The sequence below is a fragment of the Dipodomys ordii genome, unplaced genomic scaffold (assembly GCF_000151885.1).
Source record: "Dipodomys ordii isolate 6190 unplaced genomic scaffold, Dord_2.0 Scaffold1, whole genome shotgun sequence".
NCBI classification, from domain to species: Eukaryota; Metazoa; Chordata; class Mammalia; order Rodentia; family Heteromyidae; genus Dipodomys; species Dipodomys ordii.
Genome location: NW_012267217.1, coordinates 26,234,191 through 26,306,279, shown reverse-complemented (window position 1 = coordinate 26,306,279; position 72,089 = coordinate 26,234,191). Strand labels below are relative to the sequence as shown.

Below are 72,089 nucleotides of genomic sequence, written 5' to 3'. Positions count from 1 at the left end.
TTTTCAAAATGTCACTGCTGCCGGGGCGCTGGTGGCTCACATCTGCAACCCTAGCTACAGAAGGCTAAGATCTGAGGATTGCAGTTCACAACTAGCCCAGGCAGGAAAGTCTGTGAGAATCTTATCTCCAATTTACCACCAGAAGTAGAGCTGTAGCTCAGAGTTGTAGAACATTAGCCCTGAGCGGAAAAAAAAAAAAAAAAAAGCTCAGGAACAGTACCCCGGCCCTAAGTTCAAGCCCCATGACTGACAAGAAAAAAAAGTCACTGCACACTGAAAACTCTTGGTCACACAAGACCACTGATGGAAATGTACAACATAATCACTGTGCTTGCATACTTGCTGATACAAAATCCATGCACAAATAATCCAGACTTTCAAATCATTTAAAAAATGTACTTTGTAAGGCTGTGGCTGCCCATTGCTCTCTTATGGATCTGGATAATAAAAACTTTCTGGAACGGACTTACCTTTCTATAGGCAAAATATTTGTGACTTAAGGGAGGAGGTCAAAATATCTACATTGAGCTGGGCAACAGTGGATCACGCCTATAATCCTAGATACTCAGGAGGCTGAGATCTGAGGATCATGGTTCAAAGCCAGCCAAATCAGGAAAGTCTGTGAGACTCCAATAAACCACCAGAAAACCGGAAGTGGCGCTGTGACTCAAATGGTAGAGCACTAGCCTTGAGCTGAAGAGCTACAGGACAGTGCCCAGGCCCAGAGTTCAAGCCTCACAACCGACCAAAAACAAAAAACCAAAAAAAAAAAACTACATTAACAGAAGTTTAGACTTGATCAATTGAAGACTTCAGCAGAGGAAGTAACATAGGTGTGGTAGAATAGCCAGAGAACTTGAATAAGAAATGTAACCTGAACATGTGAATGAGCTGTTAAAATCTCATGATAAAAGACTAATGGATGAGAGATGACTTCTTTTTTTTTGGGGGGAGGGTGTCCGGTCGTGGGCCTGAACTGTGGGCCTGGGCGCTGTCTCTCTGCTCTTCAGCTCAAGACCAGCGCTCTACCACTTGAGCCACAGCGCCACTTCCGGCTTTTTTTTCCTGCTTATGTGGTGCTGAGGAATTGAACCCAGGGCCTCATGCATGCAAAGCAAGCACTCTACCACTGAGCCACCTTCCCGCCCGTCGTGACTTCTTTTAGATGACTAAAGAATGTGGTATTCTGAGATGAAATCTATTTTTGGTGAGGATGCTGTGAAAATGGTTGAAATGACGAAATAGAAATTCTACTGGTGATAAAATGCTATCAAACAGCATTGTATACATTTTATGAAAGGAAATCAACCTATACAGCAAATTCATACTTTTATTTAATAAATCACCACAGTCAGCCTTCAGCACTCACTATAAAAGCAGTCCGTAGGCTGGGAAAGTGATTTAGTAGTAGATGCTTGCATGAAGCCCTGGGTTCAATTCCTTAGTACCACATAAACAGAAAAAGCCAGAAGTGGCATTGTGGCTCAAGTGGTAGAGTGCTAGCCTTGAACAGAAGCTCAGGGACAGTGTGCCCAGGCCCTGAGTTCAAGCCTCAGTACTGGCAAAACAAAACGTTAAAAAAATAGTCAGTAGCCACCAGCTCTGAGGCAAGAACTGACACAAGCAGAAAGATTACAACTTGCTTAAGGTTCAGGTGATTGTTAGCTTTTTTTAAATAAAGTATTTTATAAAGTACTTTTAAGTAGTTGTACAAAGGAATAAAGAATTTTTAAATTAAGGTATGTATTTTCATTAGATACAATGTTATTACAAAGTAAACAGACTATAGAACAGTATAAACCTAACTTTTATATGAACTGGGAAACAAAAACAAAAACCACAAGTTAACTCACTTTATTGCAATATCCAATTTATTATGGCCTGAAACCAAATTTGTAGTATCGCTAAGGTGTGTAATACATATAGACCTATGATAAAGGAAACACTTAATGGCTTCTCTTTGTCATATCCAAATTTGCCAGCATCTCTACTCCTACTTTTGGGATCACTAATAAGAGTTCTTTGAATACATGAATCATGAGAGTCAATCTGATACCCAGATAAGCGATTAACAGGAAGTAGCATATACTGCATAAATATGTCAGACAAAGGAAGATAGAGTTGAGACACTGAGAGGTTTCATCATACTACTCACAACAACAAGTAATTTAAAACTTAGGAATTTTTATTTCTGGAATTTTCCATTGAACATGTTTGGACTACAGTTAACCACAGGTAACTGAAGCTGTGAAAAACAAAACCTCAGATAAGGTAGGACTAAGGCACAATTATAGTTTTTCAAGGCTTTTTTCATTCTTTCACGTTGTCATTCAAGAGTCAGAAAGAAAACCAAAGTTCTCACAACAGATTTACTTCAAGTAATAATATAAGTAGCATTCCTAAGTCCCTTCCTTTCTTCTTCCCTCCCTCCCTCTCTCTCTTCCTTCCTTCCTTTTTTTGTGCCAATCATCTTGGGGCTTGAACTCAAAGCCCAAACACTGTCCCGGAGCTTTTGTGTTCAAGGCTAGCACTCTACCACTTGATCCACAGTTCTACTTCTGACTTTTCTGGTAGTTAATTGGTGATTAGAATCTTACAGGCTTTTCTGCCAAGGCTGGCTTCAAACCACAATCTTCAGATCTTGGCCTCTTAGTAGCTACTATTACAGCTGTGAGCCACTGGCACCCAGACTTAGTCCATTTCTTAATGAAAAATTTCTAGGGCCAGGAAGGTGGCTCAGTGGTAGAGCTTGCCTTGCAGACATGAGGCCCTGGGTTCGATTCCCCAGCACCACATAAGCAAAAAGGAAAAAAGCTGGAAGTGGCGCAGTGGCTCAAGTGTTAGAGTGCTAGCCTTGAGCTGAAGAACTGAGGGACAGCGCCCAGGCCCAGAGTTCAGGCCCACAACCGGACCCCCCCGCAAAAAAAATTCTATTCATTTGCTAGAAAAACATGGTCAAAATCTAATTTTATGACAGCAGTCATACATTGTACATTAAATGTTTTTTCCTAGACAAAATACTACAAAACTTTAATAAAAAAGAAAATGTTTTCATGTACATATCAACAACTTTTCTGACTTTGAAGAACTGAAGAAGATTTTAACAAAAGCATCACAACAAAATCACTATACATTCATTTAAAAACTGAATCATTTAGAGACAAGAGATACAGCTCAGTAGTAGAATACTTACCTGAAGCCCTAAGTTAAATCTCCAGAGACACGCACACACATAAACACATATTTTAAACTGACTTTCTGGGGTGCAGGGGGCCTAGACTTACTAGGTAGGTGCTCTACCCCTTGAGCCACACCCCATAGCTCTGAAACTGATTAAGTTCTCCTAAAAAAAAACTATACAAATAATAAATTTACCAGACTAGGTTATTTGTTTTCTTTATTTGCTCCTTCACAAAACTGGCACACAATACTTGAGCCATGTGTCCTGCTCAGTTTTTGTTGGTTATTTTAGAGATGAAGGTTCATGGCTGATGGCTGTCTTCAAACTGATATCCTTCAGGTTTCAGCCTTCTTAGTAACTAGGATTATAGGCATGAGCCATGAGCACCAGCTAAGCTAGTAAAGTGAAATTATCTATTTATATAACCCAATAGTTACTCCTTGCCATTTATGTGCTTGATATGAATTAATCTATTTAATCTACACAATAATTTCAAGATCTAGAAGTTATTATCAACCTTTTTTGGAACTAATAAATAGTAGAGCTGAGACCTGAGTCAGTTCAGTCTGAATCCAATCTTAGTCTGTTTTTTATTTCAATAAACACCGTCTACTTTCGACAGTCAAAAGGATTCCCCTGAATTGTTACATGCCTCTTCTCCCAAAGACAGACAACTGTCACTAGATTACCTGCACAGGTAACAGGTTCATCCTAACATTATATTTGCTTTTCAGAATACACTCCATTATGTTCTCCTTTAAAATTTATTGTGTATATGGAAGCTAAATTTTCAGGCTGAATATAAACAATTAAACTATCATTGAAAATAACATTTCAAAGAAGAGGTTTGTTGAATTATAATAAATGACCTTCATCTTTTATTACGTCCTCTAAAAATGTACTCCAGGTCCCAATAGTAACATGAAATTCTTCGGTTGTCTTTGTCTCATACATCACCAGGAATGATTTCATGTATTCTAGTCCTCATCACAAGCTCCACTAGGAAATGAGATTTAAACTATGCCAGTTCTCAGGAAAGGTTAAGAACAAAGCCAGGAAGAGAAAGGGTAAGGTAAGGAAGTAGTCACATTTATTTGTATATCTATTCAATTCTAAAGCTGAAAGGGCTTCTACATTAATACTATTATTGTTATACTTCAATTTTTTAAAAAGTCTGAACAATGATGAATACCTAACTACTATACTTACAGATTTGGAATTCAACACACTTACAAACTGCAAACTATTTGTATTCAATATACTGTTTATTAGTAGCTATCTCTTCCAATTTTTCTGAAAATTTATAGCTTAATTACTTGGGGAAAGGTAATGTTGAGGAAGCTATTGCTCCTTTTAAATGCATAAGTTTTTAAAAGGCTTTGTATATAAAGTAGTCAGTCAGCAGATATAGATTTTTGGGATAATGTCATTCATTCAAGATACATAATCTTCTCATTTTAAATAAGAAGTCTGATAATATGTTCAGATCACTGAAACTTGTTTTCTCTAATTGCCAGAGTTTTAAAATGTTTTTAACAGATTTTTTAAAAATGGGCTACATAGAGACATAGTTCATTGTGTTGAACTAATCAGTAAAACCAGACAGATATGCACTAGTAGTAATATGTATATGTACACAATATTCTTATAGTACAATGAGAAATAATTTCATTCAAAACATCAGCCTGAAGTGCAATTTAGCAATAATCTCAAAGTCACAAAAATGTTCATAGCTTGTAACTCAGTAATTCAACTTGTAAGAATTTATTCTAACAAAATATCAGAGATCTATTAATTTAGTAAGTTACAACAGACTGTCTTAGGCATTGTTCTTATGATACAGAATTTGCAATCTGATATTATATCCTAGTCTAGTTATTTAACTTTCCTGTACTTAGTATATTCATCTATGAAAGATTTACACATTTTATGAGTAAAAGATTTTATATTTCAGGGCTGGGAAGGTGGCTCAGTGGTAGAGCGCTTGCCTTGCATGCATGAGGCCCTGGGTTCGATTCCTCAGCACCACATAAGCAAAAAGAAAAAAGCCGGAAGTGGCACTGTGGCACAGGTGGTAGAGCGCTAGCCTTGAGCTGAAGAGCTGAGGGACAGTGCCCAGGCCCAGAGTTCAGGCCCCACAACCAGACCCCCCAAAAAATAAAAAGATTTTATATTTCATATCTCAATGGGTTGTTAAAATGACTTATTTGTAAAGTTCTTGCATTCAATAAGCACTCTGTATATAAACATAAAAAGTAGTTATTTCCTGTAATTATTATATATGCATATATATACATATGTAAATAAAATTTGAAGAAATATATCAAAATATTATCAAAGATCCTGAATCCTAACAAAACTAATTCGGAGAAAAATCAGGAAATCTATGCAATGATTATATATTAGAAGATATTAAAAGGTATTTTATAAGGCCAAGTATTGTGGTTCATACCTATAATCCCAACTACTCAGGAGGAAGTGATCAGTTTAAGACCAGCACAGGCAAAAAGTTAGAACTCACCTCAACTAACAAATTGAGTTTGATGGTACATGTCTGTAATCCTTGCTTTATGGTTAGAATAAGTAGGTGGATTGCTGTTTTAGGCCAGTGCTGGCTTAGTAAATAAAACAGGACATTATCTTACAAAATACAACTAAAGCAAAAAAGGGCTAGGGGACTGGCTCAATTGTATAGCACATGTCTAGCAAGTGCAAAGCCCTGATTTCAAATCCTAGTACTGCCAAAAAAGTTAAAAGCTAAATATATGTGATAGTTTTATATATAATGCAATATACATAAGATATGCTTCTATTTTAAAAAGTTCTTGTATAATAATGAAGTATTTGTGAATAAAATATATATTTAAGATTTATTTTAAAATACATTAGAGATTTATGTAGAGAGGTTTTCTTCAAAAACATTTTTAATATTAAAGAAGTAAGTTACTTCTGGGTAATGATTATTACTAGATTTTATTTTCTTTATATTTTTCTGTTTCTACAGTGATTTGTAATTATTTTTAAAAGCAGAAAAAAGTTAAAAAAAAAAACTTGAAGAAAATCCTTACCAATACTCCATCCACAGATGAAACTTTCTCCCAAGTTAACCAAGCTCTTTCTCTGACATGATCTGGTATCTTTAATTTCTGACATAATGCAGTAAAATCAGGTTCTTCCGTTTCTTCAAACTCAAGCCTACCAAATGAAAATAGTCATATAATAGGCACACACTTATAAATCAAACTGGTTAAGTGAACATTTGTTTCAAAGGTTTGTACACAATAGCACTATTCTAAAAGAGAACATGACTATGTACTTTGTCTTATTTTTTTAATCATACTTAGAATTTAAGCGTATGTTTATCTTTTTCATGATTTTCCAAAATAAGGATACCACATGGTGAAAACATGGTAAATCAAATATACTCTAGAGCAGCAAAACAGTTTTGTAAAGGAAAGCAAAACAGCTCATCCTCTTGGGAAAAATGGGATAATAGCAAGAGAAAAGCCCATGTATAATATTACAGTGATTTCAATGCCAATGACTTTGCTAAACTGTGGTCTATACTTATCAATGTTTCATAGAATTACTACCTACTAATTACTACCTACTAATAATAATCTTACATGATTATTAAGCTGCTATAAATTATCACTTGTTCCTGCTCTTTCTCTTCAAACTTTCTTAAACATAATAGTCATCCAGTAAGTTCTTACTGTCTATTTCCTTTTCATTCATTTAAAACCTATAGTATAGCATAATTTATTACCCATGATATAGTATATTATAAGGAACAGCTTAATTTTTGAGTAGTTACTGTGACCCTGGTACAAAATACCTTAGATGCATGGTTTCACTGAGTCCTCACATGAGCCCTATTTGCAAAGTGCTCCCATCCTTGTTTTATACGTCTCTACAAAATCAAAGACGTTAAAGCACTCAATTGAGATCATAGCAAGTAAGAAGTAACCATGACAGGACCCCAATAGTTTAACTCTATAAAACATACCCTGACTACATTCTAGCTTGCCAACAACTCCTTCAAAGTTTCATTAACTTTTGGTTATTTCAATCATGACCGTGGCATGCTGTTCCTAGTCACAGTTTCACTTTCAATTACATTACACAGGCCAAAGATAGTTCAATAGAAATACCAACTCTCAAAGTAGAAATGAACACTGTCACTGCATCCCTGAAGCAAGCTTTTTTCCCAGACTGCTAAATGGTGGTACTATCCTTACCAAGTACAGTCAACAACAGAATATGGAACAGTAGTCCTATAGATTATAAAGAAGCTGAAAAATTCTTACCACTCAGTGACAGTTTAGCCAGCACAACTATTTACTTGTTTTGAGTAATGCTGGCATAAACAAATACAATGCACAAGTCATTTAAAGAGTATAGCACATGTAATTGTATACAGTACATAATGCTTGAAAATAAAATCATATTGGTTTATACGATACTAAAATTTTATCATTAAAACCACCACTTATTTTAAAAGTTTGATATAAAAATTTGTGTAAGCCAGTAGCAGCCTTATAAATCTGGTACTCCCCCCTCTCCTGACTTCAGATAGAAGCCACATCAAGACATTAACCTGTATATCAACCTAGGTTTGTGTTACATGAATTCTATGATGTTTACACAAAGTTCACCTGACAGTTCTCAGAATATGAGTACATATCCCTGTTAAGCACGCAACTGTAGTTAATCTACAAAGACCTACTGTCTGACCTAATGACTTTTGTGGATATAGATAGCAAAGAACAGACTGTATTTGTATGGCTTTGACTTAGAGGAGAATGTCTGATAGTTCCCAAAACTAGGTATAACATAATGTGTTGAGGGAGGGAAAATGAAAGAGCCAACGTCCCAGGTGATAGCCAGAACTTCAATTTCTATGCTTACTCTATAATAACAAGACAGTTCTAAATGTGTGTGGATGGCATTATAAGACAAATCCATTATGAGGCAAAAAGATGGTAAGCTCTAGGCAAACTTGAGATAGAGAAACTCTATCAAAAGCAGGAGATCGTTGATCATGGAGAATAAGAGGCAGAAGTGATCCTATTCACCTGCCAATAGATCTCTGGTCTCAAAACCAGTAACATCAACAATGTTCTTTCAATTCTAGGGTGAATTTTTTACATCGCTGCTCTTTGCAAAGTTTTATATACATCAGAATTCAATTTTAAAAACTTCTTCTAGAACACCTTTCATCTAGGTTCGTTTACCACTGAGTAGGGTTTTAAATGGAACTTTAAAACAATCTATTTAAATATATGAATTTAAATAGCTTTGTAAAAGTCCATTACCAAAATTCTTTTCCAATTTTTTACAATCCTGTCTTAATTCTGTTACAGTCTGGGCAGAAGAAAGAAAGGCACTATTCAGTGAGGATAAAATGGGGCCTGGTAACCAGGCATGGTGGCACAGGCCTGTAATACCAGCACTTGAGAGAACAAGGCAGGAGGATGGTGAGCTCTAGGAATGCCTGGGCTAGAGTCTGTATCAAAACAACAACAACAACAACAAAAAGAAAGAGAGAGGAAGGAAAAAAAAAAAACAATGGTTGGATGGAGGTGTTGGTGACAAATGAAAATAGGGGAGAGAGAGGAGAGGGGGCATAAACTGATCTCATTCCCTTGCCAACAGATCTGTGGCCTTAAAGTAAAATCAGTCAAATCAACAATCCTCTTTCGATTTTCTTTAATAATAAGAGTTAACACCGTTGGAAAAAAAATGTTGAAATACAGTATCTCTCTGTCATGTTCCACTGCATCCACACGGACTTGCTTTAGTTTTCACTTAGTAAGTGAAGAGAAAAAGTTCCTGCTAGCAAGATCCCCACTGATTCCGTACTCCCCCCCCCAAAAAATAACCCCGAAAAGAAGGGAGCACACCTTTGAGGGGACACTCAAAGGCAAAAGACCAAAAACAAACAAACAAAACAAAAGGACGGAATACTGAGGCATGCCAACGTCGATTGGCACGCAAGTCCTATTCAACAGAGAAAGGGAAAAAAAAGTTTTGGAAACTTGCACGCATTTTGGGTACAATATCCCAAGAAAAACTTTTTGCCCACTTACCAGTCCCTCTCAAGAGTTCTGCTTCGCCAGAACTTTAAATCCCCCAAGGCCTGGCAGGACTGAGTGAAGGGCACCCCCCCCCCGCGCCCCACCAAGCCGGGAACCCTCGCGGGGCCATCGACACCCACGACTCCAGCAATGCACGTTCGAGGCTTTTTATCGGCCTCTCCCAGGACTGCGCTGTGCAGGACGCAAACGCTCGCTCAACTGTTGGATTTGCAGCAGAATCAAATGGGGGGTGGGGGGGGAGAGGATGGGAGAGAAGGAATGAGGGAGTCTCCAAACGACCCCGGAGTCTTCCAGAGCTCCGTAGGAAAGACCTTCTCCGGCAGACACCGGTCCGCGCTGCGTCTTTCACTCGGCTGGGCTGCGCCCGTCGGGGGCTCGCGCGGAGCCGGCGCCTCCCCGCCGGCCGCCGGCCGCCGCAGAAGCCTTGCACCTGTCACTTCGCTCAGGAACCCGAGCCCCACCCGCCCGACACCTGTCAAGCCGGAGCCGCGACCCCGGCGGAGAGATGCCCTTCCCCTCCCGCTCGCGAGCCCGCAGCCCCGGTCCCCCCCCGACCGCCGCCGCTCCCGCCGCACTAAGGAGCCCGAGCGCGGTCGTCCCCCGGCGGGGACCCGGTCCCCCTCCACACACGCACGACAAAGATGCGCCCCCCACCCCCGCCGCCGCCGGTGCCTCCGCAGGGCGCCCGCGCGCCGCACCTTCCGCGCGCCCTTCCCGCCCGCGGGCCCCGCTCGCTCACCTGGCCAGAGGCAAGTCCTCGGGGCCGCTGTCTGGCTCCGGGTCTTCCGCAGGCGGTGGTGGTGGCGGCAGCGGGGGTGTTGGGGGCTCGACGGCGGTGACCGCCGCTCTCCGGGGGTGTTTGGGCGGCATGACGCGCTTCCCCGGGCTGGCGCCGGCGAGCTGTGGAGGCGCGCGGGGAGGCGGGCGGGCGGGCGGGCGGGCGGGTGCGCGCGCGCGGCGGGGCACGCCCCGTCCCCTCCCGAGACTCCCGTTACAAAAATAATGTGGACGTCCCCTGAGACAACCGGACGCGCCCTCACCCCCCCCCACGCCCGGCAACCGAGCGCCGCGTCCAACCGCGGGAAAACGTCACTTCCGCCCGCGGCGTCACGTCCGCGAGGCTCCCCGGGCCTGCCGGCGTCTTGTTGGGGGGAACCGGGGCGCCGGGTGAGACGCGGGCCCGGACGAGGGCACGCGGACTGGGCGGGAAGCTTGGGCCTCTCCTTCCCGCCCTTTTCCCTCCTACCCCGGAAGCCTGTGCCTGCTGCCTGCACCGGCGTTCGCCAAAACCTCTCCGGTCGCAGCCGGTGCGCTGGTGGGGCAGCTTCACAAAGAGGCTGACAGGTGACCTCGGGACCCCATCCCTTATCTGTGGGGCTCTCGGGGGCCAGCGCGCGGCCAGGCCGCCGGCATCCCCCGGGCTCTCGCGCCCCGGGCGGGCACGCCCCTCTCCCTCCTCCGGCCGCGCCTCCCTCCGCTCCCGGCTGCTCCCGCCCAATCCCCGGACCGCTGTCGGCCAAAACAAAAACAAACGTGGAACCGGAGTAGGGGCTGGACTTTGCCTAACGCTAGTGGGAGTTACCGCGGAGAGGCAATTGACCAGCCGGTCGGGATCCCTAGATAGGAAAAGAACGGACTGTAGGACAATGAAAGGTCTGGGTGGGGTGAAAACGGAAGACACCGTTTAAGGAGGATCTTCAGAGGAACTGTATGTAGCCACTGAAAAGAAGTTTGGTAGCCAATTTAAAGTTTAAGGCCAGCTTTCTATGTCCTATGTTTTACATAATCATCTCGTTTAATCCTCAGAAACAGCTCCTCGGAATGGATAGGATTAGCATTCCACGTTTCGGATTGGGAAAAAGATTCAGAAGAGTTCATTTGTCCTGTATTATACAAGTGATGGCCAACGACTTGAACCCAAGAACATTTGACCAGATGTATCCTAAGTACATCAGTGCTGCAAACAGACATCAGAAAAGAGCAGACTAGAACTACCACCACTGAATATGGGCTTAGAAGCTGTAGCTCTTTGTTTTTATTTATATTAATAGATTTCTACGGTAAGTACACGATTTCTCTCTTTAACACACTCTAAATTGCTCTCCCAGAACAACCCCGATGGTTGTTATGAATCAAGTGCAGATGTGCTCAGGTAGAAACTCCTCTTGGAGAAGCTGCACAAGGACTGAGGCATCAAGTAGGTTACAAGCCTGGATTTATCCCCAGGAAGCTGTGTAGTGGTTCTTCATTTCTCTGTGTATCATAAAGTATGCCAGGATGTGTGAAGGCTTGCAAACACTGGCCTACTCACTAGCCAGTCCTGCCCAACTTCAGAAGTTCTCCATTTGGAGAGGAGCTAGGACCAAACCCAGATCCAGTCACACAGAATGAATGACTAAAACAAGAGCTCCATTCACCTTGCACCACATTCGAGCAAGAGCTCAGGATGCTGTTTTAACTTTTGTAAGATTGAAGATATTTGGCTAGGAGCCTGGTAAAAAGAGATACAGGGATGACAAAACCCTACCTCTTAATTGTTATGAAAATGTCACACTTGCGAATTGTTGCACTTGTTGAAAGCTGAGATAGACTAAGCAAGAGACAAGCAGAAATGTTGAGGTTAATGTAGTAGGAATAGCAAAAGTTCTGAATCCTCAGTAACAGAGTCTCTTGATTTAACCAACCCTAGAACTGACTTCAACTGAGCTGTTGTTTTCAGCATCATAACTGATCATTTTCCTGTGAGCCCCTTCAGGATAGAGACCAAACTTAGCTATCTTAGGATACACAGTAATTGCTTGCTTGCTAAAAGTAGGGAAAATAATAACAATAAAAAATAAAAATAAACAAAAGTAGGGAAAGCCAAGGAAAATTCTTGGAACAGATGTTAATGTTTTTTATATGTAGACACGACTTGCTTTTTTAAACCTAGTTTATTAACATCTTAGATTTACCACAACTAGGATAAATCAAAAGAGGCTTACCAATTTACAAAAAGATATGTATCTTTACCATGGTTTAACTTAGCTTTACTTCCTAGTGCATTTTAAATATATTTCTCTTCCTCACAACCTGAGGATAACGGAGGAAACCAAAATTCTTGCATTCTCCATCACAGCCTTCTTTTTTCAAAGAAGTACTAAAAATTACAAATTCTTTTTTAAATTTTTATTTGGTTTAATTGGTAAATAAATACAAGAGAATTTTTGGAGACCACTGACAATATAGTAAACTTTAAAGAATTTAGTTCTGTTTCACTCACTTATGCTTCTTGGAATCGAATATCTGGCATTATTCACTAACAAATGTTTAATGTGGTTTAAATTTACGTTCACTTTATTTTCAGAAACTTGAAAACAATCTAAATAAGGATATACAAAAATTCTTCCTTTTCCCGTGAGAATTTAAAATACCATTTTTACAAGTTAAAACCTTTAATAAAAATTTAGAATTATAGTGCCTAAGTATAATAAAATGGTCCCATTTACTTACTTGATCATTAGTAATGAAAAAAAAATATGGTGGTTCCTAAAGCAAGGGAAATTTGTTAAGTGAGAATTTCCCCTTGTGGGGACTCAAAGTTCTGCCTTATTACTTTTACTTCACCTTTTCAAACAAAATTGCTCCAACTTATAAGAATGTTTACATGGAGACTTTTAGCCTTGAATATTGGTTATACATGCTAAGATTTAAGAACTCCCAACAATGAGATTCAGAAGATGACCCACTCATTGGGGTGTGTAATTCAGTAAAAAGAAGTTTCCTTTGATCAACACACACATACACACACATTGTATTTTTTAAAAGACTGATGTAATATCAAAAATAAAAACTTTGCTAGGCACAAATGGGTCAGCCTGTAATCCAGGCTGAGATCTGAGGATCACAGCAGGAAGCCAGCCTAGGCAGGAAAGCCCGTGAGATACTTATATACAATTAATAGCCAAGAACCTGGAAGTGGAACTGGGTTCAAATGGTAGAACACTAGCCTTGAGCAAAAAAAGCTTTGCTACAGTACTCAGGCCCCAAGTTCAAGCCCAAGACTAGCACAAAAATAAATAATAAAAGCTTTCTTAGAGTTTTTAATCTGGAAAGGAAACCTTTGGTTTGAGACTCCTTCAGTGACATTAGAAAACTATTTGTCTCCACTAGTTAACAAGTTTTCTTCACCATGTTTGCCTGGCCAACCTTTCACAATATTTCTTTTTCTTTATCTAACTGCAAAGCATTGAAAGTACAGTCTCCTTTGGTTTGACTACTTCCCCAATTTCTCCATTTCCCCAGATGTGCCTGGCTCATCAACACCACCACCATATATATATACTCTGCTGAAACCACTGAGTCACCAATGATTTACTCTACTGAAATCACTCGTTTCAAAGGAACCAGTATCCTAGTTGTCAGATCAGTGGCTTCTTTGGGGGTCTTCAATTTCCTTGAGCTTTTTTACAGTTTACACAGTAAATTACTCCTTTCTTTAAAAACAATTTCCTATTCATTCATAAATCTATGTTTCCCTTCTCTCTTCTCATTGTAAACTCTTGTTCGTTTTCTGCTATCACTTCTATGAGGGTATTCCTCTGGAGCAATACTAGGAAGTGTGGTCCTTGTACCAGTACCAGTCAGGAAACTGCTGTTTAGTCCACAAATTTGAGTAAGTATCAAATCATGCTGACTTGCAATCCCAGCACTCCGGAGGCTGAGGCAAAAGGATCTGGAGTTTTTTTTTTTTAATTTTTATTTTATTTGTGAACATACTGTACAGAGGGGTTACAATTACATGGGCAGGATAATGCGTACATATCTTACCAAGCATTGCAGCCTCCTCCTTTGGTTTACCCTTCACATCCCTTCCCAGCCTCCCCCCTCCCCCCCAATCCCAATCCTTCTCCTTCCCCCCCTTCCCCCGCCCCCGCACCAACGTTGTAAAGCTCGTTTTGGACATGACAACTTGTACTTCTCATTGTTGCAACAGGTCCACCTGTATCCTTAAACAACTGTTTTTTCCCCATCTCCTCCACAAGTTATACTGACAAAGGATCTGGAGTTTGAGGCCAACCTGTGCTAAATAGTGAATCCCAAGCCAATCTGGGTTACAAACTAAGGCTCTCACTCAAAACAAAGCAGAGATAAGTTCTAGAGCACTTTGGCATATCAGCAGTTTCCAAACACATAATCACTGGACACCTCTCATTACACAGAATTAGAGCAAAGAACAGCTCTCTAACAAGTTCTCTAACTTGTATGATGAGTTAGAGATAACATGGCTTGTTCTTGTCACATGTATGCAGTAAGACCATATGGCAATGAATGACAGTCAGGTTATTTTGTTTCCTGCAACTTGAAAGGAGTAAAAGTCTGTGAAAATGTATTTATTTACTCATTGATTTTCAGTCATTAATTTTAATTGTGCTTGTTATATTGATATTTATAGCTAAGTTAAAGAAATAAAATTTATACTCTTTAATAAGCATGTTATATTTGTTTAGTTGTTTGTTTCTCTGGTGCTGGTACTGGAGCCCTGAACTCAGGGCCTTAAGTTCTTACTTGGCTTTTTCCACTCAGGGCTGGTACTATATCACTGGAGCCACAACTCTACTTCCTATCCTTTATTTTAAATCCTATATTATACACATGAAAAAATGCCTCACTGTCTTATGAATAAACATCACACATCTATAGTGTGTTAGTAATAGTGTAGTAAATTAAACAGTAATCATAGAAATAATTCCAAAGTACTAAAGATCTAAGTGTTGGTACAGTTTTACTTACTGCTTACTGAAATCATTTTTATAACTCATGGCTAAAACCATCTGCCAACTACATAAGCAATGAAGCTGTCAAATGTAAATAACAGTTGTATATGTATAAAATATGAAGAAACTATGAGCTTTCCAAGACATTTGACTATTTACTCAAAATAAGCTTTACACAAAGTAATCATGAGTGGAGTCCATTTATTGAAAGTTCACTGATGTGTAACTAACCTTATAGGACAATTTTTTAAAGTTGTATTCTGATGAATTTTGGTTAAAGATGAACAAAGCCTTCTTCATTATAGATAAAAGTCAAAAGCAAAAAAAAAGTCAAAAGCAAATATCCTGAACTTATTGAAATTGCTTTAGATTTCTTCTTCATACATTTGCAAGTTTTTTCTGTTTTGCTAGTGCTATTAACATACAATTTTTAAAAAGCAGTTTAGCTATACATTATCTCCTTAGAATAGAATATAACCAATTCAGTCAACCTAGATTAGATTGTCTAATGAGCAAGGGACATACTCCATCATATTAAAATGTTTTAAGTTAATATTCATTCTGGCTGTTAATGTTCAATGTGAGAAATTGTTACTTGACTAACAACTAAGAGCCAAACATATTTACAGCAGTGTTTGGGGTAGGAAGGAAAGCATAATGTGTTGTCTAAATATTGTTTCATTACCCTGTGAAACAGAAATAGGCTTTGGCTTATGGAAAGAAGTAACAATTTATTGAAAGAACACTTCATGGAATTAAAACAAATGCTGAAAGCTAAGATTCAGGAAGGACAGTGTATCAGACACACCAAAATGTGTATATGGGACTAGAGCATGTGTATATGGTATAGTCTGCCTAAAGCTGTAAGGCTCTGAGTTCGGACTCCAGTACTCGCTCACCAATGTGATTTTTTTCAATGTTTGTTTTAAAATATGTATACAACACCAAACCCCTTTCCTGACTCCAGAGTCAATGGTTGCTGCTACCACAGCAACCAACTCTGCACAGGCTCTGCTCAGCCACTACTGCTGCAAGAGACTTCCCTCCCAAGCCACACACAGCTCACCTCCCACCACAGCATGGGTGGAATATTGCCTATTCATTGGGTCTTTAATGTGTGAGCAGCCTGGAAGTACAGAGGAGTTCATGCTTTTGGGGTAAACCTTTATTCAACACAGATGCATCCAGTTGAGGCATTCTTTTCCCTTCATTGATGAAGTTGGTAGAATTCAACTTTTACATTTGCCGGGCAAACTCACTTTTCATGTAAAGACAAGTTGCTGTATTTCTCACATCCTGCCCCTAAGAAAAAGACTCATTACTTAGTGGCCATTTTTAGATTCAAGAACAACATGTACTGTTTTTATGACTACAACCCCCGCCACTTATTACATGACTTAGAAAGATTCTATTTCAAATGGCTACAAGAATGGGAAAATACAAAAGACTTAAGATAGGGCAAGTGCCTGATGCCAGTGGCTCACCCTCACAATCTGAGGATCATGGTTTGAAGCCAGCCAGGGCTTTGGGAACATCTCCAATTAATCACCAACAAGCAGGACAAATAGCTGTGGTTCAAGTGGTAAAGCCCTAGCCTGGAGATAGAGTGCCCTGAATTCAAACCCTAGGACTGGCAGAACAAAAGAATAAAGGCAAGATTAAATTATGAAGTCAGATTCCTGGGAATATAACTCAAGTAATTCATATTTATTGCAGTATAACTTACAAATAGCCAAAATTGTGAAGTAAGCCTAGGTGTCCAACAACAGATAAATGAATAAAGAAAATGTGGAATGTATATTCAATGGAATATTATTCAGATATAAAGGAGAGTAGAACTCTATCATTTGAACAAAAATAGATGAAATTGCATATCATGTTAAGCAAAATAAGCCAGATTCAGAAAGACAAAAATTACATGTTTTTAAGGACATAAAAGTAGAAAGGAGACTATTTGGGAATGAAAAAGGACCTGCTGGAGAAGGAAGTGAGGACATTAGTGGGTAATGGGGAAATTAATATGGTCAAAGTACACGATGTACTTACATAAAAATGTCAAATAAAACCTACTAAAAGGGTTATTTCTAAAAGAATGATGTCAAAAGAAAACAAAGCATTCTCAGGAATAGAATAGGTGTGTTCCCCCTCCAAAGTGGTAAAAGTCAAAAAAAAAAAAGATTTATTAATGAACTGGACACATGCAAGAAGAGGTAGGAAGGTATTACAACCCATCTTCTGACCAGTATTTTAAGTTTAAACAGAGGAAGAATTGGAATCAAGGGATTGAGAGGTACGCATAATTAAGCAGTCTGGGGGCAGAGTGTGGTCTGGTTGATTATTATCCCAGTTCTGATTTTGCAGGCTGTCAGGGAAGTAGTTACCACCGTCATCACTTGAGGGAAACAATCTGGTTCCCATAAAATGATTACTCCTGGTACAGGAGGCCCAAGATGATAGGTAATTGTCTGCATTTGGAGGATGATCTATCCTAGGAAGGTCTGCTATTACTTTCCTTTGGGGGATTCTCTGTCCTTTGTTATAAAGATACTATTGGATCAATCCTGTCTTTCCTGAAACCCAAGGTGACTACAAAAGAGAGAGTCAGAATATAATAACATTGGTGCATAATAAAGGTAGGAATGCCAAACTTTTGTCCTGCTTTTAGTCAACATGTGGCTCAAGAAGTGAGTCAATTATTTTTCTTTCTTTTTTCCTTCCTTCCTTCCTTCCTTCCTTTCTCATTTTTGCCAGTCCCTGGGCTCAAACTCTGGGCCTGAGTGCTGTCCCTAAGCTTTTTTGCTCAAGACTGGTGCTTTACCACTTAAGCCACAGTGCCACTTCCAGCCTTTTCTGACTAGTTTATTGGAGACAAAAGTGTCACAGACTTGCCCAGGCTGGCTTCAAACCACAATCCTCAGATCTCAGCCTCTGGAGTAGCTAGGATTATAGGCATGAGCCACCAGCACCTGGCTGTTTTTCTTAACAAAAGTAGTTTCTAAGTACTAGATATAGTCTCTCCTCCTAGTTCCAGGAACATGCCTGGTGTTTCTGCATACCTGCATGTGGGCACTGAGGGGCACAGGCAGTAAGTCTCTCAGTGACTCATCAGGGTTAGTTCTCACTCCATTTACTGGCTAGACTCCTTTCCCCTCAGCCCAGAGGATCTTTGTTATAGTAAAATGACTTCTATGGTTGTGCTCTGAGTCCTCTTCAAGGGGTTTATGATAACTAAGTGAGATAATTATAAAGGCGTTGCTCATGTATGAGTAAAGTTGGCATCATAGTATTTCTCAGCCACCAGGGATTTTTCATCCAGAGCAGTGTGGGAAAAAAATTGTCCATTAAAAGGTATTTTCTGAGTCCATCATCTTTTTGGTATGAAAGCTGCCATTTCTTTTCATAGCTAGTATTTATTTCAAATATGGGATATAAGTTTACCTTCTTGTCATCATTTTTGTCATCTGAAATGGAATTATGAAATGTATCACTAAGGAGGGCTATATGGGTGTGGCTCAAGGGGTAAAACTACTTGCAGGTAGGAGGCCCTATGTTGAAACCTGCAGTACTGTCAAAACAAACAAAACCAGAATGAACTATTGTGTGATAATTTTTAAGGATTAGTTCATTTTCTTTCCCTTTTCTGCTTAATTTCTCTTTCTGAAAACAATCAGGAAAAATATGATAGTCTTTTTTTTTTAAGGTATGGGTATGGGGCGAATAGAAATCAGTAGATCTATAAATCTTTTCCTCAAGTAGTTTAAGATCTTTTTAGAAAACTAGATATCACCAAAAACATTTAAACAATGGTAAGATTATGGGTGAGGAACATAAAATGGGAAAACTATTTCAAGTGATGTGAAGGTTTTGTCTGATTATTTGTTTTTGTAGTGCTGAGGATTTAGCTAAGTGCTCTATCACTAAACTATACCACCATTCTGAGCTGAAAAGCTGTTTTGTTTTGAAGACTTTTGAGGGTTGGGGGAATGAATCAAATGGTAGAACATCTGCTTGGGATGCACATGGCCCTAAGATCAAATCCTGTTACCACTCACCCCTACAACACATGCCCAAACAAAACAAACAAAAAACTGGAACATAAGACTTTCAAGAAACTCTTAAATCTTAGAAGAAGTTATATTAATTTCTGATTTGTATCATTAAATAAACAACAGATGGGCTGGGAAGGTGGCTCAGTGGTAGAGCGCTTGCTTTGCATACATGAGGCCCTGGCTCAGTGGTAGAGCGCTTGCTTTGCATACATGAGGCCCTGGGTTTGATTCCTCAGCACCACATAAGCAAAAAGAAAAGAAGCCAGAAGTGGCACTGTGGCTCAAGTGGTAGAGCACTAGCCTTGAGCTGAAGAGCTGAGGGACAGTGCCCAGGCCCAGAGTTCAGGCCCCACAACCGGACCCCCCCCCAAAAAAAAGAAAACCAGAATGAGGCCAATCAACAGATCTTTCTAAATAAATGTAGCATAAAAATATTTCTATAGAATTCAATATCTTGCTTATTGTTCAATCTGATTTTGTCATTTGTTTGTTGTGTACCAACTGTGTCTCTGTGTGTGTCTATTTTGGGTAGGAAGTAAAGAAAGTGAAGAAGCTAGCCACCCACTCCTGCAGCTGTCTAACAGCTGCATGTCACATTGAAGGAAAAGAATCTAGCTGTCACAAATGTGATAGAGCTGCAGAAAGTTCATGAAGTTATAGGATTGCATCTGTACCCACCAGCTGGTACAGCCTATGACTGCGGCATTTCCAGATTTATTTTTTGTTGATTTCCTCATCTAATAATTATTTATCAACTCCCTACTGGATAGATACTCAGAATCCAGGAGAGAAGCTTATGTTTCTGCCCCTCCACCACTGCTTTTTTTGGTCGGTTGTGGGGCTTGAATTCTGGGCCTGGGCACTGTCCCTCAGCTCTTCAGTTCAAGGCTAGTGCTCTACCACCTGAGCCACAGCGCCACTTCCGGTTTTCTGGTGATTAGTTAGAAATAAGAATCTCATGGACTTTCCTGCCTAGCCTGGCTTTGAACCATGATCCTCAGGTCTCAGCTTCCTGAGTAGCTAGGATCACAGGTGTGATCCACCAGCGCTTTTTGTTTTGTGATGCTGGGAATAAAACCAGGCACTTTCACATGCTGGGTAATAGCTCTAATGTTAACACTGGGCTACATTTCTGCTCCCTATGGGGAGCCTTTATAGTTAGGGATCCTACCTTCATGAAGCCTATTAGCAGCTAGGGGAGGCAGATATGAAAATTATTCAAGTTCACCATTACAAATTGAAGGAATTGATGGAGGGTGGGGCTGCTCTGCTCCAAGGTACTCCGGGACAGTCTTCTTGGAAAAGTGACATTGGAGCTGAACTAATAGATGATTGGGGAATTAGACAACTGGCCTGTGGAAAAGCCTGCAGGCTGTTAAGGAAATAGAAGAGTCTTTGGTCCAGAGCATAAGAAAGGAAAAAAGCAGCCTGATAGAAGATTAGAGAGGCTGACAAGAGTAAGGCAGGCCAATGTGGGACACAGGAAAGTTTTTTTAAACCAAGAAAGGACATAATCAGATTTCTTCACTATGGTGTGGAGAGTTGAGAAGAGGAAAGGAATGGATTCAAGACCCTATATTGTGGCTTGTTTTGTCAAGAACAGCCTCATGGCTCTTCTGGATAATTGGTTACTTCAGGAGAAGCCCTTTGGAAATCTTAGATTCAAGTCACTACTAAGATTGGTTGGCAGCTTTTTCTTATAGGATACAGTTTGGTTAATGAAACCCCTTAGAATCCCTAAATCTTTAATTTATGTTTATGATGCAGGCTTTCTACATGTGGATTGCAAGAAACATTGCCAAGCCCAAATGGCTAAAGTGAGAAAGGCAGAGACCTCTTTGGGTGGAACAAGCACTATTTAAATAGAGACCTTGAATGCACCAGTCCTGTCTGTTCCATAACTATAGAGCTAGGCCTCCTTTAATATGGGGGACAGAAGACTCAGTTATGCAAGGGTAGGGGTGTCAGTCTGCAGTACTCAAGTGCCATGGATAAAGGTAACAAATTGGTGTCAAACTTTTACTCCGTCTGGGTTCACTGCCTGATTAAGTTGGGATTTGCTACCACTTCTGGGAGATGGTCATTGATTGACTCCTGAAGTACAGTTTATGCCAACCTCTCTTTGAGTCCAGGTAAAGAAAGTTTAAGGACCCTGGTGAATGAAACTGTAGACTCTTGACCAATTCTGGTGGATCATCAAAGTCTTGCAAAAACCTATGTGAAAGTATGCATACATTTCCATCAGATGATCTATCTGCTTACATTTCATAGGAAGGTAATTATCTTCCTCCAAGCTCAAAAGAGAATAGATGGTATTTGAGATTTTTGCCACAGCTAAATAGTATAATCTTGGAGTTTTCAAACTGCTCCAGGCTCAATATAGGAATTGGCTGCAGGCACTTCAAGCAGTAAGCTCACATCTGAACTCCAGGTCTGATGAACAGTAGCTTTTTTTCCCCTATATATAGAGTAGCTAAATATTCTATTAGGCTTTTCATAATTTTACTCAGAACCTAAGTCCTGGCAATAATCAGTATATGTGTGAAAACAGAACAATGACACTTATTGAGATTGGTTTGGGAAAAGGGGAGGGGAGGGAAAGGGAATGAGGGAGAGTGATGGAGGGCTTGGGTCTGATCAAGGTACATTGTTGTATGTGCATATGGACAAGTGAAAATAAAACTCTGTTGTACAACTAATTGAGGCTAATAAAAATATTAGAAAAGGGGGGAGGGAAAGTGGGAGAAAAATGAGGGAGGGGGTAACAAGTTTGACAAGAAATGTACTTAGTACCTTACTTATATAACTGTAATCCCCCTGTACATCACCTTGACAATTAAAAAGAAGCAAAAAAATTAGCAAAGCATAAAAGAAAAAAGAGACAGCTTGCTAGATATGGTGACACCTATTTGTAATTGTAAAACTCAAGAGGATGAGGCCCAGACTATATAGTTACAAAATAAGACCCCCATATCAAAAAAAAAAAATGGCAGGAACTGACAGCACAAGAGATACAGAGAGAAGCAAGTGAGAAATTCAAGAAGCAGAAAGTACAGGTCCTACAAAATGCTTCTTTCCCACATTTTCTAAATCTTCTAAGCTATATAACAATGGTTCTTTTTTGTGACAAGGTCTTAACTATGTGTAACCCACGCTGGCCTCAAATTCTACATTCTCCTGCCTTAGACTCTTGAATGCTTGGATTACAGGTGTATATAAGCACTCCAGGCTTGATGGTTCTAGTTTCTTTTTTTTTTTTCTGGTTTTGGGGGGGCTTCTTGGTACTGGGGTTTGAACTCTTAAGACTTCAGGGGGGTTTTTTGTTGTTGTTGTTGTTGTTTTTTTATCAGTAGAGGTGCCTGAACTATGGGCCTGGGCACTATCCCTCAGCTCTTTAGCTCAAGGCTAGTGCTCTACCACTTGAGCCACAGCACCACTTCAGGCTTTTTCTGCTTATGTGGTGCTAAGGAATTGAACCCAGGGCCTCATGCATGTGAGGCAAGCACTCTACCACTGAGCTACCTTCCCAGCTTGCTTATGGCTCATGCTCCATCACTTGAGCCAGGTCTCCAGACTGTTACTGATTATTTTGGACATGTATGCTCAAGGATTTTTCTGCCTGGGCTGGCTTTGAACTTTGGTTCTCCAGATCTCAGATCCTGTGTTGCTAGGATTACAAACATGAGCTACTGGTGCCTAGCTTTGGCAGTGGTTCTTGGACTAGGAATAGTAGCATCACCTAAAAGTTGTTAAGAGATACACATGCAAAAACCAGAAACTCTTAAGAGCAGTCTTTGCTTTAACAAAGCTTTTAGGTACTTCTTGTTCACTGGCTTAAATTATAATACTGGGTTTATGGAGACCACTAAACATCGTAAAAATGGTACTTTGCCCAGATATTTATTGATAGTAAACAAAATATGACATATGCAATATAACATATGTATATATTATGTATAAATGTAAAATATATGCACATATATAATATTGCATATATGTGTACATAAATATATATAATTATGTAATATGCAAATGTGTATATTATATAAACATGTAAATAACATATACTACATATGTAATATTCCATTACATAATGAAATATTATTCAGTCTTGAAAAGGGAAGGAAATTCTGACATATATTATATTGGATAAACTTTGAGAACAGTATGCTAGCTGTGATAAGCCATTCACATAAAGGCAATTATTTATTATTATTCTTATATAAGATATTTAGAGTAATCAAATTCATAGAAATCAAAATGGTGGTTACCAGGGACTAGCAGAAAGAGAGACTAGAGAGCTTTTGTCATTTAATGAATATGAAATTTCAGTTTTGCAAGATAAAAAGAATATAGATCTGTTGCACAACAATGTGAATATACTAAACACTACTTAGAAACACTTAAATTTTGTAATTTTACAATTACAATTAAATTTTTTATTTAAACAATACTAGCAGTCAGTTATAAAGTATAGATCTTTTTTGGATCCTAATTCAAATTTAAAAAGAAAATAGAACTTGTAAGACTGGGAAATTTCAAGAGTAACTATGTATTTATTGATGTTAAATTGTCTGTTTTTTAGGTATGATATGGCATTGTTAATTTTTTAAATTCTGGCTTTTGGTAGTAAATACAGATTTATGGAAAGATAGCTTAATGCCTGGAATTTGCTTTAATACAGTCAGGTGGGAAGTACATAGGAGCATAAAGCTAGACTGGCTATGAGTAAGCAATTGTTCAAGTTGGTTGAGAATATTCTGATCTCTCTCTCTCTCTCTCTCTCTCTCTCTCTCTCTCTCTCTCTCCACCAACATACACACATACCCTTTTTGATAGTATCTGATACTATTCCTTACTGATATTATTCCTTTGCACATAGCAGATACCACATTTATGTCAGATCACAATGACATGCTTGTTTTCAACTCTGTCTAGCAAATCTGTTCCCTTCTGTCACATACCATGGAACTAAAGTAGTTCACTGCATTTCAATAGCTCAGAAGCCAGAATAAATAGCTTTGTGCCACATGGCACCATTAGGCCCTGTACACAGTCCAGAAATAACATTAGAAAGTAGGTAACTAATGCATGTCTGTCTGCTGTAAGCCACAAAGTGTCAAAAAAAAAAAAAAACAACCTGAAGACTGATTCTTGTCCTACAAACAGGACAACACTGGAGACACTGAGACTGATTTTCAGGTTAAATTTATCCATGAAGGAAACAGAGAGACAATGTTTATATGAAATGGTAGGAAACTGAATACTAAGCACATCAGCTAGCTGCTTCAAACCATTGTCTCAAGAGTTTCTTGTGGAATGAACAATTAGCTGTTTCCTGCCATTTATTTCTAAGCTCTGTGTTTGCATTTCAAAGTATTGCATGATGAAAGAATTTGCTTTGATTTCCTCTAATAAGCATTTCATATTTGCACTTTTATATTCAAGTATTTCTGCAAATAAAAAAGACCATAATCAGTAACATAACAAACAAGCTTATTATGTTTCTACTTTTCTTTTGAAACTAAAAGGTTAAATGGTTCTTGAAAGACATATTTATTTAAATTTTTCCATGAGGATAATTGTATTAAAATAAAGAGACTCAAGGGAAAAAGGGCCAGGTGCCAGTGGCTCATGCCTATAATCCTAGCTATTCAGGAGGCTGGGATCTGAGGATCATATGGTTCAAAGCCAGCCCGGGCAGGAAAGTCTGTGAGACTCTTATTTCAAATTAACCACCAGAAAGTGGACATGGAGCTGTGGCTCAAAATGGTAGAGGGCTAGCCTTGAGAAAAAGAGCTCAGGACAGTGCCCAGGCCCTAAGTTCAAGGCCCACTACTGACAAAAAAAAAAAAAAAGGTATGTACTGTGGTATTTGCAGGTAAAATGATATGCTGTATATAATGTGCTCTAAAACACTCTTACAGAAAGAAAAATAAAGACATAAAATGAGAAACAAAATGTTAATTGGTAAAACTGAGTGAATTCATGAGAATTTATTATATTATTTCTATTTTTGTGTGCATGTTAAAGAAATTCCTAAATAAAAAGTCAAGTCCACATTTATACTTCCAGAACTTGGAAGATTGAAGCAGGAGGATCATGAGTTTGAAACTAGAAACCCTGTTTCAAAAAATAAGTAAATAAATAAATAAAAAAGGAAAGTGGGCTGAGAATGTGGCTTAGTGATAGAGTGCTTGTCTTACATGCATAAAGCCCTGGGTTCTATTCCTCAGTGCCATATAAACAGAAAAAGCTAGAAGTGGCACTGTGGCTCAAGTGGTAGAGTGCTAGCCTTGAGCAAAAGAAGCTCAGGGACAATGCCCAGGTACTGAGGCTTGTGGGGGGGAAAAAAGGGTAACGAAAAAACTGTGTTCTTTAAAAACAAAAAGACAGCGATCAATGGGCTCAAGAGCCCTTCTCTTTGTGGTCCTCTCTCTAGCATGCCAAATAAATCCTCTGTTTTAAGGCAAGGAGGGTCAGTATATTAAAAAATGCATTTCAAAGTCATTGCCAAGAGATTTGCAACTTTTTTTTCCCCTCCTCAGAACTCAAGGCTTCCAAGACTCTCAGAAGACAAGACCTTCCATTTTCTGCCTAAGGATTGATTCTCTGAGAGATAACAGGTCAACAGGTCACAACTTGTCTTAAGCTCCTTGTTTTAAGTGTGCTGTTATTGACAGTCATCACTGAACAGAGAAAGTTTCCACTGATACTTTGTGGCTTCCTGTGAAAAAGGTGGTTGCTCTAAATCTGACCTCAACCTGTGACTTTTCCATTCTGGCTTAAATTCTCCTTGTTTGCAGTATGAGTGTGGGTTTAGGGCCAAACACAGATGATCCTCCCCATCCTTGGCTAAATTTAGCCAAGTTCTTTACATGATCCATACCAATTTTTGACTTTGTAGACTCAGTTTTTATATACACATGGCTATTTAAAAAGCTGGTTCCTCTGTTTTTTCTGCTTATTACTTCTTACTAGAATTTGGTGGATAGAAAGCCCTGGGATTTGCTGAGAGCCATAATAAACATTTATTGGATCATGCCCTTTAAATATTCGGGGAGGATGAGCCAGATATATATGACTCAGTGGGAGATGTAGCTCAGTGGTCAAGTGTGGACTTCATGCACCAAGTGCTTAGTTTGATCCCTGGCACCATAAAGAAAAAAAAATTAAAATATCTGAGCCAGAGCCAGAATTTTTTTTAGGATAGATATGGCAACATATACATGTAATCCCAGCACTATGGAAACTGAGGTTAAAAAATCTTAAGTTTGAGGCCAGCCTGGGTTGCTAGCAAGTTAAGGCCCAGGCTGGGTTACACAGTGAGTTCTTCAAAAAAGGAACATTCACAATCCTCCCAGGTCTGAGCCCCATGCCTGATATAATATCAAATGTAGTCTTATGTTAATGTCAAATATCCTATTAAAATCTGACATAGTAATAAACACTAGCTGTTGATGTTTCAGAAAGACGTGATCTATAAGACAGGTTCCTTAATGGAACATCTTTTCTTTCACTAGAAACAGTGACCTTACGAGAAAGACAGCCAGGCTATGGTTCTCCTTTCATTCAAATCCCTAGGCAGAGGGGCTAGGAATGTGGCTTAGTGGTAGAGTGCTTGCCTAGCATGCATGAAGCCATGGGTTCAATTCCTCAGTACCACAGAAAAAGCTGGAAGTGGCGCTGTGGCCCAAGTGGTAGAGTGCTAGCTCAGGGACAGTGCTCAGGCTCTGAGTGGTAGAGTGCTAGCTCAGGGACAGTGCTCAGGCTCTGAGGACTGGCAAAAAGAAAAACAAAATCCCTAGGCAGATACAACCAGAAAGCAAAAGCCAGGCACCAGTGGCTTATGCTGGTAATCCTAGTTATTCAGGAGGCTGAGATCTGAGGATCATGGTTTGAAGCCAGCCTAGGCAAGACAGTCCATGAGACTCTTATCTCCAATAAATCACCAAAAGAAAAAAAAAGCCAGAAATAGAGCTGTGGCTCATGGGGTAAAGCACTAACCTCCAGTGAAGAACTAAGGGACAGCATCCAGGCCCTGAGTTCAAGTCCAAGTACCAGCCTTAAAAAAAATTAAACAAGCAAAAGATTAAAAAAAAAAAAGGAATGTTTAGTTTGTTTGATATTAGCAGCCTACAAAGTCTATACAAAGACTACATAGAACCATGTTTAAAACACTGAGCAAAATTCACTCTGTTACTGAGTAAGTACTTAATATGTCAGGTGCTACTATTCTCAGAGCTGGGACACAGCATGAGCAACAAAAAGTCTCTGCTGTTAAGAAATTTACACCTTACTTAGAAAAACAGACAACAAACAAGTACAAAAATAAACGCATAAGTCAAGCACTAGTTGGTAGCTCACAGTTACTCAGGAGGCTGAGATCTCGAGGATTGCATCTCAGACAGGAAAGTCCAAAAATAACCAGCAAAAGCAGACTGGAGGCATGACTGATTGGTATAACACCAGCTTAGACAAGCTTGAGGCCCTTAGTTCAAACCCCAGAACCACTGAAAAAGAAAAGAAAATGGTGCATATTTTAGATGGTAATTGGTACCACTGAGGAAAAGAGGGCCGTGTGTGGTAGGTCATGGCAAGGAAAGCTCCTTGAAATGTAGAAATCTTAGCCATGGGCATAGCTAAAATGGTCATAGAACAAGGAGTCCTATGATCTTATCAGGATCACTGTGCAGGATGGCAAGCTAGCAGTTTCTGGTTACTGAATGACTGCAGGTGAGGGAGGGAGGGGCAAGGAAACAGCCAAGGATACTCTTCCTCTCCCTGGTGGGCATTTCACGAAATGTAGGCTGTAGAATCCACCAAATTCAAGGTGATTCCTGAAAAAGAGAGGAGCTGAGAGAAAAATATGTCCCCTAAGTACTCTCCACTTGTTTATTCTTTGCATTTGCATTGCATATTGTATTAGGAAATAGTGATTTTTGTTGTTATTGTTCATTGTGGGGCTTGAACTCAGGGCCTGGGTGCTGTCCCTATACTCTTTTTGCTCAAGGCTAGCACTCAACCACTTTGAGTCACAGCACCACTTTCAGTTTTCTGGTTGTAAAGTGGAGCTAAGTCTCATGGGCTTTCCTGCCAGATTGACTTTGAACTGTGATCCTCAGATTGCAGGATTACAGATGTGTGAGGCACCCCCCACTCGCTGTGCTACTATTTTGTTGTTATTGTTGTTCTTTATTGTATTGAAGATTGAACCCAGGGCTTCACACACAACTCCTGCACTATTTTAGGAATCCTAACCAAGTCCTAGTCATCCTTATCCATTCTTGAATTTTAAGTAATCTTCATGGACTGGCTAGGTCAAGCTAAGTAAGAATACACAGTAATACAAATGGTATTGGGAGTAGGTGGGGGTGGGACTCACTTTAGAAAAGGTATTCCCCAGGCAAGACCTAATGATACAACATATGAGCAGATACTTGAAAGAGCCTTGGGATGGATGGAGAAGGAAGAAGCAAAGTGTGGAATTCCTGGCCCACAAACAGCAAGTGCAAGGCCCCAAGGCAGGATCGTTCTTTGTATATTCAAATAACAGTGAGTCAACTGTGTACCTGTAGAGGCCTGAGAAAGGAAGAGTGTTAGATAACTCAATGAAAGGGGAGGTTATAGGAGGTCAGATTATCTAGCATTGTCAGCCATTGTTAAGAAAGCTGGTCTTCATTCCACGTAAAAGTGTTGGAGTTTGATCACAGAAGTTATATGATATTTATTTTTATATTTTTAAATCTATTTTATTGTTATTATAGAGGGGATATGCAGAGTGATATTTAGAATTAGACAGGATCACTCTAACTACTCTATTTAGAATAAGTTTAAAGAGCCAATTTTGGAATAAAGAATACCAGTTGTGAGGCTGTTGTACAAATCCAAGAGCCAACAGTGGCTTTGACTGGTATCTTTTCAGCAACATGGATAGTGACTGAATTATGGATAATCTGTATTTTGATGATTGTGTTAACCAGATTTGCTGATGGATTTGACAAGTTGTGTATGAAAAAGACACAAATCAAGGAATCCACATTTTCAGCTTAAGCTGTGAAGAAAAGGAGTTGAGATGAGGAAACCACAGGAAAGGGAAGCATGCAGAAAAAAAATTAAGTATGACTTTGAGAACATAATGAACTATTCCTTAAGGGGAATTTAAATGAGGTATTCAAATTGTACACATTTTCTTGAAAGGATATATTCAATATTTGGTTAGGCCTTTAATTCTACAATAATCGGAAGCTGAAATTTATGTTATTATTAGTGCTTATTACTGTAAGGATAATATTTAAATTGCTATATTTCATGCATTTATTATTTAGACTTCACCAATTCACTCCTGAAGACATGAGTTTCCCAATGAAATTATTAGACAGATTCTAAAAAATGAGATGTCCACAAAGACTTGCTCATACATGTTCACAGCAACTTTACTCATTCTAGCCCCAAACTAGAAACAATCAAAATACTCATATAGAGAAGAAATGAAATTGTAGTATATGCAAAAAGTGGAATACTACTCAACAACCGAAAGGAAACCATTCCTGATTCATACAACAACATGTATGACTATCAAAAAAACTACAATGAATGAAGGGGAAAATAATTAGACAAAAGAATACATGTACAAATAAAATTAAATAATGGCCCCAAATTAGTCGGTGGCAATAGAAAGTAGCCACTCTTCCACTGGAAAGGTGAAAGAAGAAACTTCCTGCCCTGCTAAAAATGTTCTGGTAATTGTATGTAAAAATAATGTCAAATTTCAAAATTCACTGAACACATAAAACACAGGTATTTTGCTGATGTCTGTAATTCCAGCTGCTCAGAAGGCTGAGATCTGAGGATTGTGGTTTGAGCTGGGCAGATAAATTCTGAGACTCTTATCTCTAATTAACCAGCAAAAAGCTGGATGCGGAGCTGTGGCTTGAGTGGTAGAGTGCCAGACTTGAGTGGAAAAAGCCAAGTGAGAAGGCAAGGCCCTCAGTAGAATCCCCAGTACCAGCCCATACACGCAAAAATATTCATGTATTTTTACTACAGAAAAGCTTCAAAGTAAATATGCAAAGTATACCTAAATTACATAACAAATGATGAGCTAACCTAAGGGTACTTCAAATGCTACTAAAAAGGTTATGTACTAAACATCAACAATAACAAAACCCTAGGTTAAAGAGTTTAAGAACAGAGTTCGGCTTTGTATTTCCCAGCAACTAAAGCAAAAGGGGAGAAAACTAATTATGTAGCTCTACTGTCTAATACCAACATGTATCAGAAAAAATTTCTTAACCCTAAATTTAAAAATATTTGGATATGAAATATTAGATATTACACAATGTTTTCACTAGTACTTATGCAAATTTTAAATATTTAAGAGTCCTTTTTACTTTATTAATACTCAAAGCAATAGAAAAATAGATTTTTTTTGTTTTTGTTTTTGCCAGTCCTGGGGTTTGAACTCAGCCTGAGCACTGTCCCTGAACTTACTTTGCTCAAGGTTAGCACTCTACCACTTGAGCCACATCACCACTTCCAGCTTTTTCTGCTTATGTGGTACTGAGGAATCAAACCCAGGGCTTCATGTATGCTAGGCAAGCATTCTACCACTAAGCCACATTCCCAGTCCAGAAAAATAGTTTTAAGCCATGGTTCTATAGGCTTTTCCATGGAAGGGTTAAAGAAAGGTATTCAAAATAGGGTGATTTTCTAGAGTATAGCTACTTTCAGGGAGAAAAAATCCTGGGAGAGAATAAGATTCTCAAATTTCACATGTTCATTAACCTTCCTACCTCTCAGTGGAGTTTATGATGAGAATTCAATCAGGTAACTAGGGGTTAAAGTATAAGTAATGTTCTCTGGAGTTAATTAAAACTAGACAAGCGCCAAGCACTGGTGGCTCACGCCTGTAATCCTAGCTACTAAGGAGGCTGAGATCTGAGGATCACGATTCAAAGCCAGCCTGGGCAGGAAAAGTCTGTGAGATTCTCATCTCCAGTAACACTCAGAAAACCAGAAGTGGCACTGTGGCTCAAGTGGTAGAGCACTAGCCTTGAGCTGAAGAGCTGAGGGACAGTGCCCAAGCCCACAGTTCAAGCCCGACAACCAACAACACAACAAAAACCAAACAAACAAAAAAACCAAACAAACAAAACTAGACAAGACCCAAGTATTCACAGGAGACACATGTGAGAATCACAGTTCTCAAGGACTAGGCAGACTACCTCCAAAAACAAGCCAGACTGTTGATGCATACCTGTTATCGCAACTAAATAGGGCAAGGATAAAGTCTGACACCTTACCTGAAAAATGAACTAAGGCCAAAAAGGAACAGGAGCATGACTCAACTGGTAGAGCACTTGCCTAGAAAGTATAAGGCCACCCTGTATACTGGTGGCTCATGCCTGGAATCTTAGCTATTCAGGAGGCTGAGATCTGAAGATCAGTATTTGAAGCCAGTCCAGGCAGGAAAGTCTGAGAGACTTAATTTCAATTAACCAATAAAAAGATAGAAATGGAGCTGTGGTTCAAGTGGTAGTGGTGTACCAACTTTGGGTGAAAAGCTAAGTGGCAGCACCCAAGCCCTGAGTTCAAGCCCCAGTACCAGGACAAAAGAGTAGAAGGTATATGGCTTTGAGTTTAACCACTAACAAGGAAGAGGGGAGGAAAAACCAGATGTGAGTTTTAGCTACTAAATTTGTAGCTAGAGTTAATTATACATGTTAAGAAATGTTCTAAAAACTTGCCATCTTCATACCCAAATAGAAAACCATTCCTGCCGTAGTGAAGGCTTAATGGATACTTCTATTCTACAATGTGAAAAGTCTTTTAAGACTCCTTTCATACTTCTCAACAAGGACATACTGCCTAATTTAGGCAGAATAATGTGTTGTTCAAGACTGCCTACTTTTAAGACTTTCAACATCCTGCCCCCATCTATTAAATACAAATGGCATCATCTAGTCCAGTGACAAAAAAAATAGCCTCTCCTACATTTTAAAATTTGGTACAGATGCCTTTTAGTAAGTCACTAAGCTTTAAAAGAATGCTAGTATTCTTTCAAATATGAAAGAGTATCTAACTCAAAATGCCACACTGTGGAGGTTTGAAAAAGCTGCAGGGTGTGTGTGTGTGTGTGTTTGTGTGTCTGTGTGTGCATGTGCACTATCCCACAGAAACATTTCTAAACTAAGATTTTATCTTTGCACAACTGGCAAACTGCTGTTCATTTATTCATTCAATAAACAAACATTAGTTGAAGCTGAGTATAAATTGTTTGCCAATAAATACTTGGGTTTTAGGAAAGAAACTATAACTGACCAAGATGTTACTTCTTCTTTCATGTTAAGATCTACTATGTAGCAAGTTTTGAGGTCTCTGGGGTGAGAACATTTTGCTAGTCTAATGGAATGAAGCAAATAAAAGAACATGCATGTTGTAAAAGAGCTATGATGGACTCCCTTAAGAATTTAATTTAGTATCTGAAAGATGAGGAGTTAACTGAGTATTTCACCTGTGGAGAGCAAGAGATGGGTGGGGAAAAAGGAAAAATTTTCCCAGAAAAGATTGCAAGCTTAATGGAGGCCAAAAGTGAAAGAAGTTAGAATATAATTTGAAAAAGAAAAAAAAAAAGGCTGTGGAATGCCAATTAAGGGCAAGATTTGGAGGCTTAGGGGTATGGAATTATTTTCTATATAAGGCAAAATGAAGCCATTGAATTTCATAGAAGTGATCCAATTTATATTTATAAGGCAACTCAGATCTAGGATAAAGATTTGACAACATCCTAGATTTGGAGACAATTTTTGGTGAAGTATGTCATTGATAAAAAGGTGACAGAATACAAGAAAGAATAATTCATTAAGTAAGAGCTTCAACTATGTGCCAAGTACCCTATTAAGATACTGGAATCTTTGCCAGGTACCAGTGTCTCACACCTGCCATCTTAGCTACTCAGGAGGCTGAGGTCTAGATTCACAACCCCTAATACCATCCAAAAAGTCAAAATACTAGTCATGTGGGAAATACATGAATAAGCAGCAATGACAAAACAAAATTTTAATTATATTCAATTCCACAAGAGAAATTTGACGTTATGAGCTTGAGAAACGAAAACCATTACTATTGGTTAGGAAAAGGTTTTTACTAAGGAACACCACAAAAACAAATCTGAAAGGCTCACAGAAATCAACTAAAGAGCATGGTATGGAACTGATGAGAATTTCCAAGGGAACAAGAATAGCATTTACCAAGGAACCCTAAGCAGTCAGTGTGGTAGGAGAGGATTTTGATGTGTGGGTTGAAATTGAACTGTCTAACAAGGTTTTGGTCTTTACTATAAGAACCAGAGGGAGTCATGGCAATTTTAATGGGGGAGTAGGGGGTGATAGTAAAAACATCAAGTTCATGTTTTAAAGACTATTGTGGCTCACTACAAAGCTACTGAAGGGCTGGGATCTGAGGATCACAGTTTGAAGCTTGCCAGGCAGTAAAGTCTGTGAGACTTGTATTTCCAATTAAACACCAAAAAGCCAAAAGTGGAGCTATTACTCAAGTGCTATTACTCAAGAGCACCAGCCTTGAGAGAAAAAGCTAAGGGACAGCAACCAGGCCTCAAGTTCAAGATTCAGTACTGGCGTGTGCTCACGCACACGTGCACGCGCACACACACACACACACACACACACACACACATCATTGTTGTTGTTGTAGCTGCAGCATGAAAAATGCATTACAGGGCACAAGAGTGGAGGGCCTGGTAAAGAGAGCCAAGCTCTCATTGCAGATCAGCAAGTGGGCGACTTAATGACTCTCCAGATTTTAGAATTTCAGGCTTACCCCTTCATAATCATCTTCTCAGTTTGATGGTAAAACATCACCTAACTAGACAAAGTATTTTTTTCCTTCTTAATAGGTCAAAATGACTTCGTTCTTAGAATGGGACTGAGGGGGAAGGATGGTACAAAGAACTGAAGATTCACTTTTTACCTAAAACATTTCTATATTTCATGTTTTACCAATGAAACTATAAATACCAGTTTAAAAAAAAACCACAAATGTTGTGCTAGAAGCTGGGGGCTGGAATCCTACTGTAATCCTAGCTACTCCGGATGCTGATCTGAGGATTGCAGTTTGAAACCAGCCCCAGCAGGAGTCTAAGACACTTACCTCAAATAAATCACTCAGAAAAAGCTGGAAGTGGAGCTGTGGCTCAGGTGGTAAAGTGCTGGCTGTAAGTAAAAGGAGTTCAGAACAGTGCCAGGCTATGAGTTTAAGCCCCCAGACTGGCACAAAATGAATAAATAAATTGCAATACTATCAAATTATTAATAGATGTAAGTGGAGTAGAGAAAGTGCAGACTGTTATTTTATGCCACCAAGGAGTGGACTTTGAACTCTCAAGAGCCCATTTCCATCTCCTCTGCTTCTTAAAGTTAACCTGCAAGAACCTGTAAAGTTAACCTGTAGGAACTAGAGGAATTAATGAGACCCAATATCTCATCAGTGGTCACATGAGTGCTACCAGGAAATAACTTATAGCTTCAAAATGCAATAAATACCTGGGTCTGGAATATACCCCATCACTTGGGAGCTGAGGCAGGAGAATTGTGAGTTCAAGTTACAGGCCAGCCTTGGCTACCTAGTGAGACCCTGGCTCAAAGAAAAAAAAAAAAGTAAATAGCTTAAAAAAGTTAAATTGTTCTCGGTAATTTTCTCAATAACAGAAAAGGTTAAGATGACCAACAGTCAAAAAGCTCACACTAAACTACACTTCTTCAAAGAACCTTAACTGAAAGAGAGAGAGAGAGAGAGAGAGAGAGAGAGAGAGAAGCTAGCAATAACCTTGGGCAAGACATTCTACACGCAGATAGCTCTTACAGGATGAAAGCTTCTTTTTTCTAAGGAGATACAATGAAGTCCTTAGCTGGGAAATGTTAAAACATACTAGGGTTGGCATCCAACCCAGATAGATTTTATAATTCTGGACCAACAAAACCTGTTTGGCAGAAGTGTGTCTGGTATTATATGTGTATTTAGCAGAACCTTACAGATCCAGACAGCATTAACTCATAACCACATTTATAAGCAGGCTCTGTATCTTTTCCTTCCAATATTCCCTTTGCTTTCTGTTTGAATTATCAATCTGCCTTTTGAGTTTCTTGATGCTCTACACTCCTACTTCTGGCATTTGAAATAAATACCACTAAGAACATTGTGTACTTCTCATCTCACTTACTAAAATGAACATAGAAAACTATCAAAAAGAATCCAGGAAATACTGAAATGAGAAATTATACATAAAAAATAATCAATGCTGATTTGCTAACAACAGCAATGGAGGTTCACAAAAAGTACTAACTGCCAACTGAACAGAACTGTATAAACCACTTTCATCCATTATTTATCAGCTACCTTTGAGCCAAAGATAATCATTCCCAGGTCACAGATGAGCAAGCATGGAGACCTAACCATTTGCCAAGATTTATATAATCTTGTTTTATGATATCTGTGTTCCTTATGCCAATACAGTGTGCTGCAAGAGAGGCAGGACTATTAGGTAAACACACGCACACACACACACATGCATGCACACATGCATATCTTCTCTGAATGTTTCTGCTCTTCCCCCCAAATTATGTTGAGATGCTAGCCTTTAAGGAAATGGAGTCCTTGGTGGGACACAAATGAATGGAGTTAATGCCCTTAAAAAAGAGCTCCTCCTTCCGTGTGAGTTCAGAGTATGGCTGTCTATGAAGGAGACTCATCAGATACAGAATATGCAGGCCCCTTCATCTTGGACTTTTTAGCCTATAGAACTACAAGAAACAAATTAATTGCTGTATATAAGCCATTCCACCTATATTTTGTTGTTTAGGCTGATATATCAGCCCAAATGGAGTACTAACTCTGATTCTCCTTGGAACTACTAGTAAACTGGTGTCGTGTCTCTTTTTATTTTTGGTGCCAGTCCCGGGCTTGAACTCAGGCCCTGGGAGCTGTACCTAATCTTTTGTGCTCAAGGCCAGAGCTCTACCACTTGAGTCACAGCTCCATTTCTGGCTTTTTGATTGTTAATTGGAGATAAAGGGTCTCAAGGACTTTCCTGCCTGAGGTGGCTTAGAACCATGATCCTCAGATCTCAGCCTTCTCAGTAGCTAGGATTACAGGGGTGAATCACCAATGTCTACCTCTGATTCTTTCAAACTTGTCACTTGCATCATTTATTTTCTGTTCTTTTTCCAAGCCATATCACGAATTTGAATTCATGGCACATGAATTCAAAGGATATAGCCTAGAATATCATTTTGGAGTTACAAATTGCTAGGAAGAGATATCTAAATGACTGAGTTTGGTTGACATGGGCACTCTACTCCACTGATTCTAAGGGAAATAACTGTATTCGTAATGGAAATAAAGTCATGGGCACCATGTGAGACCAACTGACCAAACAGTAATTATGAATGATCTGAAGCAGTATCAACTACTTTCCGAAGATGATTATATAAAAAAATCTTACAAAATTTAAATAAAATACTATGTTGTAATGAAGTATAAAAATATGGGTGCCTGGAAACTTGGACAATGCTTATCACACTGGTCTATGACTATATGAAGTCAATGAAAAGTTAGGATTGTTCCTGCAGTTTGCTACTTTAATATCACATTATCAGTGAGCAAAGCAAAAACTAACATTTTTCCTCTAAAATAATAAACTATTAAGTGTCTCCTTAGTACAGTTGGTAGTGTGTAAGTCTCATAAAATCTTTAGTGGCCCATGAATTTGAATACACTCAAAATAGCATATAACAAGGCTGGGAATATAGTTCTGTGATAAAGGCTTGTGTTCATTCCCAGCACCTCAAAAAGGAAAAAAAAAACAATTAAAAAGAAAGATGGCATATATCATTCCTTCATGAGTCCATGCACTGTGCATTCTAAAAAATCTCATTACCCCTTGTGCATATGTTCCCAAAGCTCTACCTCTTCTTCCCGCCCCCCACCACTACTGAGCATAATGTATTTTAATTGTGACTGTTCATCAGTCTCTTTTTTTATGCCATGAATCTCCATGAAAGTTTTCCTTTGCAGATGATGTACCTTCAACATACAATGTCATTTGTGAAGCATATAAAGTATACCCATTATTTGTTACATAAACCATATGCTCCCAAATGTTCAGAATCCTCTGAAAAAATTTTAGATCCTGGATGACAGGGAAAAGCAATTCTTATTTTACCAAGAGCCAGAAGTCACATAATATCCTTTTGACCTGGAACTGGTATGTAGACCAAATCCTTCATGGAGTTTTGAAGGTTAAAAAACTATGACCTCTTAAAAGCAGAATTGAGGTGTTTTTCTCTGGAACTTGTAGCAAATCATTTACTGGTGATTACCTAATGGTGGTAATGTCTGAATTATGTCAGACAGAAAGCAACCTTTATATAAAAACCACCATCACCAGGGATTGAGGTGTGTATCTGTAGTCTCAGTTACTTAGGAGACTGAAGCAGGAGAATCATTTAACAGCCTGAGTCACATGGTGAGACTCCGTAAGAAAAACAAAAAACAAAAACAAAAAAACTCCTTTAATTCAAAATGCTCCAGAAAAGCACAGTATTTTATGCTTCAATAACAGCTTTTCCACTGAACAACAACAAAACAAAAAAACCCACCATTGTATATTAAGCAGCAGCATTCAAGGTTGAGTCTTAAATGTTACTTTAATAGTATCCACAAAGAAATATGGTTTGGTTAAGTAATGGCTTATTTTTATTTAAAACAATCTATGATTTTTACCCATTGTTTATAGAGAACTTGATTTTTAAAAAATACTTTCTTTTGTCAAATGGGTTATCTTAAGATAGGAAGAACCAAATTATTCTTTGGTTTTATTATATGGGAAAAACAACACACAGTGGTCAAACAACTTTGTGATATTTATATTCTATTGCACAGGTTTGGGTTATACAAATTAGTAACACAAGTTATTTCTTAAATTGCAAACATTTTCTAAAATATCATTACAGCAGATGCCTATTATATTAAAACATCAAGGTAGAAATCATACTTTTAATAGTTAAATGCAACATTAAAAATACTGCTGATTCAGTTAAAGAAAAACTAAAATGTGTGCTCAAATGCTCTAAAACTAGGTAGCAGGGCAACTAACAACAAGTTAAGTCACTGTGGTCCACTTTAATGTATGCATATATATGAGTATTCTTGATAACCCCTCTCCTGAAAATGCATAATGGAAACATAAAAACCCAGATAATTGATTTAAAGTAATTGTAATTCTTACTAATGCCTAAGCTCTATGGTAAAGTGTACTTTATCTAAGATAAAGTACATATCTATATATCTATGACCTCATACATTTACTAAATCATATATAAAAGACACCACACTTAGAAAGAAGAAAGAATGTTTTTAAGGTAATAGTTTTAATTCAATTATTGAGATGAAAAGACAGTGAAGCCCTGTTTACTACTTACATGAAAGAAGATTTAAAAAAAAATCACTGCACGAAATACAAAGGGTGGGGTTAGGCTGTGATATTAAACTTTTCTCTGTGTCTTTCTTGATTGTTCAAGAGCAAATTAAAGTTTCCACGGCAAATTTGTTTTCAAAATGCCGAATTGTGACACAATCACTGACTTCTCGTTTCTGAATACCTGTTAGGGAAAGAAAAGTTTTTAAGTTTTGGGTTCTTTAGTAATGAATAGTCATATTAATTCTCACAGGTATTATTTATTTTAATGGAAGCATTTCACTCTGTTCTATGAATTTCTATACTTAGTCTATCATACTACAAAAATTAACTTTTTAAATTTTTTATGTTTGTCCTTGCACTTGAACTCTGGGGCTGAGAACTATCTTTGAGCTTTATTGCTCAAGTCTAGCTCTCTACAACTAGAGCCACAGCTCCACGTCTGGCTTTTTGGTGGTTAATTGGAGATCTGGACTTTTCTACCCACAGTGGCTTCAAACTGCAATCCTCAGATTTCAGCCTCTTGAGTAGCTAGGATTATAAGCATGAGCCACTAGCCCATCCTTTAGGAAAAATAATTTTTAATTCCTTTTCTGGATTAGGTATTTTCACAGATAATAGTATAATAGATTGCTTATACCTTTACCAGCTTGAAAGGTACTAGAAATAGTCTCCATCTTGAAGAGGACCGTGGGTATGGGTACGGGTACTCAGAAATGCACATTAAAAAGAGCAGTCTTCATCCCATCAGTTTAACTTTGTTAAAAACTATGAACTAAGCCAACTTTTTTTTTTGCTAGTCCTGGGGCTTGAACTCAGGTCCTGGGCACTGTCCCTGAGTTTCTTTTGCTCAAAGCTAGCACTCTGCCACTTGAGCCAGCACTACTTCTGGCTTTTTCTGTTTATGTGGTACTAAGGATGGTACTAAGGAATCGAATCCAGGGCTTCATGCATGCTAGGTAAGCACTAAGATATATTCCCAGCCCCAAGACAATTTTAAATGTAAGAAATCAAGGAGCAAGTGTCCAATGACTCATAAGGTAAGAGAACAGTATTATTAAAAGCACGAATAAAAAGCTAGGGAAGCATTTTGGCCAGGTGACATAAGGCCAAAGAAATCATACCACAGCAAAACTGAATGACAATTCCTTACTCTCTACAGTTCTGTCACATGTCATTTCTTTTTCTTTTTGGAAGAAGTGGGGACATACTGTTATCCTGATTTTTCACTTAAGTCAAATGGTTAGGGAAAGCTACATCAGTTGTGTCAATGCTCTGAATTCCTCACTCCAAATTTCTTTCTAAGGTGACTGATTACCCTCAAAGTGACTCAAAAGGCAACTTTCCTGCTTTACATCCAGATCTCTGAAAGTACAACTGAGCATCTGGTATCAAGAGACCATTAAAGACTCTTAGTGGCTGAGCCACAGAGGAGACACAAAGTCAAACCAGGGTGGCTAGTGGAAGGTGAGGGACAAGTATCTCAATGTCTTCATTCTCTCAATAATTTTTCCATCTAAGGAATGAATTTAAGTTTAAGATGATTATATGAAATCTGAAAGTATTCTATCTATATCTAGATATAGATATAGATAGAATACTTTCAGGACATGATGTAATTTTCTTTTTCTTTTTTTTCCCAGTGTTTAACTTTTTTTTTTAATTGTGAAAATACTGTACAGAGGGGTTACAATTACATGGGCAAGATAATGAGTACATTTTTTATCAAACATTGTTGCCTCCTCCTTTGTTTCCCCTTCCCATCCCTTTCCATCTCCCACCCTGCCCCCCTCTCCACCCCCTGCCACCCCGTCCAAAGTTGTATGTAATTTTATTTTCTCACTCACAGGAAGCATATTAATATTAACGACTAGACTTCATTTCAATTGTTCAACACAATAAAGTGACAAAATAAACTTTCCTACCTGAATTTTAACATTAAAAACATTACCCTCCTTAGCTAAATCTAGGTATATTTTCATGTCCATCTGATTAAAAATTAGTAGAAAATTAAAATTCATTTTCATCACCATGTATAGCTTCTATTTTACTACATGGAAAATGCAAAGTGAAAACTAGATGGGGGACAGTTTCCTTGCATTTTCACTGCTTCTCTTTTAGCGAGAATTTAAAACATCCAGTGTTACTGGGGCAAAGTAATCGTGAAACTCTATCATGAATAAGAGTCTTTGGGTTCACTAACATCTGACCTTCCAAAGGGAGAAAGGAATTAAAAGTATGAGCACAATATTTTTTCCATGTGTCTGGTCTTTGCTTCGAGCAATATGTACAAATAGAAAATACAGGCTTTCAGGATACATATTACTTTAAATGCACACTACTACTTGCTGCCAGACCAGATGTATAGAAAAAACAAAACCAAACTATTTCGTTTCTATAGCCACTAAAGCGATATTTACTTTGTTTTAATTTGCCATAATTTGCTTATAAAAAAAACCTATCACCCTTTGGTAGTAAAGGTTCAGTATAAATAGGTGTTTGAGCTTGACATCTTTATGGTTTTTTTTTAATTGTGAAAATACTGTACAGAGGGGTTACAATTACATAGGCAAGATAATGAGTGCATTTCTTATCAAGCATTGTAGCCTCCTTCATTTCCCCTTCCCATCCTATCCTCCCTCCGCCCCCCCCCAACATCTTTATGTTCTGATTATTATTTTTTCCATTTCAATTAAGGCACCAGTAATGGTAGTTTTTGAAATATACTGTAAAATAAAAAGGTAGCATAATTAAAATTGAACAAGCAAGCATTACCTTTAATAGTTTCTCTGCGTTGCAGTTTGTAAGTTTCCTTGTCATGGCAAAGTCGATAAATAAAGAAGCCCAGGTGATCGATGTTTTCAATGCGATCAGTAATAACCATGTGCTCATGAATCAGATAGGACTGAGGCAGATAGGTTCCAGCCTACATTTAGAAAGTCTTATGTTATATGAATATCTCAAATATGTTATTCTCAACACTCTGGAAAAACAGAATTCTTAAGAGTTAATAGGCATTGACATCTGATTTTTATAAATATAGTTCTAGATTTTTTTTGAGATAGCTTCTCACTATGTTGCCTAAGCTGACCTCAAACTCCAGGGCTCTCATAATCCTCATGTCTCAGCCTCTACAGTGGTTAGTACTATAGGTGTGTGCCACTGTGCTGGTTATAAACAAGAGCTTTGTTGGAACAGAACCATTCCCTTTGGTTTACACTCAGGAATGAGGAACAGGTAGCCTGGCTGCTGGTCATAAAAGGTCCTCAAAAGTCCTTTGATACAGGATGGGACAGATATGTATACCTATCAACAGCTGTCTATGCCTGTCTTCCTGTATTGATAATTTTTTATCACCCATGAATTATGTTATTGAAACGGCCCTTGGCATAAAAAAGGTTCCTCAGATCTAGATAAGGCATCAGAATTAAACTGAGGATTAATAATATTCTCTGGTCTTTTAGGTATCCATTAAACATAATTTTACAAAGTTTACTTGTAGGTATGATTTTTTTCTTTAAAGACAGGGTTTCATATATAGCCCAAGGTGGACTTAAAACTCCCAATCTTTCTGCCTCCACTTCCAAGTGCTGGGATTAGAGGTGTGTGCCTCCTTCCCCACAATTAACTGTATTTTCTTTCTTTTTTTGTCAGTTGTGGGGCCTGAACTCTGGGCCTGGACACTTTCCCTCATCTCTTCAGTTCAAGGCTAGTGCTCTACTGCTTGAGCCACAGTGCCACTTCCAGCTTTTTCTGCTTATATGGTGCTGAGGAATGGAACCCAGGGCCTCATGCATGCAAGGCAAGCACTCTGCCACTGACCCACCTTCTCAGCCCCAGTACACTGTATTTTTTTTTTTTTTTTGGTCAGTTGTGGGGCTTGAACTCTGGGCCTGGACACTGTCCCTCAGCTCTTCAGCTCAAGGCAAGTGCTCTACCACTTGAGCTACAGCACCACTTATGGTTTTCTAGTGGTTTATTGGAGATAGGAGTCTCAAGGTCTTTCCTGCCTGGGCTGGCTTTGAACCGTGATCATCAGATCTCAGCCTCCTGAGTAGCTAGGATTACAGACGTGAGCCACCAGTGCCCAGCTTAAACTGTATTTTCATTTCAACATATAAAACATTACGGAAATAAAATTACTTGTCTTAGTTCTTCTTTGTAAAACTCTTGATTATATTCTCATAAGATGGCCTCCAATAGGGCTAACTTTTCAACAGGGAATTCCAAGACTCTATAACAACATCCCTAGTTAAGGAAATATGAAATACTTCATACCTTGATGTTAATAAGTAACTCCAGCAGGTTTCTGGGTGGCATAACAATGGAAGTGTTCAAAGGAATCACGTAGCACTTGTCCAGGTTAAGATCTAGATAGGCAGTGAGTCTCTGAGAAAATAATTATAGTTAATATTTTTGATTTTTAAGAGTAACTGCTACATTAATATAGGCCATCTTTAGAATGCAGAAATCACTTGCATTTTAAGAAATGAAGAATTTGGTGGGACAAACATAAAAGTAGGAATAGAAGAGGAAGTTATTGCTAGTAAGTGAAACTCTTAACAAGTTTCTATAATAAAGAATGACTATACCTGCTAAAATTAACTGCAAATACCTATGAGCCAGCTAATTAACCCCTACTTACAAGGTCTGACTGTGGTTATGTAAATATTACTTTCTCTCCTATGTACCTCAAATATTAGGATGATCTTTAAAGAAATAGAAAGACAGTCTCTGAAATTACTTTTTGTCTCTTGTTGTTCAAGTAAGAAGGCTCAGTAAACAAGGACAATCTTATAGGATTGTTTTGATGACTAAGTTAGACCAAACCATGCAAACACTTGGATTTCTCAGTGCTACCTATTATTTAATATTTGCTTGTGATAAGAGTTATTATCTTGAAACAATTTTTCATAAATGGTATTTATAAATACATATATTTAAATAATGATGTATTTAAAAGGCACAAAAGTTTGTATAGCTAACTTCACTGATATGTTTGAGTATTCATCATGGCAAAGACATAAAAGCCAAAGGCAATCAGTGAATTTGTACATCTCAGAACCCTGGTTTGAAAAAACAAATTCTTGGGATAAAAGTACTGAGTAAATTAAAATATACATTAGATAACTAATACTATATTATCAGGTTCTTTGTGTCTGTGAGTGTGCTGGTACTAGGGCTTCAATTTAGGGCCTGGTATTCTTATTTAGGTTTTTTGCTCAAGGCTGCCACTTTACTTCTCAAGCCACAGTTTCACTTCTGGCTTTTTGCTGGTAAACTGAAGAATCTTAATGGATTTTGTCTTCCTGGGCTGGCTTTGAACAGTGCATGATCCTTAGACTTCAGCCTCATGAGAAGCTAGGATTACAGGTGTGAGCCACAGGGGCCCAGCATCAGGTTCATTTTCAGGTTAATACATCACCATTATGTGATGATGATGCTTATAACTATGTAGAGGGACATTCTCATTCTTAAGAGATAAGAACTTAAGTCTTTAGGGGAAAAGTGTCAAATGAGAAAGACAGAGATAAAACATATATGGGAAAATGTTGGAGTCAAGTAACTCTGGGCATCTGCTATTTTGCATTACATAAAAAACGCTGACAATGTGGGGGAAATGCAGGCCAATCAAGATGCAAATTAACTTATTAGTTATTAATTTCTGAAAATGTTACTAAGGAATGGACACACAAATGACTTCCTACCTAAGAAAATGTAGGAATGGGTAAGAAATACCCACTTTGTTTGCCAGCAAACAAAGCAAAGGAAAAAACAACAGTAAGACATGGGAAGGTCAGGCCAGTAAGGGGTCAGCTTCAGATATAGTAGTGCTACCACATGTGAATAGGTTCTCTTGTAGGGCTGAAAAAACCATGTCCATTTTGGGTTTTTTGTTTGGAAACAGGATCTTACTACATAGCCCAGGCTGATCTTGAACTCTTGATTCGTTTACCTCAATCTCATGAATGCTAGGATTACAAGCATCTGTCATCATGCTCAGCTTTTCCAAATCTATTTTTTTAAGTAAAATCTAACCTCTAGGTAGAATAATTTAGCAATATTGAACTCCAAAATCGCAAAAGATAGACTTAAAGAACCTGCATTCTTTTTACCACTGTGGACATTTGGCTCACCTTGTTAAAATCATGAACAATGTTGGCAGGATCACTATCTGCAAACTCTGGCACAGGCACACTGATGAATTCAACCTCATCTTCTTCAAAGATCTTAATGTTTTCCTCAATGGTCTGATAGCGAGCAGCGGGGGCAGCAGCAGATGGCTCATTTAAGTTGACATCATCCTTGATGTACTTTATTCCACAGTAGTACACGTCATCTGGCTACAGAGAATTTAAACACCTCAGCAATTCAGTATGAGACAGGTTTTTAAATGTAAGCATTACTTAAGCTGCCACTTCTATTAAATACCGTTCAGCTTGCAAACTCTTACTTTCAGATGACAAGTCAGACAGCTTAATTATAGATTTAACACATTCCTTAAGACCAGGTTTTTGAAGTATTATTTTTTTTAAATGGCTTCAAAAGAAGAACAGTACTGATTTCCCCTTTACTTTTGTGGTAGATAAAAACAGAATATAAAAACAATTATCCATTAGGTGACAAATATAAAGAAACACATAGGCCTACTCCTACCTGTAGGTACTGTTTTGTTCACAAAAGAACATATTCAGAATCAACTCGTATTATTTTAGAAAGAATATATACAAATATATATGTATATTTTCCTTTCTTCTTTTTTGTGCCAGGTCCTGGGGCTAGAACTCAGAACCTGGGTACTATCCTTGAGCCTTTTTCTCAAGGTTAGCACTTGATCACTTAAGCCACAACTCCACTTTGAGCTCTTTGGTGATTAACTGGAGATAAGAGTCTCACAGCTTTTCCTGTCCAAGCTGGCTTTGAACTGCTATCTTCAGATCTCAGCCTCCTGAATAGTGAAGATTACAGGAATGAGCCACTTTCAAAACTGCTGATGACATTCATTTATTTGGTGATTTTTCCCTTTTAATTCCAAAGATAGGTAATTTTTCTGAAATTCTGAGTTTTCCTTAAACTGTATCACAATTAAGTGGATGGTATTATAGCAAATATTTATATTATTTTATCTTTCCAGATTTAAAGAGTGTGTGTGTGTGTATATATATATATATGTGTGTGTGTATGTATGTATATATGTGCAATAAAAACTAGGGGAAGGACTTATAATAACAGTTTGGCATCAAATGTTATCTGGGGACAATGGAAAGAAAATTATTTTTTCTTGCTAAAAATATTTTAAGATACTTTTCCTAGTATTTCAGTAATGTCTACCAATTTGTCATCATCATAAATAATACAACAAATGAGCAAAAAATATATCTTCTGGCAGAATATTTCAAAATTAAATTTTAAATTTGAATTTTAAAAAATGTATTTGTCAACTGTTTTCTTTGAAGTTTAGAACACTGAAATATTTGTGGAAATTTTAAAATAAATTTCTCCTGCAAGATTCCTTAAATGGGGCTAGGCAACATATGCATGTAATCCCGGGCAACCACAGAATTGGTTTTTGAAGTCAACCTGGGCAAAAAGAAAAGGTTGATGAGCCTCCATTTCAACAAACAAGTCAGGCATGGAGTTTCACATTTGTTAGCCCCATTATTCAGGAGACCTAGTTAGAACTGTGGTCTGAGGCTGGCCATAGGCAAAACCATAAGATCCTACTTAAAAACCAAATGTTATGACTTTCATCTCCCCAGCAAGTCTGAGCCCTAAGTTCAAATGCCAGTACTGTCAAAAAATAAAGAAAAAGAAGAAAAAATATATATACAAACTCCTGAATTAACTAGGAAAAACATAACAACACAACAGATAAATCATAATTAAGTGGGAGAAAATCTATGGGATTCTACTAAACACTGTTAATAGCAACTGTCATCCTAAATTACTTCAATATCACTGTTGTAGTCACATGGTTCTTTAAACAAACCAGTGACTTGGAGGCTGTAGAAACATGCTGACAGTATATTCTGGTCCTAAGAGCAAAAGGTTACTGTGTGGATGGAGCAAACTGGCTCTCAATGATAACATGACAGCATTTATGGCTAATGTATTTATCCAACTGGTGATTAATAACACTATACACCCTCTTCCTTATTAATAAATGTTATTTAATTTTGAAATAAATCACCATGCAATCTAAGTCCTTATTTTAATCAAGAACATCTAAAAATTCTGTTACTCTGCTTCTACTAGCTATGTGTTTAATAGGTGTGGAAAGCACATGATCAGGTTAAGCACAGCTTTAATACAGAACCCCTCTGGCTAAAGGCCATCCACAGAAACAAACTTAGAACAAGTCAGGAACAATTTTCTTTCTTTATTTTCTTTTTTATTTTCGCCAGTCCTGGAACTTGAACTACTGGAACTTGGGCACTGTCCCTAAGCTTCTTTTGCTCAAGGCTAGCACTCTACCACTTGAGCGACAGTGCCACTTCTGGCTTTTTCTGTTTACGTGGTACTGAGACATCGAACACAGGGCTTCATACATGCTAGGCAAACACTCTAACACTAAGCCACCAGCCCCTCAGGGACAATTTTCTAATGCTCATGATGGAAAAGAAAAAAAAAGTTTTTGTTTTGTTTTTTAACTACTTACTTGAAGTGCAAAGTATTTGTACAGGTATGCACCTCCCAGAATGACACCTGCAAGCATGAATGCGAGCCCAAAGCACATGCACCAGCACCAGGCTCTTCTCTGTCCCACAGGGACAATGTCATCCGGGTCCTAAAAGATGAAAATGACAGCCAGTCAACACTGAGCTTCAAGCAGAATCTCAGGATGGAAAAAACCCTCAGCTTTATCATTTTAATAAATGGAGACAGAAAAGACCAAAGGAATTAGACTCGTATCAAAATCAACCTAGGAGCAGTGCCAAGACTCATCCAACTGGCTGGAGAATATTGGTCCTTATGAAGTATTCTTACTGCCAATTCTTAATACCCCACCGATTAACTGTGTCTTGAGCAATGACACTTCTATTTTCTATGCACAACTTTTGGCAAATCTTCTAGTAGTAAAATTCAGAAAAGGTTACAAACGCAACTTCCCCATACAGTATCCTGATATTAAACCTTGTATATCACAGATTCAGGGTTATCTGTCAGGTTATTTATAAAAATTCTTAGCTTGCTACATCTAGGTAGATAATATTTTATTCCAGGTATGAAACCATTCTAATAATCCACAAGAAAAAGCTAACAGAAAATAGGAAAGAAAATTCTTTACACAGTTAGAATCTTAAAAACATAAAAATAAAAGACAAAGTCCTAGACACCTCATGCCTATAATCCTAGCTACTCAGGAAGATGATATCTGAGGATCACAGTTCAAAGCCAGCTGGAGCAGAAAAATCCCTGTGAGACTCTTATCTTCAATTAGCCATTCAAGAACTAGAAGTGGTGCTGTGGCTCAAAGGCTCCAGGCTAACCTGGAGCAAAAGAGCTCAGAACAACAACCAGGCCCTGAGTTTAAGCCCCACAACCAACAACAATAAAAGGACCAAGTTACTGACCGAGAATAGCCTACAATACTGCTCTAAATTTCTTCATTTTATTGTGGAAATATAATGTTATTAACTCAAAAATGAACTGAGTTAAAATAAGACCCAATATGGAAAAAAGTATATGCAGCCTCTACGTATAATATAGTACAAATAAGATCTTAAAGAAAAACTACATGAATAATGCACAAAAACAGAGTGGGTTTATCAGATCAAAAAAACAGATATGGCTGAAGCAAATAGATTGCACTCTAGCCTAAATCCTTGCAAATATTCTCTACCACTTGAGCCACACCCTTGGTTTTTTGTTTTATTTTGTTTTTCAGGTAGGGTTTCATGCTTTTGTCCAGGCCAGATTTGAGCTACAGTCCTTGTATTTCTGCCTTCTGGGTAGCGGGGACCACAGGTGTGTGTCACCATGTACAACTTGTTTCAAACCACAATCCTCTGATCTCTACCTTTGAAGTCGCTGTGATTAAATGCATGTGCCACCAATTTGACTCTATTTTCAATCCTAGGGAAATTTGATTTTGATGCCACTGGGAAAAGTCCATTTTCAAATGTTACACACCAAGAACAATGTAAGGCTAAATAGTGTGCTCTCTGAGGTTCTGTCTTTAAACAGAATTTCAAACTGTACAACAAATACTATTTAATCTGAGGATCAGATGAAACACTGTGTTACATTTTGCTGAAATACTTGTCAATATGCTGTGTGTATACCAAAGGCAGCAGAATGTAATGAGAATAGCCTAGAAGGATTTGTCTCATCATGTAAAATATCCTATTTGTGAAAAGTTGTAAGGATCTTATGGCATCATACAGTATTATGAAACCTAATGATAAAATATACCTGTTTTGCTTGAGCCTTATCTGATACAAACATCTACAGAGATAAGAAATTCTTAACCTAATTAATTTCAAGGTGGTGGCTAGGGTGGGGGAGTGGTGGTGGAAATGAGAGATGGCAGCAGCCATTCCCAGCTATTGAGACAACCACATGTGGGCACACACCCATCCTATCTGATAAGCTCTCTCCTAACCGTCTGTAAATAAATGAATAGCCAGCCACAGAAAGATACCTATAGAAGCATACACTGCCTCAGCTACCATACTGGTTGCATTTTTGAAGACTTTTTATCATTAAGGTATTTAACAAACAATACATAATTCCGAGAATAAATTGGGGAAACAGTGTTTTATTGTGAAAAGTGGGGCTGGATGGATCTGGATAACAGGTAAATAAAGATAGGAGACAGGTCCTAACAGGAAAATGCACATGGAGCAAGAAAGAGAGGATGAGTTTGGGGAAGAATTTCCAGGGGAGATAATGTGTGAGTCTGATGGCAAAGGATTCTCATCACCTAGGTAAAACAGAGTTAAGAGAAACACTAGGTGAGGCAAAGAATGAAAATCAGACCCAGAATACATGACATTGCCAAGGGCCCAATATGGTGGTAAGGGTTCTAAGAGATGAAGATATAATTGTGGCATATTACAAAAGGCCTGTTAGACCCATAGTGTGGCATGGAATTTCCATGTTACATAAAAATCAATAAAAGGAAAAAAACTAAATATTCAAGAATCTTACACTTAAACACACATTATTTATTCAGCACCTCATTAATATGAAACATAGTTTGAGAATAAGGGGGATAAATTAGTCTTTGAACAGTCATAGTATGAACTGAAAATCCACACACCAACCAGGAAATTGATAAGAGCTACCAAATCTACATCTATCTAATTTCTTTCATCTCCCTCCAAATTTCTAGTGATCACTTTCTACCTTGCCTTAGAAAAATTCACACAGAGATCCTATCTCTGGCCACTAGATTATCAGGTTCTTGTGAGTATCTGTTCATGTTTATTTTGCATTACTGGTAACTCTAAGCCATGCTTGACACGTACCGGGCATGCAAATATTTGTTAAGCTGACTATTTAATTTGTTATGATTCACAAAAGTGAATCAACAGCCAGTAAGATAACTGGGGGTGGGGGGGCGCTAGGGGGAAGCAGCATAATAATGTACCAAGCACAAGAAACTTGTTATTCAGCAAAAACAACAGTCTTACTTTGCCTAGTCCAACACCTATCAAGAGCCTGTTACCTGCACGGTACTATGCTAGATCCTATAGGAAATTCAAATCATACCAAGCCATGGGTCAAGACATGAACTATTTGTGGACAGAACTAAAACTACATGACAGATAAACAATGCCCCATTATGCAATCTGAATCATGGTAAAGTGTTTATTAAAGTGCATTCAAGGTTTAGATTTAAAAGTGTTCAATTAAAAGTGTTTCTCTCTTCCCTTCCCTCTGTGTGGGTGTCTCTTTTGTTTGCCAATACTGGAGCTTGTCTCACTCTTGTTCTTTCCTTCAAGTCTGGTATTCTACTACCTGAGCCATACCTTCACTTCTAAAAGTCTTTTTAGGGCTGGGAAGGTGGCTCAAATGGTAGAGTGCTAGCCTTGAGCTGAAGAGCTGAGGGACAGTGCCCAGGCCTAGGACCCCCTCCCAAAAAAATGCTGATTTTAACCTATGAAAGAATAAGCTTTATTTGAAGTCCTATGACCATCTCAATATATAGAAAATTCAACTTCCATTCATAATAAAGCTTTTGGCAAACTAGTTAGAGATAAATTCATTTAATATTCCAACACATTTCATACTTATTGGTGAAACTTCAGACTTATACCACACCCTTTTAAGTGAAGAACAGAGATGTCCAATAAAAGCAGTTCTTTGTTTCTGCTCAATATTGTAATAGAGATCCAAGGAATAACAAGAACAAGGATTAGAAAAAAAGGAAAACGAAACTGTCATTATTTGTAAATGAACTACAGTAGAAAATCTAACGATGTCAATTTTTTCAAACTCAAGAGTTCAGCAAGATTACTAAAGATCAGTTATCAAAAATCAACTGAAGCCAGATGTTGGTGGCTCACACCTATAATGCTAGCTACTCAAGAGGCTGAGATCTGAGGATTGTGGTACAAAGACAGCCTAAGCAGGAAAGAGTCTCTGAGACTCTTATTTCCAACAAACTATTCAGAATAAGCCAGAAGTGATGCTGTGGCTCATGTGGTAGAGCGCTATCCTTGAGTACAAAGAAGCTAAGGGACAGCACCAGGGCCTTGAGTTCAAGTCCCAGGATTGGCAAAAATAAAATAAATCAACTGAGCCAAAAAATGTATATAGGAATATTCACAGACCTTATTGATAATATCCTCAAATTATAAACAACTCAATATTCATCAACTGTTATTAACTGAGGTGTATTCATACTGTGTAACAGACCAACGTAAAAAAGGACCAAAAGTAATCCATTCTAGCATGGCTAAATCTCAAAAACATACTAAGTAAAAGAAATCCAACCTAGCAATAAAAGAAAATATACCAATGCCAAGTGCTGAGGAAAGAATAAACAAAGGGAACTGTCAACTTTCCTACCGTTGACAAGAGATGGCATAATTACTTTAGAAAATTTGGCTGTAACTAATAATTCTAATCATAGATATGTAATTCTAAAAAGTTTTTGCATGTGTACATAAAGAAATATGTGCCAGTGGCTTACGCCTGTAATCCTGTATACTCAAGAGGCTGAGATTTGAGGATTTATGATCTTCAGACTGATTTGAAGCCAGTCTTGGGTAGGAAAGACTCTTATCTCCAATTAACCAGCAAAGCAGCAAGTAAAGTGGTAGAATGACACCTAAGAGCAAGAGCTAAGGAATAGTACCCAGGCCCTAAGTTTTTGTCACAGCATACAAACATACATACAGAATCTGTCTGTTCCAATAATGTGCAAATAACAAAATATTGGAAACAATCTAAATGTCCATCATGAGAAGATTATAGACTTACCAAATAATACTGCTAAAAAGAATCAGCTTGCACTGCTAATTTTTAGATAAACCTAAAATTGAACAGCAAGTTTCATTAAGGCAAGTTATACTATATACAACTATATGTTCAAATATATGTATGATATTTTAGACTTTAAATAAAATGTACTATAGACTATGTTTTTGTATTTTTTTAAATTAACAAGAAAAAGTAAAATCACTAAGAGCTATGAGTTTCTTCACTAGGATGTATAACTTTACCTGGCCTAATTTAAAAGAAGTCAACGAGACAGTTCCTCCTCTGTACTGCAATAAAACTGGTACATCTTAAACTGTGCTTATAAGGCAACAGAACTCCCACAGGTGATGTACAATTATCATCTCATTAATCTTCCTGAAGATATAAGATATTAGCCCAGTTTATAAGGCACTGAAGCACAGACTGGCCTCTAATCATCCCTTAATGGTAGATACAGAAAGATGTATTCTCATAGCTGGATACCAGTGGCTCATACCTATAATCCTAGCTTCGCAGAAGACTGAGAACTAAGGATTGCAGTTCAAGCCAGTCAAGGGCAGGAAAGTCTATGAGATGCTTATCTCCAATAAATTACTCAGAAAAAGCGAAAGTGGCACTATGGCATAAGTGGTAGAGTGTTAGCCTTGAGCTCAGAGAGACTCAGGGACTATACCTAGGCCAAGTTCAAGCCCCAGTACCACAAAAAAAGTATTCTCATGCCAGGCACTGGTGGCTCATACCTGCAATCCTGGCTACTTAGAGAATTGAAATCTGAGGTTCAAGGTTTGAAGAAAGCCTTGGAAGACAAATCCAAGAGACTTAATCTCCAATCAATCAACAAAAAGTAGAAGTTGAAGTGTGGCTCAGTGGTAGTGCTAGCTTTGAGTGAACAAGTAAAGCAAGAGTGCAAGACCCTGAGTTCAAGTGCCAGTACCAGCACCAAAAAAAAAAAAAAAAGCACTCTTGCTATAGCACCCCAACACACCAAATTCTAGTTCAAATAAAAGCTTATCCAATGACAAAGTAAAATTACTTAATCAATTATATTTTAAGCAAAATGAAGGATAAATGGTTGTTACCTCAATTAGTTAAGAATTAGGTCACCTCAATCATTTCCCTAAGAGGCTTGGGAAAATGTGCTTCAGTTACAAACTTAGCTCAAATAAAATCTAAGATTTTTTGCATACAATTTTTATTTTGTTTTCAAACTAAATTTTTATTTTGTTCTCAAACTAAACAAATCACTTTACAGCCTTAGGCGCTTCTATTTGAGCCTTCTTTATATGATGAATGAAGCTTTTAAGAGCCATTTTACAAAGTTCTCAAAGGCACTATTTTTTTTATTACAGCAAATGAAATAGCAATGCTTTAGAAGCCAGAATACTAAAGAGAAAAGTATCTCCTGGCACTAAAAATTATAGTCTAAGCCAAGTTTGGTGGTGCATGCTTGTAATCTCAGCACTCAGGAGACAAAGGCAGGAAGATCTCTCAAGTTCCAGACCAGCCTGGACTACATAGTGAGACCCAATCTGAATTTCCTCCCTCAACCAAAAAATTATAGTACCAAACACACAAAGGGGGGAAAAAATGACAGAAAAAAAAACAAGTATGAAAATAAGACATGTAAGTGGAAGCCTGGAGATATGGCTCTAGATGTAATGACTATCTAGCATGTGAAAGGTCAAGTACTATCAATTTATTAAAAAATAATAGTAAAGCATGTTGGAATAACACAGGAGAATACTGGTGTATACAGGCTAGCTGCCTATGATATGTTCTTGGGACTGAATAATGCTGTCAAACCAGAGAATTACCTGCCAATATTTTTTTTAATGATGACTCACATTATTTTTTTTAAAATAAAATGGATTACTCAATGTTCTATAGCATTCTCAATTCCTATGTTAGCATTTTTTCCCAGCTTGAAGACTAAGCATATAATGTGGATGGATTTTGAACCCAGCAACTATGACTGGGAACATCTCCGTCTGGAAGAATTTAATCATATAATACAGTAATCGATCTAAACTACTAAATTTAAGAATTTGAGTTCTGTGTTAAAGAATGTTCTTCTATTCACCTGGCTTCTTTCTACATTAGGTTACTTTTCCTCAGTATATAGGCACCAAAAAAACATGATTTAGTCCACATTAATAGCACTGATTACCAAATGTATCTGCTATAGGTAAAACATATCTCCTAGCTGATAATCTATAAAGACATCAAACATTTGATTACCAAACTCAAATTGTGCTTCCAAATTTGCATTTTCAATTAGGATTGCTATTATCTTAAAGACTATAGAGACAAAGTTCATGTAAGAAATATGCTTGATACATAAACAGGAAGCAGTTTTTCAAGTGGTTGGCCTTATATAGAGAGGAACAGAAAGCTGCTCTTTATATTTGTCGCTGCCACATTTCACAAAGGTTTCTCATCTCTTGTCAGTCAATGCTAATTAAATGGCCGAGTATTGAGTCAAAATTAGAAAGTACTTTGTGTTATAATCAATAAAAGTTATTGAAGTATTTTACATCTGGAATAGATTACAAAAAGAACGTAATCTCAAATTATACAATGTCTTGTATAGTTTCTCATTAATATACTTTTGCTAACAAATCCAACAACATATGAAGAGAAGGAAAATAAAACAGTAATGCTACTGTATGATAACTCTTATGAGAAATCTATGAAATCTGAAAGAAACTATTAACACCATATAAAATTAGCATAGGTCGAGGTTAAAGAAAATTAGGTCAGAACTAAAAGGGAAAAAAAATCAGGCAGCTTGGACATGCATTTAGGGCTGGGTCATAACTTAATCTCTTTTCCATCATTAGGGACAGCAAAGTTTCTGGTGCAAAGTAAAATAGGAACATATGTACAACTTAAAATTTTATTTTTTCCTAAGAAATTTAAGATCTCCTAATCTTTTCTCTATATAGCTTAAAAAATGACTATCATTTACAGGTGTTAAGAAAGCCTAGATTAGGTGTCTGTTAACAAAAGCATTATGTGAGACATCTTTTTAAAAAAATTATTTTTTATGTGGTTGTAAGGATCAAACTCAGAACCTTGTACATATGAAGCATATCACTGAACTATATTTTCAGCTTGTAATTATTGCTAATGTTAGCCTTTAGATAAAGTCATGAAAATGGTATTTTCTACCACTGACTGAGTCACATTAGAATCATATGGTTTCTAATTCCAATTGTCTTCCTAAAAATTTAAGCATATTGTATTTCTGTGTAATACATTATAAAATTGTCAAGACTGGACAAAAATAAACCTGTCCTGGACTCATTTTTTAATAAATGTTCCATTTTAATGTCATAGGTAATTAATAAGCAATCATATTTCTTTATCACAGTGCTGGAGACAGAACCCAAGGCCTCATGCACTCTACTACAGAGCTATATTCCCTGTCCACATGAAGCAATTTAAATGTAGAAACTTCTAAGTATCTTCAACAGAAGTTTGAAATTTTGCAAATTAGCCCAAATTACTAGGGCAAGCTGAGGTCTTTAATCCCAGTAGTACAAAGGAGGCTGAGATAGGAAGACTGCAAGTTCAAAGCCAGCCAGACGATGGTGGCTCATGCCTGTAATCCTAACTATTCAGGAGGCTAAGCTCTAAGGATAACAGTTCAAAGCCAGCCCGGACAGGAACATCCAGGAGACTCTAATCTCCAATTAACCACCAGAAAACTGGAAGTGGCACTGTTGCTCAAGTGGTAGAGCGCTCGCGGTGAGCTGAAGAGCTCAGGGACAGTGCCCAGGCCCAGAGTTCAAGCCCCACTATGAACAAAAACAAACAGTTCTTAAGATCAGAGGTATTTGCCTCTCTAAAGTGTACAGGTAAGAAATGCTTTGACATATGGGCTGTATTGGGTATCATTGTTCATGTGTTCCATAAATACTGAGTGAAAAGAATATATTTTAAAATGTTCCAAATTTGTAAGTGAAATATATATATATATATATGTATGTGTATATATATATATATATATATATCAGACAAAATGACATTTGACTTTGCTTCTTAATTTTTAACACCACCATTCTGTAGGCTCTTGGACCCAGAAAGATGATTTTCTTGTGAAAGAAAACATAGGCATTTAAGTAGGTTGTGGTTAATTCAGTTTACATAACTAGTTGGTCTTTGTTATCTACATTATATGTTTCATTAAGGTTGAAGTTCTTAGTAATTTTGGGATTTCTACTATTGTGCCTGGCCATGTAATAGATGCTTCTGAATATGTCATTGGTACAGTGCTCAGAAAGAAAGATCCCCTATGAAAGGTCAGTTAATCCAACACATCACAAGATTAATATGAGGCCCATAGCATTAAAATTATGTGAATAATTATATACTGCACATATCTGAATATCATCTGACTCTACATACAACTTCAAGAAAAACTTGGAATAAGGCTGGGGATGAAGCTGAGTAGCAGAGCCTGCCTAGTATTCATGAGGTTCTGGGCAGTATACGTAGTAGAACAGAAGGAAAAAGAAAAGAGAAAGAAAACATGAAACTAATAGGTCAACAACTGACTAAACAGATTACACAATGAATTCTAGAAATGAAGAAGTAACCTAATGCCACACTTGGATAGTAGTCATATCTAACAAAAACTACATAGCTTGAGTTTCAACAGAATTCTGGTATTGTAAGAGGTGTTCCTAACCAGAGCCACACGTATAATAAGGACCACATGTGTTATTATTACAATAGTAGTGTTATTACTTTAAATTACTGACAAAAATTAATAAGACTTTTCTCTATTACTCATCACAAAAAGTACTGAAATCATATATACATGAATCTAAACCAAAGAAAAACACCAAGATACACCAACATATATGCATTTCAAAATTAGAAAAATTAGTAAAAAAATGAAATTCAATTATGAAGTTACAGCAATAAAGTCACAAAGCAGCTCATAGTTGGCAGTGAGTTGTCTCAAAAATTACTTATAAAGGAGACAGTCTTGGCACTTTGAAGAGAGAGATCTCAGAAGATACCCACCTATCTTTCTGGGTCACTCTGTCTGTTCTTAAACTAGTACTAATAATAATTCCGATGGTTTCTATTCTTACCCAATATTAATTATCATTAAGCCCATTTTTAGCATAAAAGGAAATATTCTAATTAATCTTTTTAAAACTATTATAGCAGAGTTGATTTTCAGTTCTATGTTTATCTTAACTGCCCCCTGAAAGTTCAATAAAGTGGGAGTAAATGGATAAACAACTGAACCATTCAGTCTCAGAGAAAGAAAAGGAAAGACAGCAGACAAATTATATCACTAGAGTTTGAAAACTGAGAGGGTAAGGGAAAAAAAACCTAAAGCTTAAGGAGAAAAGCTCCCACTTCTGGAAATGGGGAGTGAGGTAAAGACATAATGCACAGAGAACTCAGAATCAGACTGGTATTGGACTAGAAGATAATGGAATCCTTGGATAAAAATGCTGAGAAAATTACTGCTAAAGTAGAATTTTATAACCAAATGATCAATTAAGTGTGAGGGCAAAGATTCTCAGAAAATGCTTTCAAAATTTTTATCAAACGTTTTCTCTCCATATTTATTTATAAAATGAGAGATCCAACATGAGATGAAGGCAAAGGCAATTTGGCACAGTGACTTTTGGGACATCTGTAGAGTAACACACCTAGAGTGCAACCAGCTGGACTGAAAGACTGAAGAATAAAAAGCAGGAAGCACAAGAAAAATATGAAACTTGGAAGGTCCCTGGTGAGCCTGAAGATTCAGAAAGGCAATTATACTGCTGTCAGAGAGCCTGAGGATATTACATTAAAATATACAGAAAATTAAGCAACCTTTCCGTTAGTCCCCAAAACAACAATCAAGTCCTGGAAAACAAATAGGTTTTAAACAAACAAACAAACATAATAAAAGTACACTACATTACTCAAATGTAAATAATGTTTATGTCAATTACAAGCACTGAATATCAATTCAAGCAGAAAATGTTTTTATATCAATTGTGTAAGTTTAGAACTAAAACTGCAAAAAATAAAACAGAAATAATTGAAAATGATGAAAGAGCATTACAAGCAAGTATTTAGAATAGTTTTCTTTAATGTGGTCCAGGAACACCTTCTGGACACTGCTTCACTTTCATTCTCACTTGTATATTGGAATTTTCCAGAAGCTGAAAGAAATCTAAAAAAGCTGGCCGCCAGTACCAGGTACCTGTAATACTAGCTACTCAGTAGGCTGAGATCTGAGGATTGTGGTTCAAAGCCAACCAGAGCAGAAAAGTCCCCTGGAGACTCTTTTTTTTTTTTTTTTTTTTGGCCACTCCTGGGCTTGAACTCTGGGCCTGGGCGCTGTCCCTCAGCTCTTCAGCTCAAGGCGAGCACTCTACCACTTGAGCCATAGCGCCACTTCCGGTTTTCTGGTGGTTTATTGGAGAGGAGTCTCACGGTCTCTCCTGCCCGGGCTGGCTTTGAACTGTGATCCTCAGATCTCAGCCTCCTGAGTAGCTAGGATTACAGGCGTGAGCCACCAGCGCCTGGCCTGACTCTTATGTCAAATTAACCACTTAAAAACTGGAAGTAGAGCTGTGGCTCCTAGCAGAACACTAGCTTTGAGTAAAAGAGCTCAGGTACATCACCCAGGCCCTCAGTTAAAGCCACAAATAGACAACAACAACAAAAAAAAAGAATTCTGAAAAAAACGTAAAAATACTACACCTCTTAGCTCTTTTGGGTTGTTTGGAAATTTTTATTACTCATAAAATAGTATTCATGCTAACCTACTATAGGTTAATTACTAAATATTTTGTTTACTTCCTAATAAATATTTATCTCGCTAAAACTAAATCTGCAATGTAGATTTTGGGAGATTCTGAGAAAATACAATAAAATATATAATATGTACATTATTACATGTAATAATATATACAATATATAACATGTATTCATTTAAAACAAATTTGTTAGCATAACAATTTATAACATGTTATACATAATTTTATAAAATATATAAATTATAATATAGTTCCATCTTATATAATGTATGTATAAATCTCTAATGTTGATTTTTTTTGGACTCTGAATTTTTTTTTTTTTTGGTCGGTCGTGGGGCTTGAACTCTGAGCTTGGGTGCTATCCCTCAGCTCTTCAGCTCAAGGTGAGCGCTCTACCGCTTGAGCCACAGCGCCAGGTTGTCTAGTGGTTTACTGGAGATAAGAGTCTCACACTTTCCTGCCCCAGCTGGCTTTGAACCATGATTCTCAGATCTCAGCCTCCTGAGTAGCTAGGATTACAGGCATGAGCCACTAGTGCCCAGCGATTCTGAAAATTTTTATACAAAGATTTCTGAAACCAAAAGCTTAAGATGTGGATATATAGGTTGTTTCAGTACAATGCCAGATCAAGGGTATCAGTGAACTAGAATCCAGTCTATATTCTCATCAAAACCCCAGAGAGGACATCTTTTTTCATTTACATGGAAGTAGAATATGGTCTACTGGTTACCCTGGTTATTATTACCAGAAGTTAAGGAATGAACATGACTGCCTTTGATTAAGAACAGAGAATGCCTCTAAGGAGAGAATGCAAATTGTAAAAGACCATTAGCCAGGAGCCAGTGGCTCACACCTGTAATCCTAGATACTCAGGAAGCTGACAATTGAGGATCACCACACAGGAAAGTCCAATTAACCACCAAAAAACCAGAAGCAGAGCGTGGCTCAAGTGGTAGAGCATTAGCCTTAAGCAAAAACAAAAACAAAAAAAAAACTCAGGGACAGCACCCAAACCAAGTTTAAGCCCAAGGACTGGCACAAAAACCACCAAAAAAAAAAAAAAAAAAATATATATATATATATATATATATATATATATATATATTCTGATAATACAGACCTAAATTGCCTGTTTCTCAAAAATATTTTTCTCAACACCATAATGTGCCTTCTCAAAGCCTGGACAGAAAAGCCCACGATACTCTTTAAATACCAAAAAAGTCAGAAATAAAGCTGTGGCTCAAATGATAGAGCACTAGCCTTGAGCACAAAAGCTTAAGGATAGTGCTTATGTCTTAAGTTCAAGCCCCAGGAGCAGTTTACACATAAGATACATGCACACACACACACAGATATAATTTTTTTTTTTGCCAGTCCTGGGGCTTGAACTCAGGGCCTGGGCACTGTCCCTAAGCTTCTTTTGCTCAAGGTAAGCACTCTACCACTTGAGCCACGGTGTCATTTCTGTTTTTTTTCTGTTTATGTGTTACTAAGGAATCAAACTTAGGGCTTCATGTATGCTAAGCAAGCACTCTACCACTGAGCCATATTCCTAGCCCTCTCATAATTTTTTAATCAAATCTAAGTCATAAAGTTATTGCTGGAAACTTATTAGCATAATGATAACAATAAGTAAAAAATTAGAATATTCTAATATCTTCAAAGAAAGGGTATCTAATTATCTCATGTCTATAAAATAATATTTTTTTCTATTTAGGAATCAGAGCTATACAGATTCCCCAAATGGTACAATTACTGAAATACTCAAGTTTTCTTTTCTCTAATCAATTAAATGCTTTGGAAATCTGCAATTACTTAAAATATGCATGTTTATCCAATTGTTAGCACATATAAAATGAATAAATGAAATGAATAAAATTAAACAAAACATATACTATAGATTTCCTTAAGCTACTAAAAATATGTATCATAGCTAGTTGTGGGAGATCACTCTATAATCTTAACTCTCTAGACAGAGTTCAAGGCCATCAGTCTCAGCTACAAAGTGAGACATGCCTTATTTCAAAAAAAAAAAAAAGAGCTAGGCACTCATGGCTCATGCCTGTAATCCGCTATGTAGGAGGCCAAAATCCAGAGGTCTAAGTTCCCAGAGTCAGCCAGGGGTAGAAAAGTCTTTGACAGTCCATCTCTAATTAATCAACCAAGAAAGGCTGGATGTAGGTTGGCAAGCAAGTAGAATTAGCAGGAGACTAGGAGTTCAAACTCTGGTATAGACAAAAGATAAAGTAACACCTAAAGATTAAAAAAAAGGTTATCACAAATATTGATTAAAAAAGAAAAAAAATCACAATTGAAAGGTATTTTCCTTAAATGATGCCTTTAGGATCATTCCTGTAATAGTTTGTTTTGTGCTAGTTCAGACGACTAGGCTTTTTTGCTGAAGACGTGCTCTACCATGGATTTTTGGTAGTTAACTGTAGACAAGAGCCTTGCCCAGGTTTCAACTGTGATCCTCAGATCTTAGCCCCTAAGTAGCTAGGATTATACTCTGAGCCATCACACTCTGCCTCTAATATAGTTAATTTTAATGTGCAATTTAAATTATTTACCTTGTAAAGACTTTCAGTATTAAGCTCCACGAAAAGAAAAGAGCCCAGAAATGACCATCTTTATAGGAGTCAAGCTTACTGAAGATTGTGTCACTATTTTCTACATCATTTAGACAAAACCCATCGTTTTCATGATTAGAAATGTCAGTCATCCAACTTGCAGTAGTTATGGGTCTGAAGTCCTTGGGTGGGAAAGTCGGCATATTTGCAGAAAAGTTTAAAAGTCAATTCATTTTGTCCTCTTTGAAAAGTCACACTTTTTTTTCAGGTCTTTTATTGATACAGTGTTATAAAACAAAGTCAAGAAACTTCAGTTAGAACACAAATTCAGAAAGTATTTCCTTAGGAAAAGAAGGTAGCTTTTGGAGACGTTATGATAAAACGGAAAAAAAAATGTCCTACAACTCTGCTTAGTACATTTTTTTTTACAGACCTTTACACACTAATCAAGCTTTAGCAATAAATAATAAACACAATACTAAATTATCTTTAAAAGGTCTATGCCATGAAAGTGTTGGTATGTTTGAAGTGATCCTGGTTAAAAAAGTACTGCTACTCACATAAACCTTTTATATTCCATGAATATAAAAGGTTTATTCCATGAAGTCTTACAGGCTGGCTTATGATTATGCCAAGAATAACACAACTACAATCCTGTGAGTAATTCTGGCAAGTAATCTGACCTTCAATTGCACAATATACAACCTCACACACCCTCGAAAGCAGCAACAACTTATCCCGGGTGTGTACCAGGGATGTGTCCATAGGAGGTTGATGCCAATGTATTTGGGATACACAGCGACAATTCATTCATCTTCCTGCCCTAACCAACTCCTCACTTCAGGTATTTCTACCTTCCACGTAGACCAAAATGTAATGACTATAAATGTTTTACTGACCAATGTTTACAAGTATGAAATTATGTAACTAGGTAATGAGATTCACTTTGGGTTAAGAGAACCAAGCTCACAACCCTTTCTTTAAAGGTCAACACATTTTAGTAAATGTCCAGTCATGCATTTTATGTTCTCTTCTCCACCAACCCCTCCAAAAACGCACAACAAACAAAAATCACCACCACAAACAAAAAGTTAAATTATCAAACCCTTCCTTCATTCTGGCTCAAGCAGAATAGGAAAAGTCAGAAAGATATCAAGAACTAGGGTCCACGCAGCCATTTTATCATGGCTGACTCAGAGCTTAGTAGTCTTCACTTTCTCAGACTGGCCTATTTTCTCTTACGCAAGCATTTTATTTTTCTCATTGAAAAATATCTACAATATAGCATAAAGATAAGATCACTCTGTTATCAGCAAAACAGCTTGTGGGGATACCTAAGGAAGCTAACTTAAGCTTTCTGCAGATCTGCTGTTGGAAAAGGGGGGCTTCATAAGCAAGCACTGCAATTGCAGGAGTTGTTGACAACTTATCTTTTCTACAGTGAGATAACCAAAAATGAAAATTTGCTTTTATTACATAATATCTCTATTCATCTTTTTTCTTTGGCACACTGTTACTTGATGTGAGGGAGGAATGTAACACGTTAAATATGAAAAGGAAGAAAGGGAACAGTGTGGTTAGGGTGAAGAGGCAGTTGTTACTTTTCACAATTAAAACAATTTAATCCTTGCCAGAATATGTAATCCTAGCATCTTTACAGAATTTTAAAGCTGGAGGAGTCCATACGGACCATCTGGTCATACTCTCTTGTCTTAAATGATAGGAAAACTAAAATTTAAGCCTGAGATCAAGCAGTTATGTAATAACAAAACTGGGGCTTCTGATTCAGTACATTAGTATTTTCACAAATATAACAGTTTTCCAAGATTTATTTAAAGCTATGCACACAAAAACAAGTGAATGTTAAGTGTTGTTTGTAACAAGACATAGGTATCATTTCAAACTGATCTTTCTTTCACAAAATATAGATCCTGTGATTCTTTGCTAATTCCAGTCTCCCAAAAGATTTGTGCCTACCAGCACAGGTGTAGGAGGGTGAAAATAGTTTAACAGTTAAATGTTTTTTTTTTTTTTTTTAAATAGGTAAAGAAAAAAAATAATGCAAGCTAGCTGCGACTATGCAATCGATGGAAATTGCTGGGATTAATAGCTACTGAAAAGACAAGATAGAATGCATAATGGAGCCAGAGAACTGCTTCTAGAGGGTTCTCCCCCTGCAGAGAGAAAAACAGCAAAAGATAGGAGCAGCATAAAAGTACTGGAATGCATGTTATATAAGACAGCTGACTAGAATAATCAGAATTCTTGTGGCACAGGATAGTAAAATCTGCATTTCTATACCAGAATTCCAAAAGATCACCACAGCGATCCTTAAGGGAATATTCTGAAAAAACCGTCTATGGATATTGTGGTCTAAGTTAAAGGTATTCTCATTTTTTATTTAGGATTTCTGAGCCTCAACGACTTAGCTGGGTCCTCTCAAAGACTTACCTGGGAAATGCCCCAGGCAAACACAATAAGGCTAATTGGTTCCCAGCCCAGGCAGTCACACAAGGTAGTTGCCCCATAGTCACTCCCCCAACCAACCCCCAAAAGGAGCCAGGGAACATTATGTAATTATTGCCCAAGCTCTAAGATGAAGAGATGAGAAGTCTCTCGAAAATGTCTGTCACTAAAAAAGGTTTTCCTATATCAGTTAAGTGACCAATTATAAGGATTTCACTATTACTGTGAAAACACATTTTGTCACCCACTGAGGAAAAGTCCTTTGGCTTACAGATAGAAAAAAAAATTATGTTCATCTATCAATTCATCCTTGGTTGCTTGTGGTTACAAAAGAAGACTAGCCCTCAGTGCTTGGATCCAGTATTTTTTTCTTTGGATATGGGGATCTGAGAAAATAAGAGATATAAATGGTTACTTTTGTATAGCTTCTATGAGCACAGAATTTAAATTATGGTGAACCTGTAGGAAAATCTACGAATCTGAAAACAGAGCTTCTGTTTCATAACTGACAAAAACTGTCAAAAGTCAGATTTAAAAGCTGCTCAGCAAATGGAATTTTTTGACAGTTTCCATTTTCTTCCCTACAGAAGAGAAAAAAGCTGTTTGAAATGACATCATCTTTTGCTTTCTCTTTAAAAAAAATGGGAGGAGTCATTTATTTTCAAGATTTAAAATTTATAAATAGCATTAAAAATATATGTTTAAAGTTGTGATTACGAGTCTGTTTTAGATACAATGTATGTTATAGAGGTAATAATTTGCTACAGCCATTTTTATCTGTACATTCCTAAAATTTCTTTTAAGACTAAAACTGTTTGCAATGTGCTCAGGAAAACAATTACTATATCAAAACCCTTAATCCTTCTGGGGACTTTGTTCACTGTTCCTATTTCAGGGCAAAGCAGTCCTTTCAAAAACAACAACAAACAACACTTCTGACCTTTCTGTTTTTAACTAAAACATTTCCAGAAAATAAGTATAACCATAACTAGATTTGCATTACATTTCAAAATTTTTATAGTGTACTAGTGGCCTGTATTTCAGTAGCAACTTTCATTAGCCCATATAAAACCTCGTATTGCTGGTAGTTGGCATACCAATGATCCTTTTTAAGTTAAAACTAGCATTGCCCTATTGAGAACACATCTTGAAAAGTGCTACCAAGGGAGGAAAAAGTATGCGAAACGATGTGACTTCTACAGTCAATTTTTACAGGATCAAATTTTTGGAGAGGACACTTCCTAGACCATTACATTCACGCGTAATTAATTAGTGTAAGCCACTAAAAGTTAACATAGTAGCTGTTCTACGTAACCTTCACTTAGTGGTAAGGAGGGAGTTTTTCTTTTTGGTAATTTTTTTTTCATTTTATAGAATCAGGGACAGATTTCTTAGCTTTGGTTTCCTAAAAAAAACCCAAGTTACAGAAGTCAAGCGTTGCTTCTATGCACTGTCACCCACGGACTTTTCTTTTTAAGCCTGGAATATCTGTTTCCATACATGTCCACAGCCAGAATCCACTCCTGAGTCCGGCTCACCCTCCCGCCGCCCCCCTTCTCCCCCGGGCGGTGAAGTTCGCCAGCCAGGGAAGAAAGGAAGGTCAAGAAGTGGGAGGGGGGGGGGGCGAAGGGGGGGAGGCCTTCAGAACTCGGAGCCGCTCACAGCGGCCGCGCACACACAGCCCGAGCGGCGTCTGAAACGAAAGTCGGAAACAACAACGGAGGTTGGGGCTTGGAATGATGTCAGCCATTTTAGGCACATTATTTACTCGGGGAAGGAAGTGCCAGAGTCGGTCCGTCACTGGGGGGTGCTGGTGCCGGTCGCCGCCGGTCCTAGGTGGGACGACCCAGGTGTCGATCCCCGCCCAGGACCCCCGACTGGCACACACGCGCCAGCGTGCGGAGCTCCCCGGATCTCCGGTCCCCCCACCCCCAGCCCGGAGGTGTGGGGGGGCGGGATCCCCGCGGTGGCCGTCGCGTTCGGCACGCGCACCCCCTTACAAAGGGGAGAGCCGAGAGAGAGGGGGTGCGGGCGCAGGCCGAGGTGGGGGAGGGACCCTCGCCTCGCCACCCCGGCGCGCCGAGCCGCGTGCCCAGCCCCCCCCCGCAGCCCCCGGACTCCCAGCTCGGACCTTGCAGTCCACCGCCACGGCATCGGGGGGGATGATGAGCGCCTCCTCGCCGCTCTTGAGCTCGTCCTTCTTGGCCTCCTTCTGGGCCAGAGCCGAGTTGAACGTCACCTTCACCATAGTGCGGCCTAGAGCGCCCTGAACGGGCGGCGGGGACCTGAAGGCGCGGACGGTGGGCTACAGGCTGCGGGCTGCAAAGCCTCCGCGGCGGAGCTCGGACGGCGACGCGCACAGCAGCAGCGGACGAAGATCCGACCGTGCTACTGCAGCGGGCGATCCCAGCTTCGCAGCTTCGCAGCTCCGGCGCGCGGGGCGGGGCCTCAGGGCGCGGGGCGGGGCCTGGCGCCGGGTCAAGCCACGCCCCCATCCGCCACCCCCGTCCTCACGGAATCCGGCCTGCTGAGGTGGAGGGCGCCGCCTGAGGGATGGCCGGGCGTCCTGTGTAGGCCACCAGGATTTTCCAGTTCTGAATTCGCTTCCAGCTAGTTTACCTCCGGGGCCCAGGTTGCTGCAGGTTGGTGGCCTCAACGAGTGACCTTTTCTGGTTCGCCGCGAACAATAGGTTTAACCTCTGGGCCGCACCAAGGCTGCCTCTTCCGTGCGTGCCGAGGACACCGCGAACCCGAAGGCTGCGGGGTTTCTGTGTGGAAAATAAGTTTTGTGTGTTGTGTGTTAAACCTCCATGTCCCCGGTTTCCCAGCGAGCCGCCTTAGTGGAGCACAGGAATGCTGAAAGCTCGCTCTCCTCCACAGACCTCACCCCAGGGCGTTGTCTGACTCAGCCCGGCCTGCCTCCTCCTCCTCCTCCTCCTCCTCCTGGGGAAGATCGCTGGCCCTGCCCAGTCCCACAGCAGTCAGTGCCCAGGAACCTTCCTAGCAGATTTGGGTTTCAAACATCTACATTGGCAGAAAAAGTTCCACGCTGGGGAACACTTGTGGGGTGAGGGGGGAACAAAGGACATTGCGTCCAGGACTGATGTGTGATTCAAGGCAAAGTAGTCATGATGAAGTTTAATTTTTCTACAAAATGATAAACATTCATTTAAGCTCATGCCTGTGATCCTAACTATTCAAGAGACGGAGACCTGAGGATTGAGGTTCGAAGCTAGCTTGGGCAGAAAAGCCCATGGGGCTCTTATCTCCAATTAACCACCAAAAGGCTCATTGAAGCTGTAGCTCAAGTGGTTGAACATCAAGAGACAGCACCCAGGCCTTGAGTTCAAATTGTGTACCCTTCACATACCCTATCATCCTTGTTCACCCAATTTGTGGCTGTAGGTTGAATCTGAGGTTTGGGGGGATTTGGTATGCTCAAGTAGAGAGTTAGATGTCTAGAATCTCTAATAGAGTGATAGATCACAAATTCCTGATAATTAGCTTAAGATGTCCCAATTTTAGGAATATCCTGGGCCAAAAAGGAAATCCAGTCAAAACCTTGAGTCTTCTTGGGTATTCTGAAATTTCAGTCTAAATGAAGTGTGTTCAACAAGGGGAGAAGGTAATAGCTAGCCATATGATTTGAAGCAACTATGAGATGAACTCAGATCTATAGGTCTAAACTAGCTTTTGATAGTAAACATGGATCTAATTCCTCAAAGTTAACTACTGACCCAGCTCTCTAGTTCATAGATCTCTTATGAAGTTAAAATTGGAAGACTAAGGATTTCTGAAGCAAAGTCTGTAGTATATATTATGTATATAATATACCATGTGTATGGTATATATACCATATACAATCATATATATGATACATTTTATATATATATACCATATATATGAGAAATATGGTATATATATATGTATGTGTTTATATATGTCATATATATATATCATCCAAGAGCAAACTACTAGTTTGTCTTAATTGGCATAGTTTTCAATTCTAGAATTGAGCAATGTTTCATTCCATGAAATAGAGTAAATTCTGATGAACACAGCAGAGAAGGTTGGTCTTATAGACAAGAAAAACAAGTAAGCAAAAGAAAAAAAAACTGAAGAAAGCCAAAACAAGGAACACAAAGTAGCTTGTCATTTCAAAGTCACTTTGTTTTATAAAGCCATGACCCAGAGACAGAATAACAGAATCTAAGCAATTTGTTAACATCCAGTTACTTCAGCTTAACCTTTTTGTAAGAAGAAAATACCTAAGGAACTTTAATATCATTCCAATTGGACTGGACTGTTTGGGATTTTTACTAATCTCCACTATCCTGGCTTTTCAGAAGGTCAACAAAATAACTTAGTTTCTGTGTAGTGATGGGACTTTAGTGTGTATGACTCCATTTTGATTTTCAGCCTAAATTGTTGAGGCTTAGTATAGGAGTAGTCCAAAATAGGGATCTCTTATATTTGTGTGTGTGTGTGTGTGTGTGTGTGTGTGTGTGTTGGTTATAGGGCTTGAACTCAGGGCCTGAGCACTGTCCCCAAGCTCTTTTGTTCAAGGCTAGCACTCTGCCACTTTGAGCCACAGCTCCACTTCCTTTTTCTGGTGGTTAATGGGGGATAAGAGTATCGCCTACTTTCCTTGCAGTGCTGGCTTTGAACCACAATCCTCTGATCTCAAACTCCTGAGTAGCTAGGATTACAGGTGTGAGCCACCAGTGCCTGGCTCTTAGAATTTTTATTCTAGTTCTTGCTATTTTAAGATTAAATGGTAAAATAGTAAAAAATATCTCCAAGGCATTTTGCAGTAGATAGAATTAAAGAAACAAGAAAATTCTTCCTAAACAACAGTATTGTATAGGTTTAGATACTGAGGCAAAGGAAGAACAAATGAGATTTCAGAGCCAGATAGTCTCCTCTGCCCCAGGATTTCTATTGTAAAAGACTTTTCATTACTTCATATGCTGATCCTGAGTTTGAAATTGGTTGGTCAACAGTCCGGAAATAAACTCCTGGTTTTCCTTTTCCATTTTGTCTGGTGTGTCTACAGAAATGTGTGCTGCACATCAGGAGGGATAGTAAAGAACCTGGATCAGAACCACATAAAAGGTTGCCCTATGACCCTGGTAACAAAGGAGTAGGGAAGGAGAATAATTCAAAAAAAAGTTAAAAACATACTCATAAGTTACCATGAACTACTAAATACATAGGGGATATTAGAAGAAGGGTGTTTTCCAAGTTGATTTTGAGAAACAAGAAAAATCCATTTTTAAAAGGACTTTCCATTTTATTTTACCAGAAATCAACTTTGTTTTTATACTTAACTGGGGAGGACAGAAAGTAATTGGGAAACTAAATTCTAGAATCATGTAGATTTGTGTTATGTTTTTAGACAAGGAGTTTTTACATTTGGATTCTTTACATATCCAGTCCCTTTTTTCTTTCTCAAGAAAACAATTCCATCTTCTTCTGAGAATATATTTCATTTAGCAGATTGAGTGGAAAACAATATTTGTAAATAAAGGGTCTTTAGTAAAACAACATGACTAGATATGTACTGTGAAATGTGCTCTTGGAACCTCCTCCCCAAATCCAACATGTGGCTTTAGCTAGGCATCTTGTGGTTTTGTCTGGGCTTTCATAAGGGGAGTCTTTCTTCTAGGCAAGGGGGAAGGCTTCCCCTTTCTCAGAGACTTCAGCACTGGTTGTTTGTTTGTTTTTTTAATCATCTTCTTAACCTTAGGTATCTTTTTATTGCTTCTACATTTCTTATCTCCCAAGGAAAAGTAGATCTACTAATCCACTTCCTACCTCGGTGTCATGTGCCTTTAAATTTTTATCTTATATAAGTTTAGTTTTTAAAAATAATTTATCATTATTTTCCTCAATGAACTGGCTACAAGAGTTTATTTTCCTTAGAATCTTCAGCTATTACAATTTTTTGGGAATGAGAGTTTTTGTTTTGTTTTATTGGAGTTGAAATGACGATGTCTTCTCTACCCTGGGTGCTTTAGTCTCCTTGTCAGTTCTTGGAAGTGTGTTCATGTTTAGAATATGTCTCTTCACATACAAAGAGAAAGAGGAAAAGATGAGAAACGCCCCTCCCCCACCCAAGACTAACCAAAAGACTAAGACAAGGCATGTACTAGGAGAAAATTCTTGCCAAAGACCTGTATCACAAATATACAAAGAACTACTTAAACTTAACAAGAAAATTACTCCATTAAAATTGGAGAGAACATTTTGAACAAACACATGAACAAAGAAGATAACCAGCACCTGTGGTAAATAAACATATGAAAAGATATTTCTCTCCTCAAATTAAAGCAACAGTGAGAGGTCTGGGAAGGTGGCTCAGTGGTAGAATGCTTGCCTTGCATGCATGAGGCCCTGGGTCAATTCCTCAGCACCACATAAGCAGAAAAAAACAGAAATGGCGCTGTGGGTCAAGTGGTCGAGCACTAGCCTTGAGCTGAAGAGCTAAGAGACAGAGCCCAGGCCCAAAGTTCAGGCCCCACAACCGATAAACAAACAAACAAACAAAAAACAGTGAGATACCCTTGCACACCTACCCAAATAGCCAAAATCAACACACTGACAATACCAAATGGCAGTGAGATTGTGGAGCATCAGTTATCCATTACTGATGGCAATGCAAAAATTGTTCAGCCACTTAGAAGAAAGTTTGGCCATTTCTTATGCAACTAATCATACTCTTACCATATACTGAGCTCCTTGATATTTACTTCCTAGAAGTTGAAACTTTGTTTCCAGAAAGCTCTGTGCATTTATCTTTATAACTCCTTTGTTCAGAATTGCCCAAACTTGAAAGCCATAAGCTGTTCTTTAGAAGTTGAGTATATGATAGTATATCAGAAATAATCAGATTGCTATCATCTCTACAAAGAAAGTTACTTAAAAAGCTATGAAAAGATATAGCAATGTAATGAAGACTTCTAGGTAGAAGATGGCAGTTTGAAAAGGCTACAAACTACATGATTCCAAGTATAAGACAATCTAGAAGAGACAAACCAAGGGAGAGTAAAACTATGAGTGGTTACCAGAAGTTGGAGATTGGGAAGGAAAATAGGTAGATGATATAGGATTTTTAGGAGAGTAAAACTAGTGTATATACTACTACAATAATAGATCCATGTTATTTTACCTTTGTCAAACTTCATAGAACTTAAATCATTAAGAAGAAATCCTAATATAAACTATAGACTGATATGTCCATGTAGGTTTGTTGATTATAATTTCTAGAATGGAATGTTGATGGTAGGGGAGGTTTGTATGTGTGAAGATGGGGGGATATGGGCTATCTGTACCTTCTTGATCAATTTTGCTCTAAAAAGATAGTGTTTATTAAAAAGGGAGAAAGAAATGGCACAAAGGAAGAAAATCCAAGGGACAGAAGGCACTAAGAAGCTGGATACCAGTGGCTCTCGCCTGTAATTCTAGCTACTCAGTAGGCTGAGATCTGAGGATCACAGTTAAAAGCCAGCCTGAGCAGGAAAGTCCAGGAGACTCTTATTTGCAATAAATCACAAGAAAACGAGAAGTGGTGCTGTGGCTCAAGTGGTAGAACGCTCACCTTGAGCTGAAGAGCGCAGGGACAGCGCCCAAGCCCAGAGTTCAAGCCCCCTAAAAAAAAAATCAGAAGACCCAAACTCTTCTGAATATCTTGGTTAAACCTTTCCATATTTTATCTTTACATTGGTAAAACAATTATCTTTGTATACATAGGGGACTGGTTCCAGGACCCACTGAAGCTATCCAAATCCTTGGATATATAAACTAGTATAAAATTTACATATAACCTACACATACCTTTCTTTATACTTCAAATCATCTCTAAATTACTTGTAATATCAAATATAATTTAACAGTTATATGGAATTGTTTGAGGAATAACAACAAGAAGAAAAAGTCTATACATGATCAGAAAAGATGTGTATTTTTCTCAAATATTTTCAATCTGCCATTGATTGAATTCACAGATGTGGAACCTGAAGATATGAAGGGCTTATTAATTTGCAAACAAACCAACTGCTCAAAGTAAATTAATGGAGTCAAGAATAAAGTGTCAAGTTTTCTGGAGAAGTCAAACTTTTAGATAGAGAAATGGAAGAAGACAGGAAGGAAAATATCCTGGGAAGGAAGAACACACACACACACATACACAGAAGCAAACAAAACCCAAACAAACATGAAAGAGCACCAAGACAAGGAGAAGGAACTAAACCAGG

The 72,089-nt window shown here is 38.2% G+C and overlaps 2 protein-coding genes across 4 annotated transcripts in view; both read right to left on the bottom strand.

The window, feature by feature from the left end:
- Rb1 (retinoblastoma 1) overlaps positions 1-10,362 on the bottom strand; it is a 134,807-nt gene extending 124,445 nt beyond the window's left edge. The window contains exons 1-2 of one of the 3 annotated variants that reach the window (XM_013009310.1): positions 10,022-10,362; positions 6,250-6,376 (exon numbers count right to left, since the gene is read on the bottom strand). In XM_013009310.1, coding sequence (XP_012864764.1) covers positions 6,250-6,376; positions 10,022-10,152 — 258 coding nt within the window. In that variant the 5' untranslated portion in view covers positions 10,153-10,362. Of the gene's footprint in view, positions 1-5,702; positions 5,990-6,249; positions 6,377-10,021 lie in introns of those variants that run through there. The other 2 variants (XM_013009330.1, XM_013009321.1) reach the window with 2 other exon arrangements.
- A 27,431-nt stretch (positions 10,363-37,793) lies between these two features.
- On the bottom strand, positions 37,794-66,266 carry Itm2b (integral membrane protein 2B). Its single transcript, XM_013009734.1, has 6 exons — positions 65,966-66,266; positions 47,242-47,370; positions 44,720-44,926; positions 42,861-42,971; positions 41,358-41,508; positions 37,794-38,766 (listed from the first exon to the last, which is right to left on the bottom strand). Exons 1-6 carry the CDS (start codon positions 66,080-66,082, stop codon positions 38,681-38,683), a joined length of 801 nt encoding a protein of 266 aa, XP_012865188.1. The 5' UTR covers positions 66,083-66,266; the 3' UTR covers positions 37,794-38,680.
- Between the last annotated feature and the right edge of the window lie 5,823 nt (positions 66,267-72,089).

Bases quoted from the DNA above. Each gene is read 5' to 3' on its own strand.
- Itm2b (XM_013009734.1), bottom strand. From the start codon at position 66,082: ATGGTGAAGGTGACGTTCAACTCGGCTCTGGCCCAGAAGGAGGCCAAG. The intron at 47,371-65,965 runs GTCCGAGCTGGG...TTCATCTTTTAG, and splicing joins CCGTGGCGGTGGACTGCAAG to GACCCGGATGACATTGTCCC. The intron at 41,509-42,860 runs GTATGAAGTATT...TTCTAAATGTAG, and splicing joins AGTTACTTATTAACATCAAG to GCTGGAACCTATCTGCCTCA.